Raw genomic sequence first — 72,089 nt, 5'->3', positions numbered from 1 at the left:
AGCCTACCCGCTCTCGGGTCCGTCGGCCGTCGTAATTTAATATATTATTATTGTTATTATTATTTTGATTGTTGCAGACTTACGTGGTGGGCCTTAAGAAAAATTATATTTCATTTTATTTTTATTTACCATTAAATGCTTTTGTGAAGTTCTCCTTTTCAACAATATTAATCTTCAGTATAGATTATTTTTTACGTTAATGGACGTTAGACTCACTGAATCTTAAAGCATAAACATGTAAGTTGAACAATGGAATAAACTTTTGATATTAATTTCCTCGGCTAGTCAGTTCACTTTAAAGCAAAAAATCTTTAGTTATTAATTACAATAGCGGCCCAAGTTATTAATTACAATAGCGGCCCACACACGCGCAAGAGTATTCCTTCTTACCTCCGTTAACCATTGCATCGTAGTCGGGGTCCTGGCTCTGGCTCTCGGCTGTTGTACTGAAAATAAGAATCTTAAAGCTACGTATTTCTGCAACGTCGAGCGGCTGTGGAGAAAAATGAATATTATGTTAATAGCGGGCGAGGTTTTCGCTTCCGCTAATTTTTTATAAGTTAATATCGCCACGTAATGGCGTCGTTGGCTGCACGCGATTGTTGAACTGTAAATTACTGGAACGCAGGTTAATTCAAGGAAGGCGGACATGAAATCGGGATCACCTCTTACAAATTAAAAGTGAACAATGATATTATATCGATATATTATCTGCTTAATTAGTAAAAATATGCTTACATTTGCCAGCACTCGCAAGATGTCCGTCTACACGCAACCAAGACAAGAGAAGTGAAGACGACTAAAAATTAACAAAACAGCGTATCTTATCTCTTTAGACCATATTGTTATATTTCTTTGCACTCGAAACTTACACAGAGAAATTATTATTTTACGGGTACATTATAATATATATATATATATAATTCAATTTTTAAATGTCTCTTCTTTATAAATACCGTTTTTAAGTCTTTTCGTAATATAGCACTGGGGACGCTACACCGCGAAAAGAAAATGGTCTCGACAAAATTCGAGCCTGCTGGATATCAGTTCAGCATCAGTTTCAACAAAGCTGGAAAAAATATATTTTGATTAGCAAGTGCACCGAGGAACATTATTGTGAAATCTCAGAGCTATTTCGGCATTCATCGTGTAACTGATCTCCCACCTCTCCTTGTTCAGATCCTGTGGAAGCTCTTGGAATCGTGCGTTCTCACTTTTAAATACAGAGAAACTGGTACAAGCATGCGTATTCAAATACAAAGATGTGTAAACAGGTAATATATGGCGCTGCGGTCGGCAACGCCTATAGGAGACAAAAAGCGTCTGGCGCAATTGTTGGATCCGAAAATGCTGCTGCAATGGCAGGTTATAAAGATTTAAGTGAGTATGAATGTGGTGTTACAATCGGCGACGACCGAAAGGACACAGCGTCTCCGAGATAGTGATGAAGTAGGGATTTTCCCGTACGATCATTTCACGGGTGTACCGTGAATATCAGAATCCGGTAAAACATCAATCTCCGACATCGCTGAGGCCGGAAAAAGATCCTGCAAGAACGGGACCAACGACGATGGAAGAGAATCGTTCAACGTGACAGAAGTGCAACCCTTCAGCAAATTGCTGCAGATTTCAGTGCTGGGCCATGAACAAGTGTCAGTGCGCAAACTGTTCAACGAAACATCATCGATATGGGCTTTTGGAGCCGAAGGCCTACTCGTATTCCCTTGATGACTGTACGACACAAAGCTTAACGCCTCACGTAAGCCCGTCAATGCTGACACTGGACTGTTGATGTCTGGAAATGTTTTCTGGTCGGACGAGTCTCGTTCCAAATTGTATCGAGCGGATGAATCCATGCATGTCAGCAGGGGACTGTTCAAGCTGGTGGAGGGTCTGTAACGATGTGAGACGTGTGCAGCTGGAGTGATATGGGACCTCTGATACGTCTAGATACAACTCTGAAGGGTGACATGTACGTAAGCGTCCTGTCTGATCGCCTTCATCGATTCTAGTCCATTGTACATTCCGAAGGACTTAGAAAATTCCAGCAGGACAATGCGACACCACACACGTCCAGAATTGCTACAGACTGCCTTAAGAAACACTCTTCTGAGTTTAAACACTTCCGCTGGCCATCAAACTCCCCAGACATGAACGTTATTGAACATAGTTGGGATACCGTGCAACGTGCTGTTCAGAAGAGGTTTCCGTCCCCTCGTACTCTTACGGATTTATGGATAGCCCTGCAACATTCACGGTGTCTTTTTCCCTCCAGCAAGACTTTAGACATTAGTCGAGTCCATGCCACGTCGTGTTGCGGCATTCTGCGTGCTCCCGCTGGCTCTAAACGATATTAGGCAGATACATCAGTTTGTTTGGCTCTTCAGTGTATTTATGCGCTCATCAGTTGAATTGTAATGTTAACATACTAATTTTCGAGTTGAGGTAGTTAGATGGGTTTAATTTTATACTGTTATTAATTAAGAAACCAGCAAGTCTCACTGTTCTTTAAAGCATCGAACTCGCATGTCTAAAGCAGCTTCAAAGTCTTATTACTTTACAGATTAGTCACCGGGTTAAATATCTGACGTTAAGCAAGTAAACCTGAAAAAGCTTGGAGGAAGTTTGAAATTTTGTTTAAAGATTGTTGGAAGTTGCCAAGTGCTAAAATTCTCAAATACTGCTCGAGTATATGATCTTCATATCCTGCCAGTGAGTCAGGTAGAATGTTTAGGAAGAATTGAGTGCAGTCTGGGTAATTTGAGCTCCGTTTTAAGGAAAACCTAGTTTTTCATGCATCACTTTGCTTCTGACGCCATATCCCCTGTACTGTGTGTCGTACGGACACAGAATATTGCAGGTGCATTGAGTGGTGTAAGTCTGCAAAATACGTTGTGAATAGAGGCAGTAGTAAGGTAGTTATAAATTGGAACGTCATGCCTGTTGATAAGTTTCACTACATGAACAGCATAAATGTATTAAGCGATAAACATTTTTCCTTTCATAATTTCTACTTCTACGTGATTTTGAGAGGTGTGCAGCGAGAAAAAGTTTCGCAAAGCCTTGAAATTATGTGTAAAGTTTCTTGGAATCCACTAAGTACTCTTTCTCAAATACTCGATGAATATAGTCTGGATAATTTGCGTGCATCTATTGCGCTGCCCTATAATACATGCATAGCTTCTAACTCTAATAGCTATCTTACTGTGTTACACGTTTGACATAAGCTCATGCTTCTCAATAAGTAGGTTACGAGAGCATTTTAAATTTTTAAATTCGGTCAGTAGTTGTACGAAATATTGAATGTAATTTTTTTGCCCCGGGAAGGTATGCGATGGGGATCTGCAACTGGTAGTAGTTGACCATTCGCCGGAGTAGCCGTTTAGCACCATGTATAGAGAGTAGTGTTAGGCAGCACGGCCAACCCCCTGCGCTAGTTTCGAAAGTGGCTGTAGAACAAATAGAACTTGTAAAACTAGTACTATTAAAATTATTAATTTATAAAAGAAAGTTAAAAAGTGAGGAGAACTGTGCGGCTGTCAGCCTTCCTACATTAGCAGCGGGTGGAAAGGTGTTGAAAGGATTGAGTAATGTAGTTTGGCTACATGACGGAAGAATTGCATAAGAAATACAGGGTGGTTATAATTAAAGGTTCGCTAGTTAAGAGGGGTCCCATGAAAAACGAGTGACCGTAGGACAATGAAACTGCGTGGAAACATTTGTAGGGATATGCGGAAGAGAAATAACAAATAAACCTTTGAAAGAAACATTTTAACTTTCCACATGAGAGGGTAGCAGTCGTTAATTATTTCCGTTTTACGTTACGAAGTTGCTCAATGTCACGGCCGCTTGCACCCTCGACAACCTGGAACTGCACTAGAGATACCATTTAACTATTACTATTCGCAGCACTTTGCAAACGGTGGACCACGGAATGTCCAACTGTGGTGACACAGCTCGTGCACTGCTTGAAGATGGCACAGTGTCAGCCATGGCATCAGCGGCTTCAACGGTTAATGGCGCAATTGAGCGTGGGCCTCTTCCAGGAGCAGTTCCCAAATCGCTAGTTCATTCCAACTTCAGAATCATATTTTTCAACCCCGGTGCGGGAACAGGATCTCTTCTTATTCGTCCTAAAGTGTCAATGTTCGCGAAGGGCAGCAGCACTGTAGCTTTTGTTTTGATTAAACAGTTTCATGAGCAAAGCCGTGCTCACCTTGTCCGGACCCATGTTGAATGTCTGCAAATTGTAATGCACACGGATGCTTGTGTTTCAGCCCTACGTTGCCGTACCAATACCGGCGCCTAAGTCAAGTCATGACACTAACAGTGCCAACAACGGCAGTTCTGCAGCGCACAGTCTCATCATCATTTCTATAATGTTGGGTACCCATACGGTAAATAGTTTCCTGTCTACATTGGCTCACGTAGGGAAATTTTAATTATAGCCAACCGGAACTTTCCACGAAGCCCGTCCTCTTCGGCTACAGAAAATGTTTCCCGTCTATTTGTTCCCCCATTTACATGGTTATAACATACGCATCTACATCTATACTCTGCAAGCCGCCTTACCGTAGGTGTCATTGTATTGGCCCTTCCCCTGTTCCTTTCAAGAATGGCGCCTGAGAAGAATGATTTCCAGTGAAGCTCCGGAATAATGACTGCCGGTTAAGCTCCGTATGAAATCTAATTACTCAAATGTTCTCGTTGTGATCTTCGTGCGATACGTATGCAGAGGAAGTAAAATATTCCCCGACCCTTCTCGCAACGTATACTCTCGAAATTTCAACAAAAAAACCTCTCCGTGATGCTCTTCGCCTCTCTTTAGCGTCTGCCACTGGAATTCATTGAGTTTCTTTGTAACGCTTTCGCACCGACCAAAAGACCCCGTGACGAAGCGCGTTGCCCTTCGTTGGAGCTTCTCTCTCTATACTGTTAATGCAGTCTGGAAGGGGTCCCAGACAGATGAGTAATACTGAAAACTCGGTCGAATAAATGTTTTTAAGCCTTTTTTTATGGATGATTACATTTCCGTAAGATGTTGTGAATCTGTGTCTGGTACCTGCCTTTCCTACTGTCATTCCACTTTAGTTCGCAATATATTATTATTATTATTATTATTATTATTATTATTATTTCCCAGTGATAGTGAAACGTCCCCTTAGAAAAATTTATGAATTACTGTGCTGATAAACCTTTTACGTCATTTGATTTTCAAACAGCTGAGCAGAACTGAACGTACTCAGACATTTCTCTCTTTATTTATTCTGATCAACACTAAACTGACACACAATATTTTTAGCGCAACGAAATCTGACTTTCAATAATCCCTACAAAAGAATGGCCCTGACTAACAATAAGCTATACCTTTCATGAATCACTTACCTCACAAAAACCTTCGTTACTCTAACTACTGCAATACAGCGAGCGCCAATACTGCCAGCTAAATAAAAGATTCTAACTACTGAAGGCACTAACTACTGATAGGCATAGTCAGCAAATGAAAGATTTTGATAGAGAACAAACAATGTATTTACCTTAATAATATTCAAAAAGTCATATGTATACAGGGTGAGTCACCTAACGTTACCGCTGGATATATTTCGTAAACCACATCAAATACTGACGAACCGATTCCACTGACCGAACAAGAGGAGAGGGGCTAGTGTAATTGTTTAATACAAACCATACAAAAATGCACGGAAGTAGGTTTTTTAACACAAACCTACGTTTTTTTAAATGGAACCCCGTTAGTTTTGTTAGCACATCTGAACATATAAACAAACACGTAATCAGTGCTGTTTGTTGCTTTGTAAAAAGTTAATTACATGGAGATATTGTAACCTATAGTTGACTCTTGAAACCTCCGACGTTCAGTTGCGTGTTGTAACAAACACGGGCCACGGTCGGCGAGCAGCATCTGCAGGGACATGTTTACGATGACGACCGTGTTTACGAGTGTGGCTGTAATGCACTGTTATGGTTTGGTCTAGCTGTCGCAGTGTCCGCATGTAGCGCTTGCTGCTATTGTTACTCTGCATTCGTCTCCGCACGCAGACCAACTGTAGTACACCGTGTTACCAGACGTCTGTGATAGTGTAGTGTTGTAGGAACTGTGACCATGGTGTATTCGAACTCTGAAAAGGCGGAGATGATACTCATCTATGGCGAGTGTCGACGAAATGCAGCTGAAGCCTGCAGAGTGTATGCAGAACGGTACCCGGACAGAGAGCATCCAACGTGCCGCACATTGCAAAACATCTACCGCCAACTGTATGCAACAGGTATGGTCGTAGCACGCAAACGGGTCCGTAACAGGCCCGTCACAGGAGAAGCGGGTGCAGTTGGTGTGTTAGCTGCTGTTGCCATGAACCCACACATGAGTACACGGGACATTGCGAGAGCCGGTGGACTGAGTCAAAGTAGTGTCATGCGCGTACTGCATCGTCACCGCTTTCACCCGTTTCATGTGTCGCTACATCAGCAATTACATGGTGATGACTTTAATCATCGAGTGCAATTCTGTCAATGGGCATTAACAGAGAATGCGTTGCAGTTCTACCTGTTTACCGATGAAAAGGGTTTCACAAACCACGGGGCAGTGAATCTACGGAACATGCATTACTGGTCCGTGGACAATCCTCGCTGGCTCAGACAGGTAGAGCGACAGCGACCGTGGACTGTAAATGTATGGTGCGGAATTATTGGCGACCACCTCATTGGTCCTCACTTCATTGCAGGGCCCAAACAGCTGCAACATACATCGCGTTTCTACAGAATGATCTGGCAACGTTGCTCGAAAATGTCCCACTGGAAACGCGTCGACGTATGTGGTATCAGCATGATGGTGCACCTGCACATTCCGCAATTAACACTAGTCTGACCCTTGACAGGATGGAGGACGCATAAATTGGCCAGCCCGTTCTCCTGATCTTACACCTCTGGACTTCTTTCTGTGGGGTACGTTAAAGGAGAATGTGTACCGTAATGTGCCTACAACCCCAGAGGATATTGTGGCAGCCTGCGGCGACATTACACCAGATGTACTGCGGCGTGTACGACATTCATTACGCCAGAGATTGCAATTGTGTGCAGCAAATGATGGCCACCACATTGAACATCTATTGGCCTGACATGTCGGGACACACACTATTCCATTCCGTAATTGAAAACGGAAACCACGTGTGTACGTGTACCTCACCCCTCATGGTAATGTACATGTGCGTCAGTGAAAAAGACCAATAAAAAGGTGTTAGCATGTGGACGTAACGTGCTGTTCCAGTCTCTTCTGTACCTAAGGTCCATCACCGTTCCCTTTGGATCCCTACGTAATTCGGTGCTCTCCGATACACACGATCGAACAGCGGAGGAGTGGTACTCAAGCGTCAACTTTAGGTTACAATATCTCCGGATGTAATTAACTTTTTACAATGCAACAAACGGCACTGAGTACGTATTTGTTTATATGTTCAGATGTGCTAACAAAACTAACGGGGTTCCATTTAAAAAACATAGGTTTGTGTTTAAAAAACATACTTCCGTGCATTTTTGTATGGTTTGTATTAACCAATTACACTAGCCCCTCTCCTCGCGTTCGGTCTGTGGAATCGATTCGTCAGTATTTGATGTGATTTACGAAATATATCCAGCGGTAATGTTAGGTGACTCACCCTATATATATATATCAGTTCATGATATCCAGGATTACAAATTTACTCTTTCTGATGGACACACGTCCAGATCGTCCGATCTCAAAATGCTGCCATCTCTCTCCCCACATCCACCACTGCTGGCGGCTCACCTCCAACTGCGCAATGCTTCGCGCTGTTCACATCCAGCTGCCCAACACTACAATCGCAAATATTCCAACAATGCAGACCAGCCACAGACTTCACACAGCACAGGCAGTTATTTTCATATAGAGCGCTACGTGGCGTTACCAACATAAAAACCTAAACAGCCTACTTACAATAGGTCAAGCGGCAATCACTGCTACATTCCGATGGGCCTGACATCGTTATAATACTTCTCCATTAACGCTTATAGTCGTCTGCCTTTATAGTTCGCAACACAGGCGGAGGGTTTGGCAGAGATTGCATTTGCGTGTTATCAAGAATGGGACGTTATGACGCTGGAGCACAGTACGAAGTTCCGTGCGGCACAAATGTGACTCCAGACTGGGCGGCAAACGACCTGTGGACAGTACAAGCGGCCGTCTTACTCCAGGACACAGACAAGGAGGAAGGAGCACAGGTTACGGACCTTGAGCTCTGTCCACAGCGACGTGACGTCAGTTCTGACGTGGGACCTGAGAGGAGAGTGTTGCAGTGATTCAGACACTCCCTGCCACTACAGATAGATGGGAAACAAAGCCAGCGTCCTGCGGTCTCCAGCTAGCGTCAGTTTTCTGAAGCGAACTGTCTTTCCAATAGAACAGAGCATCATATCCGGTTCAGAGATAGACATCGCCAAATTTGGTAAGCTATAAATAGCGTTCTACGGCATTAACTCTAAACAAGCAGTTCCCAATCTCTATGCGACCTTACCCCTGAGTGCATTCAGACATTAACTAGCACCTCTCCCCTTCCAACAACAACAACAACATTATCGTGTAACTAATTTTTACAATGAAGAAGAATTTTTGAAAAGACGAAAGATAGGTGATATTTAGTTTTGTAGTCGCTTTATGAAAGGTTACCAAACATGCCTGTGCACCACTCCTCTCCTTAGCGATGCTTGCTTCACCCGCAGCCTGCACCCCGATTTGAAATCGACCAACTGAAAATATCTGCACTGTACTTGCCCAACGTCACCTTATTGCTGGAATCCATAGTTCTGAAGTGGCAGAAATCGGAAAACTTCAGGCTGCCAGTGGTGTGTGCCTGACCACCACCCATAATTTTAACAAAAAATCCATGTCAAGGCAGACAAAAATTCGGCACTGCAACAGTGTCATGAAACGAACAGACGTCTACGCAAGCGAAACTCTTGACGCAACAGAAAACACGAACTTGAAAAAATCAGAATAGAAGAGAGAATGATAATTGGAAAATTTTAGGAGTAAGACAGACCCGAGATGGCTACGGGCTACAGTCAATCAAAACAACTAAAAAGTATTCAAACATTAAAATTGACATTTAAAAAAGGGAATTAAATTCTTTCGCCATCGCAACAGACTACCAGAAAAGCAATTGACAAAGTTTAATGGAGTATTTAACATCACTTACGAACTCAACACCTTGGCTGAGAGAAATTCGAAAGGACCTCAAAAACGTAAACTTAAGACCAACCGACATTTCAGACAAAGACACCTTCACACAAAAAGTAGACAAATAAGGAAATAGCATCAAAGCAACAAAAAAAAGTATAGAGACCAAACTGATCGGAAGAACGTAAGCAAGCCTACTCGGAAAGAATGAAAGGCTATTAGAACAAGAAGAAGAACGTAAAGAAAATGAGATTCTAGTTACTTACTGATTGGGAAAATTTGCCGATAATAATAATAATAATAATAATAATAATAATAATAATAATAATAAAACCCGTGGAGGCCCGGGAAAAGAATAGGCCTCCGGTATGTTCTGCCAGTCGTAAAAGGCGACGAAAAGAACAAACCACTAATAGGGCTAACCCCCCTTTAGTGTGATTAGTTGGTTCAGGACAGAACTAAAGAAGCCTCGGACAAGCGCCGTCATGGTCGGGGACGACGCTTGAATCCTATGCCCGCCCACAATGGTAACGACACTGCTAGCCAACTGGAAAATGATTTAAATCCAAATAGAGGTGTTTTGCAGGATATGCTTCCTGCAACCACCCTAGAAGGAAAACAAAGACAGAGGATGAGATGGTCAGATGAAGTTAATCGACACCTCATGTTCTGTTATTACCAAGCAACAAACCTAGGAACCAACACAACTGGATACAGATCACAAGTATACACAACATTTATTACCAGATACCCAGAATTAAAATTTTTAACAGAACAACGACTAGCTGATCAGATCCGTGTAATAATCAAAAATAACAGGATACCCCAGTCAGAATTAGAAAACATCAAACAACAAGTACAACAAATACTGGAACAAAATAATGTGCAATCAGAAGAAGAAGAAAATACAGTAATGGACTCAAACATCCCAGAGCAAACAAACAAAGAACAACACGCACCAATTAAACAATCAGAGGAAAACGAAATCTTAAGACAGCCACCAGAACAAGCACAAATAGAACACGAAGTGACACACATGTTAGATATAGAAGAAAAATTTCAGCTGACATATATAGAATACAAAGACACAAATACAGACATAAGACCATTCTTGCATAGACCACCAAATAATCCACAAGTCGAAACAACAATAAAAACTATCAACACAATCATACACAACAAAATAAATGAAAACACAACTATGGAAGAGTTAAAACTACTGGTTTATATAGGAGCACTCACTACACTAAATATACACACTAGACAGAGATCAGAACCAACCAACACACAGAAGAAACCCACAAAACCAGCATGGCAACACAGGCTACAGATCAGAATAGAAAAACTGAGAAAAGACATCGGACAGCTAACACAATTTATAAGAAATGAAATCTCGGAAAAAAAACGAAAAAGGTTAGGTAAAATCTCACAACAAGAAGCGACAGAGCAATTAGACGAAAAGAAGCAGAAATTACAAGCATTAGCCAAACGACTCAGAAGATACAAAAATAGTGAAAATAGAAGGAAACAAAACCAAACATTCAACACAAACCAAAAGAAATTTTACCAGACAATAGATAACACACACATTAAAATAAACAATCCACCAAACATAACTGACATGGAACACTTCTGGAGCAACATATGGTCAAACCCGGTACAACATAAGACATGCACAGTGGATACAAGCAGAAACAGACACATGCGATATGGTACCACAAATGCCTGAAGTGATAATTTTGCAACATGAAGTCACCCGAGCAATTAATTCTATGCACAATTGGAAAGCCCCTGGAAAAGATAAAATAGCAAATTTCTGGGTAAAGAAGTTCACTTCAACACATTCACATCTAGCTAAATTATTTAACAGCAGACCCATACGCAGTCCCTGATACACTTACACAAGGAATAACTTATCTGAAACCTAAAGATCAAGCAGACACAGCGAACCCAGCTAAATATCGCCCCATAACATGCCTACCAACAATATACAAAATATTAACTTCAGTCATTAAACAGAAAATAATGACACATACAATACAGAACAAAATTATAAATGAAGAACAAAAAGGCTGTTGCAAAGGAGCACGAGGATGTAAAGAGCAACTGATAATAGATGCAGAGGTGACATATCAAGCTAAAACTAAACAAAGGTCGCTACACTACGCATACATTGATTACCAAAAAGCTTTTGATAGTGTACCCCACTCATGGTTACTACAAATATTGGAAATATACAAAGTAGATCCTAAATTGATACAGTTCCTAAACATAGTAATGAAAAATTGGAAAACCACACTTAATATCCAAACAAATTCAAATAATATCACATCACAGCCAATACAGATTAAGCGTGGAATATACCAAGGAGACTCATTAAGTCCTTTCTGGTTCTGCCTTGCTCTGAACCCACTATCCAACATGCTAAATAATACAAATTATGGATACAATATTACTGGAACATACCCACACAAAATCACACATTTGCTATACATGGATGATCTAAAACTACTGGCAGCAACAAATCAACAACTCAACCAATTACTAAAGATAACAGAAGTATTCAGCAATGATATAAGTATGGCTTATGGAACAGACAAATGTAAGAAAAATAGCATAGTCAAGGGAAAACACACTAAACAAGAAGATTACATATTGGATAACCACAGCGACTGCATAGAAGCGATGGAAAAAACGGATGCCTATAAATATCTAGGATACAGACAAAAAATAGGAATAGATAATGCAAATATTAAAGAAGAACTAAAAGAAAAATATAGACAAAGACTAACAAAAATACTGAAAACAGAATTGACAGCAAGAAACAAGACCAAAGCTATAAATACTTATGCCATACCAATATTGACCTACTCATTTGGAGTAGTGAAATGGAGTAACACAGACCTAGAAGCACTCAATACACTTACACGATCACAATGCCATAAATATAGAATACATCACATACATTCAGCAACAGAAAGATTCACATTAAGCAGAAAGGAAGGAGGAAGGGGATTTATCGATATAAAAAACCTACATTATGGACAGGTAGACAATTTAAGAAAATTCTTTATAGAACGAGCAGAAGCTAGCAAAATACACAAAGCAATCACTCATATAAATACATCGGCTACACCACTACAATTTCATAACCACCTCTACAACCCTTTAGACCACATAACATCAACAGATACGAAGAAAGTAAATTGGAAAAAGAAAACACTTCATGGCAAGCACCCGTATCATCTAACACAGCCACACATCGATCAAGACGCATCCAACACATGGCTAAGAAAAGGCAATATATACAGTGAGACAGAAGGATTCATGATTGCAATACAGGATCAAACAATAAACACCAGGTATTACAGCAAGCATATTATTAAAGATCCCAATACCACAACAGATAAATGCAGACTTTGTAAACAACAAATAGAAACAGTAGATCACATCACAAGCGGATGTACAATACTAGCAAATACAGAATACCCCAGAAGACATGACAATGTCGCAAAAATAATACATCAACAGCTTGCCTTACAACATAAACTTTTAAAACAACAAGTTCCTACATACAAGTATGCACCACAAAATGTACTGGAGAATGATGAATACAAATTATACTGGAACAGAACCATTATAACAGATAAAACAACGCCACATAACAAACCTGACATCATACTCACCAATAAAAAGAAGAAATTAACACAACTAATCGAAATATCCATACCCAATACAACAAATGTACAAAAGAAAACAGGAGAAAAAATTGAAAAATACATCCAACTGGCTGAGGAAGTCAAAGACATGTGGCATCAGGATAAAGTTGACATCATACCAATTATAGTATCAACTACAGGAGTCATACCACACAATATCCACCAGTACATCAATGCAATACAGCTACATCCAAACACATATATACAACTACAGAAATCCGTAATTATTGATACATGTTCAATTACCCGAAAGTTCCTAAATGCAATATAACACATACCGTACAGTTAATAGGAAGAGACGCTTGATCAAGGTCCGCGTCACTTTCCATTCTCAACCAGACTTAACGTCTGAGAAAGTAAAGAAATAATAATAATAATATAACGGCAGTATAGTAAGCATTAAATACACTGTGTGATCAAAAGTATCCGGACACCTGGCTGAAAATGACTTAAATGTTGGTGGCGCCCTCCAACGGTAATGCTGGCGTTCAAAATGGTGTTGGCCCACACTTAGCCTTGATGACAGCTTCCACTTTCGCACGAATACGTTCAATCAGGTGCTGTAAAGGTTTCTTGGGCGATGACAGTCCATCCTCCACGGAATGCTAGACTGAGGAGAGGTATCGATGTCGGTCGGTGAGGCCTGGCGTGACATCGGCGTTCCAAAACATTCCAAAGGTATTCTAAAGGATTCATCTCAGGACTCTGTGCAGGCCAGTCTATTACAGTGATGTCATTGTCCTGTAACCACTCCACCATCTCCGAATTACTCTTCAACAGTGGGAGGCAAGAAGGTGCTTAAAACATCAAGGGTATGCCTGTGCTGTGATAGTTCCACGCAAAACAACAAGGGGTGCAAGTCCCTCCATGGAAAACAAGACCACACCATAAAACCACCGCCTCTGAATTTTACTGTTGGCAGTACACACTGGCAGATGACGTTCACCGGGCATTCGCCATACCCACACCCTGCTATCGGGTCGTGAAAACGTTTACCGTGATTCGTCACTTCATACAACGTTTTTCCACTGTTCAGTCGTCCATTGTTTACGCTCCTCACACCAAGCGAGGCGTCGTTTGGCATTTACCGGCGTCATGTGTGGCTTTGGAGCAGCCGCTCGACCATGAAATAAAACTTTTCTCAGCGCCCACTGTCATAGTACTTGCAGTGGATCCCGATGCAGTTTGGACTTCCTGTGTGGTGGTCTGGATAGATGTCTGCCTATTGCACATTTACGACCTTCAACTGTCGGCGGTCTCTGTCAGTCAACAGACGAGATCGGCCTGTACGCTTTTGTGCTTTACGTGTCCCTCCACGTTTGTACTTCACTATCACACCGGAAACAGTGGACCTAGGGATGTATAGGTGTGTGGAAATCTCGCGTACAGACATATGACACAAGTGACACCCAATCACCGGACCACGTTCGAAGTGCGGGAGTTCCGCGGGGCGCCCCCTTCTGCTCTCTCACGATGTCTAATGACTACTGAGGTCGCTGATATGGAGTACCTGGCAGTAGGTGGCAGCACAATGCACCTGATATGAAAAACGTATATTTTGGGGATGTCCTGATACTTTTGATCACATACTGTACTTACTGCTGTGTTGTTCTGGCTAATCGTTCGTGTACTGCTGCGAAGTGAATAATGAAGCGCTTTCTGCTCTGTTGTGGGAACTACCTACAAGCGACATGAGGCGTTTTCACGAGATATTTAAGCGTATGTCATGTATAAATATTTTACTCTCATAGTTCACGATATAAAGTACGAAGTACATGTTTAGTGGGTGCACTGTGCGAAGACGATGATGTTTATACATCCATTTTATAAGATGTATCCACCACCACATTCTGTCACGCATTAATGCCAGTATTTGAAAAAAAAAATTATTGGTAATCTATGTCATCAGTATTACAACCTTATGAAGTAGTGATGATAATGAAATTTTAAAAATAGTTTCGTGACCAAAACGCAATCGAACCCTTTTGTTTTTACTCCTCACGTAATTACATTTTACACCTCAAGTGATAATTACGCATGCATTGGGAACCGCTGCTGTAAACAGATCGCTGCCAAAACGTTGGAAAAATCATTCACTGCGAACGATGTATGCAGCAACTGAATATCTGCATGTATATCTGTACTCTTCAAGCCACGTTAGTACGTTTGACGGAGGGAACTTCTGTTACCAAAAATAATGTATATCTCAAGTTTCTCAAATTTAATGTAATGCACAAAACTTTTTTTTAATTATGGTAAGGTTCTATTGGACGAAACTGCTAAGGTCATCGGTCCCTAGGCTAATACACAAATTAAACTAACTTCAGTAACTTACGCTAATGACAACACACACCCACGCCTGCGGGGGGACTCGGACCTCCGACGGGGGGAGCCGCGCGAACCGTGACAAGTTGCCCCAGACCACGCCGCTACCTCGCGTGGCAAAACATCACTCTCTTTTAGTTATTTGGTACATGTAAATGTGTCGGCTTTTTGTGTGTGTCCCTGCTTAGAAAGAAAATGAGGCATTTTAATATATGGCGGGCACAGATCGTGTGTAATAAAATAACGAAAAATGGAAACACTCGCAAGTACGTTGGTAAACGTGTTCCCAACAGTGGGCCTGGTGTTTACTAGATGGCAGCATCGTGCAAGTGCACAAGGGAAACCACGGAAACATTGTAATGCTGGAAATCCAATTAGTGGCTTGCACAACAGGCGCTCAGTGATGTGTTACTCGGATTCTGCGGATTGGAGGTGTGAAACCTATTGAAATTCGTGGCACAGTCGAGTTCCAGTCTGGTGATGCATGTTAATCACAGACCCTTTGTCCGTATCAGCCACACATCGTAAACGCGGACAAAATCACAGGAACAGTAAATGTTAGTCATGTAGAATAACATACAAATAACTGCTAACAACCACTTAGGAAATAATTAATTTATTTCCATAAACTAGTTTGCGAGCCTTTTGACTCTCATCTTCACATAGGACACGCTAAAGATGCATATTTATTTTTTGGCAATACCCAGCATCACGCTTCTGCATGTCCTATCTGAATATGAGCATCAAAAGGCTCGCAAACAAGTCTGTGGAAATAAATAACTTATTTCATAAGTGACTGTTCGCAATTAACTGTATTTATTTTCAGTTAGTATACAATCGCTCTGTTCAACAATATCTGCAATGGATAAGTTTAACATTACTCATGGCTCTGCATAACAAGTTATACTTCGAATAGTTAATGATAACGAAGTGCCTGTAGTATGGCTGCCCCGGAAACTGACTCTAAATTGAAACAACTGCGTGCGAACATCTTCTGTTGAGCAAAAAGGTGATGGCTTGTTCCCTTGGGACGAAAACTGTGCCCATTACAATTAATGGCATACGAAGAAGGCGCCATTCCTAATAACAAAGGGAGTTGCATACACAGCCATCCGAAACATAAGTCAGGTTTAGAACTAGCAGTCGCGAGGGCCTACTATCTTCTTCGATCTGCAAACCAACTGAAACGACCCCGACTGCTGTCTACAGATGTTCTTTTCCAACATGGCAGTGCACGGCTCCTTATGGCCAGTACAACAATAGTGACAATTGCAGACCTGAAGTTTGTCTTTCCGCCACTGCCATACTCCACCGTTTCCACCCCGAGTCATTTCTTCATGTGTGAATCAACAGGCGGCAAGGAGAACGCCAAATGGTTCCTCAGCCCCACAAAGACGACTTTTTTTTTGCGCTCTACCTTACGTTGAACTTTGTGGAGCAAAATTTCTCATTTGCTCAGGTTCCCTTAGTACCATGCAAGCATCATAACAAATATAAGAAACAGAGGAAATGATACAAACTATTCAGCATATATGATTGTGCTGAGTACCAGGGCACGGTGAGAATTTGGGGAAACGAGCAAGCAGACCAAGCACCCAAAGAGGCTGATGGAAGCACAACATGTCTCAATTTGCCGTTACCCTGCAGGCTGTCATTTCGCTCTTAAGTCGGAGAGCTGCTATATGAAACTGCTAGTGGAAGAGTAGTTATTAGTAAACGACAATAAGCTGAGGTTAGTGAAGCCAAATATCCCACCGTGGCGTTCTTCTTACCAATCCCTCCAGCAGGAAGAAATGGCCTCGATGTACCGCCGAACTAGGTACTGTCCCTCAACGCATGGCTTCGTACTCTAGAAAGATCAATGATTTCTGCGGCGTACAAATCGCTGTAAGCCACATCCGAAGCTAGTGCAGTTTCTATTGCAATGTGAGGGCAAAGCACATTTAAATGAGAATCTGTCAACTATTTTAGCTAGTAACGAAACGAGAGTGGTAAAGATTTTAAAATTTTGTGTAGTGTCTGGACTGCAGCCTAGGCTTTTACGCTTGCTGGCTTGGGATTTTAGTGTTACAGAGTGGCTGGCTGAAACTTTTTATCCCAGCGATCAACCAGCCACCGGTATCTGGTGTGCTGTTTTCTTTTCACTGTGTTTCCCATTATTATTTCCAGTTCTATATCTGACAAAATACATGAGCGTCGTGTTTCTGTGTGTGTGTGTTTTTTCAGGGCGCTGTTATATTTATTACCTATGATGGAAATTTTATCGTTTAGTGATTTTTATCCACATTACCCTCACAGTATTTTAGTCTGACTCAAGCTCCCAAAACTCATCATCATCATCTTGAATAAAGAGACATGATGTTAAAATGCTTTGGATCGCATGTGGTCAATAAATGATATTTCTAAAAAATGATACTTTCATTTGACTCAGCCTCCTACAAACTCTTATCTCCAGTTAGAGCAAGCTCTTAAGCATTTAGCTTCTTAGGAGGTAACTCTGTGACCTGTTTTGTCTATTCTCATTGTGTTTCCAAAAGACTAGAGGAAGCTCGAATTACAAGAAGGGACGAGACTCTTAAATAGCGCGCGAGACAAGTGACGAAATAATAAACATTCGGTTTAAGTTTCATGTCGGCTCACCCTCCTCTGCAGAGTGAAACTTTCACTCTAGAAACATCCCCCAGGCTGTGACTAAGCCAAGCCGCCGCAGTATCCTTTCTTCCAGGAGTGCTAGTTCTGCAAGGTCTGCAGGATAGCTTCTACGAAGTTCGGAAGGTAGCAGGCGAGGTACTGGCGGAATTAAAGCTGTGAGGACGGGTCGTGAGTCGTGCTTAGGTAGCTCAGATGATAGAGCACTTGCCCGCGAAAGGTAAAGGTGGCGATTTAGAGTCTCGGTCCAGCATTCAGTCTTAATCTCCCAGGAAGATTCATTCGGTTTAACCCTTTAAGGGAACAGTGTCAGATTGTGAGGGAATCGCAGGCAGAATAGGAACACAGATTTTTAAAACGAGCAAAAAACGTCGGACAAACCACGTATAGATAAACGTGGAGTATACAAATAATTGGATGTGACCCAATTAGGATATGTGCTTAACTGTCTTTGAAGTAAGAATCCAATGCCACTCGTCAGTAAACAATAAATAGCGACCTGAACCGCGTGCTGTTTTGCCCCAACGACACACAAACACATACCGATTCCTACAGAAGAGTAAACGGAAAGCCTGATTAAAATTCAGTCGTCTATCTAGTCAACTAGCGTGTCAGTTTTGCGATGAGCACTACGCTAAATAAGGTGCGCGGTGGAAGGCCATAAAGAGCGGGTTTGCAATTACCTTCCATGTAACTAACCCACTTTCATAGCCGTTACGAGCTACCATACTGTTTTATGATCTTAACCGTCCTGCATGACAGACCTCCTATACGCACATTTTTGCCAAAGGTTCCTCGCTCACGAGACTTCAAGTACTGACACAAAAACCCTAAAATCTTCCAATTCTTTGGAAGAAACTTTCGGGAAAGGAATATTATTACAATTTCTTAGTAGATTACCGATCAAGTGGCGCACCGGTTGAGACACTAGACTCTTAGTGGGGAGGGCTGCGGTCTTCATGTTCAAACCGCGCCCCTGATTCTTTTTGGTAGGGGTAAGGTAAGGTAAGCTCAGGTCAGGTCAGGTGAGGTCACGTGACGTGACGTGGCGTGAGGCCACGATTGTGCCAACCTCTTCGTCTCAGAGTAGCACTTGCACATTTGTTGGATGTATTCCAGACTCTGTCTTCTCTTACAGTTTCTACCCACTAGAGCTTATTCTTTTTATCATGGAAGTTATTCCCTGATGTCTTAACATATGTCCTGTCATGATAACATTCCTTCTTCTCAGGGTTCTTCGTATGTTCATTTCCTCCCCGATTCTGCGGAGAATAAACTCATTTCTTTTCTTATCAGTCCACCTAATTTTTAACATCCTTCCATAGTAGCACATCTCAAATGCCTTGATTCTATTCTCTTATAAATTGCTGGAAGCTTACGCTGGGAAACACTTTATTCATACAGGCCATGTTCATCCTCTGCGACCATTCGTCTCAAACGTAGTAGTTATCCGTTTGTCATAATGTTGACTTTGATACCGAGCGAGATGGCGCAGTGGTTATCACACTGCACTCGCGTTCGGGAGGACGACGGTTCCGAGCATGTGCTCCGCCCCATAATGACCTTGATGTCGACGGGATGACAAACTCTAATCTTCCTTCCTTCCCTCTCTCTCTCTCTCTCTCTCCCCCCCCCCCCCCCTCCCTCCGTCGATGAGTTATGTGAAGATGGCCACTGGCTTACATACATTTTATTTACTTCTGTTTCTTTAAATATAGAGACTGTTCGAGCAACATACCACTTTGTGTTAATGCCCAGAATTTGATGAAGCTAATTATACAAGTAATGAACGCTTTGAGGCGAGGTGATTTGTGTGCCATTACTAATTAGCGCTGCATTCAACGGTCGAAGGCCGCAACCGCTTCACAAACCAGGAGATAAGAGACATTGTTTACAAAAGGCTCAGCGTTATTAATGACGTGCCGTTGTTGGTTATAAGCTTACCTAATAGCACGCTAAGGGTACGCATTAAAGTGAAGATTGGGTGTAGTTTACGTAGAATGAAATTATGGTGAGAATGCCCAAGAACTTTTTTTTATTTTTATATATTGTGTGTTTTTCCAAGGACAGTACGTGTTTAAGGCCTTTAATAGTAACGTGAGCACCGTTTTTGCTGGGTACTTCGCTCCCTCTGTTTTGTTGTTGCACTTAAGGCAGAGTTAGAACGAATGTGGAAGAGCAAACAAGCTGCTTTCTGTGGTCTCACGACCGACTTCACTGCACTTGATAGCCGTCTTCGCTATTATGCTCATGGTTCTTTAGCGAGCTTATCGGGGTGTTATTTTACGAAGTTAAGTAAGTACAGGGTTATTTGCAAGTACCTCCAGGGTGTCAGGGGACGACTGCGAAGAAACTACAAGGCATACAGAGAATAGACATATATCAGTGGATACAGCATAGTTCGTAAATTACTTTACAAGTCCTCAATGTGGGCAACGCGAGCGACGCGGCAAACGTCAGCACGGTAGTCACGCTCTTACTATCTATACATGTCCCAGCACCCAGCACGTCATGGTTGGTATCAGTGACTGCATTAATTATCCTCCCTTGCAGCTCTTCCAAATTAAGTGGCAGTGGAAAGAGGAACACACGATCTTTGACGTAACCCCACTAGAAGAAATGAGGTGTTCTTGGGGCCACTGGAAAGGATAGTCATGATGGAAAACACGTCCAGTCCAACGCTGAGTCAGTTCAGCTTCGAGGCAGTCGTGAACACCTCAAATAAAGTGTAGTGGGGCACCGCCTTGTTGCACGTCCGGGAACAGGACACCAGTAACAGTTTTATCCGCATAGAAAAGTGGTCCATAATCTTTTGAAGAGGACTTGGCACAAAAGATATTGATTTCAGGTGAATCGCGAATGTGTTCCACAATCTTGAGTGGATCTTCTGAAGCCTCAAATACGCACATTACAGGGATTCACTTTTTCAGATATGAAACGTCGCTTCGTCACTAAAAACCAACTTCACTGCGGCATTGCAGTCCTATGCTCGCATACACCGATGAATTCTTCTGTCACCGCCTTCTCTGCTAATAATTCTGACTGGCCTTTCGTCTTCAAATCACACAAGCAGACAGTCTCACGGATTGTGTTCCACACATGAACTGTTTTGTCTCTTGGAGGTTTTACCTGATGTTTGGTACGAAATGTTTGCTGATCCGTCAAAATTGACTCATACTTTGCGAATTCAAATACACAAAAGTCATGCAATGCTTCATTATACGCTGTGTTTTGACACGTCTGCCCTGTTAGTGGTGCGTACTGGATCCATGCCACGGCGTGTATTACGAATCGAAACTTGGAGAGTAGCTGTAACCACTGATGTGTGTCATTTTTCTGTATGTTTTGTAGTTTTCGTGCAGTCGTTTTCCGAAAGCCGGAGGTACTCATGTTTAATCATGCACATTCCACTACATCAGCACAACACGTTTTATAATGGTGGCGTTGTATCCAATTAGCTGACTCACTAGCAATGGCCGGTTATATGTTTATCCCGGTTTCTCAACGCGTGAACGAATGAGAGATGGGTTTTTTTACATGTACAAAGATTTCTATTCCTTTATTCGATCAAACTTGGATCCACATGCCATTGTGATATCACCAGTCAACCTTGGAAAAAATTTTGGATTCGGCCCTGATATCCTTTAATTTTTGTTATTTTTACCTGTCATCCTTTCCGCCCACGTCTCTTAAGGGTGAGAGATTTTCGGGACTGTCACCAGTCTGGCTAGAGGCCTTCAAAACTGTGGGTTTGACAGCAGTATCGGTCTTTTCGGATTATTTTTTCATGTCACCCCACCCCCAAGCTTCGGGGATGTTTTGGGTGTTTAAACGCGCCTATCCCATGTTTTTTCCGGTAGTAAGTTATCAAATTGTTCCGTGCGTCAAAGAGTTTACGCTTATGTTTACATCTCACCTCCCCACGCCCCCCCCCCTTCACTATCTCCCCTTTTCACAGAACTCCGCCCAGTGGATGTCACACTGTCACAGAATAGTTTTCCTGACATCGAGTGTACGTGTGCCAAGTTAGCAGGCAACCATTGTCATACTAGGGCGCCCGCGCGCCCGCGCGATGCTTTTGACAGCGGGGTGCTATCTTAATGTTCTGATATTTGTAGTTTATAGTCAATTACATGAATTCTACTACGTAACTGTGCCATTACGATAAATGTCGATGTGACGACGATAAGTGGAACTACGCAGATGAATCACCTGTGTAGCTACACTAATATATTTCGTGAACAGTTAAAGATGTTGAAATAAATACAAGTATTTCGAGAAGGTTGTTTAGCTCTTTCAGGGTTGATATAGTCTTTATGTAACCAGATGTTGAAGCCTTTGTATTTTCGTTGCACAGTGGTTAAGATACTGGACTAGCTTTCGGAAGACAGGCGCATCAAGTCGTATCTGACCATCCACACTTAGGTTTCTCGTAGCTTGCGTAAATAGTTTAAGGTGAATAGCGGGATGCTTACTCTGAAGAGGAGACGGCCGATTTTAATTCCAGTTAAAGTTTGTGGATAGTCTTCAATGAACTTGTCGTCGACTGATCCTCTTTCCTTCCGGTATATTTTACATGGAACTATGTACTTTCCGACAGCTCTTCAGGAGAGGAGTGTATGATTTGATGTTAGTTATGGTTTAGGATGAAACTTCTCATTTTCGTGGCGAGGAATGTGGTAAATATGAACGCAAAGTCTTCTGGCGTAGGGGACGTTCACCCGCTTCATGAGGTATAGACCTGCGGTGCGCCGCAAATATTGGCGACCACAATTAGCACATTCCTCGCATCCTTTTGCGTGAAGTTTTACTGCAAACCGTAACAAGGATTACACCAATACATTGTCGGCAAAGGAATGGATAGAGTAACGATACAGGTGCTTCCGCACTCACAAGGAATCTTAATAATTCCAGGTACTCGGAGACCACTGTACAGAACAGGAAAGGCTGATTCAAAAGAGAAATCAGCAGTTCCCAAGCACATTCTCACAAATAAACACATGATAATGTTGATGAAACTAAAATATCGTCGTACGCTTTTACATACTGGGATCCTGCTGTTAAAGAAGAAGTAGAAATTAAAATGTTCGACAACAGCTTTAAGTGGAAGAACAGCTATAGTGTTAATAGTTCCTGGAACTGCGGAAAATCGTAACACGGTCCCTGACTTCAGCCGTCGCACGGACGCCAAAATGGAAAATATTGAAATAAACGATATCGGAATTGAAAAACAACTGCTATCACTTAGTAGCGGAAAAGCATCCGGACCAGACGAGATACCCGTAAGATTCTACAGTGATTATGCTAAAGAACTTGCCCCCTTTCTATCAGCAATTTATCGTAGATCTCTGGAAGAACGTAAAGTACCTAGCGATTGGAAGAAAGCGCAGGTCGTTCCCATTTTCAAGAAGGGTCATAAATCAGATGCGAATAATTATAGGCCTATTTCGCTTACGTCAATCTGTTGTAGAATAATGGAACATGTTTTATGTTCTCGTATTATGACGTTCTTAGATAATACAAATCTCCTTCATCATAACCAACATGGATTCCGCAAACAGAGATCATGTGAAACTCAGCTCGCCCTATCTGTCCAAGAAATTCACAGTGCCGTAGACACTGGCGAGCAGATTGATGCCGTATTCCTGGACTTCAGGAAGGCATTTGATACGGTTCCGCACTTACGTATAGTGAAAAATACGAGCTTACGGAATATCGGACCAGGTTTGTGATTGGATTCAGGATTTCCTAGAAGAAAGAACACAACATGTCATTCTTAACGGTTCAAAATCTGCAGATGTAGAGGTAATTTCGGGAGTACCGCAAGGAAGCGTGATAGGACCTTTATTGTTTACAATATACATAAATGACTTAGTTGACAACATCGGTAGCTCCGTGAGGCTATTTGCAGATGACACGGTTGTCTACAAGAAAGTAGCAACATCAGAAGACTCGTACGTACTCCAGGAAGACCTGCAGAGGATTAATGAATGGTGCGACAGCTGGCAGCTTTCCCTAAACGTAGATAAATGTAATATAATGCGCATACATAGGGGCAGAAATCCATTCCAGTACGATTATGCCATAGGTGGTAAATCATTGGAAGCGGTAACGACCGTAAAATACTTAGGAGTTACTATCCGGAGCGATCTGAAGTGGAATGATCACATAAAACAAATAGTGGGAAAAGCAGGCGCCAGGTTGAGATTCATAGGAAGAATTCTAAGAAAATGTGACTCATCGACGAAAGAAGTAGCTTACAAAACGCTTGTTCGTCCGATTCTTGAGTATTGCTCATCAGTATGGGACCCTTACCAGGTTGGATTAATAGAAGAGATAGACATGATCCAGCGAAAAGCAGCGCGATTCGTCATGGGGACATTTAGTCAGCGCGAGAGCGTTACGGAGATGCTGAACAAGCTCCAGTGGCGGACACTTCAAGAAAGGCGTTACGCAATACGGAGAGGTTTATTATCGAAATTACGAGAGAGCACATTCCGGGAAGAGATGGGCAACATATTACTACCGCCCACATATATCTCGCGTAATGATCACAACGAAAAGATCCGAGAAATTAGAGCAAATACGGAGACTTACAAGCAGTCGTTCTTCCCACGCACAATTCGTGAATGGAACAGGGAAGGGGGGATCAGATAGTGGTACAATAAGTACCCTCCGCCACACACCGTAAGGTGGCTCGCGGAGTATAGATGTAGATGTAGATGTAGAAGCGAACTCTCGACGCTGAGAAGACACGGACAAATGCGCGCTCAATTGTTTACGTACTAGCGAGACTGATGGTGCTTCAGACCAGACGGCGACACAATCTCTGGCTGCATCACGCACTGCTGACTAATCACAAGCCGCGTGTGGTCTATAAATGGTTATGACAGTAGCAGCCAAAACCGTCAGTTGTTCCTGGTGAAGACTACGGAGGATTTCGTCGAAAGGTCGGTTTTGCCCAGATTTGATGCGGACTCACTGAAGTGTCCGTGCGAAAAACTGAGGGCTCAAACACAGTGAATCTCGTAAAACTCTCTTGGTATACACTCTGTTGGTTGGAACGGAAGGCTACACTTAACCACGTAATAGTATAAGATTTCTAACACTAAAATCGCAAATATAATGTGAAAAATATTTACTATATAAAATTGGAAAATAATGAAAAATATCCTAACTGCTGCACTAGCTAAGCTGGACGTACACAGCAGACGCGATCCGGCAGTCCCAAACATCCACGGTAGCAGTAAAGTAATTTCCTACTATGAGTCTATAAAAGCTACCACCATGCATGCTATTATATCTAATATACACTAGGCTGACAGTGTGTTACTAGAACAGAATTGTGTCAACACAATATGAAGTAACCAGTAACATTTATTAATAGTTACGATACAAAATTGTACTCAATTTGGTGACTGTTTTATGCGTGGCACTTTGTCCTATACGTAATGAAATGTAAATTATTTTGCTATCCCTAGGTATACTATGATGATGTCACAATGACTGAACGTATTATGAATACACTCGGGGCTGACTGCCATTCATCTTCCAATCTGGAACTCTTGTCTTGTGATCGGAACTCGTGTATCTGGCACTGCAGGAACGGCTCAACTGCAGGAAGAGTGTGTGTGTGTGTGTGTGTGTGTGTGTGCGTGCGTGCGTGCGTGCGCTTGTCATCAGTTGGCGAAGAGTATACGTCCGTGCCAGTACTAGGCAGAAGCGAAATAGTCGTGTTGTTAGCGCTCTCTCTGGCAGCTTACATATTTATCGGTGGACGAATACGACGTGCTGATGGATGCGACGCGGAAGCCGTGTGTAGTCCCGAATAACGAGCACCATCTGGGGGCTGCTGGTATGGATGGGAAAAACCTACCGGTTAAAACCGATACCGGTATGAGTTCTGAAAAGCCGGTATTTTTCGGTATTTGTTTGGTCTCGTTTATAATAGGTGTTTTTTTACTAATAACCCAGTAAGAAACCGAAATATCAATTGCCCATAGCAGTAGAGCTAAAACTTTTTGTTTCTAAGTAAACCTTTTTTGAAAATGGAGTCTTTTTAATCGTAACATGTGCATTGGTTTGAAATATTACCTTTTTATGGGAAACTGGAATAGCGATCAGTGCTGTTTTAATAACAATCCCGACAGAGACGCGCAACACACACATGGCATAACGATAGCTGAGACAATGATTTCCGTCTTGACACTTGTCGTGGTTTAACGCACGCGTGTACGTGCAGTGTGCAGGACTTGCCACCACCAGGTCTGTTTAGATTCTCGGTGGTGTCGCAGACACATCCGTCGTATTGCAGAATGGCACCGACCCTAGTCTGGAAATATTTTCACGAAATAAAGTAGCGATGAAGTACAATTCTTCACTTGGTTTAAAAGATTAAAGATTTGTGTGCCATTCTATGAAATAACAGAAGAGAGAGAAATTATGTTAACTCTAATAAATGAAAAATTTAACAATAATTCGTTCACAGTATACAACAAAAATACAGATTAGCTGATCTGCTACCTGTGCCTAAGTTCTTCAATTTCATTTTTCATCCTTCAGAATTAACTATTCGTAATGCTCATAGAGTAGTATGATCCCTGTTTACAACAAGGTTTTTGGGCAGAGTTTCAAAAAATTAGATCAGTAGGTGAACACGTAATTTTCGTAGTATTCAACCATTCATCACATTTCGAGAAAAGCAGCGAACTATAGAAGGACAAATTTTCCTTTTATGTGCCTATTAAAATTATCATTTTGATTCTGTGTGTCTTGAAACTGAGAGAGTCATAATTTTTCAGTCTTCGTTCAGTTTCTACGCTTATTACACGAAATAATAGGAATAAAAAACCGAAAATCGCTTATTTCGGAAACAGGTTATTTTCAGCGGTTTCAACGGTCACGTTCAACTTGTAACCGAAAACTGGTTGTTTCAACGATAACCGCCATCTCTGACTGACAAGCCTAGGCCACGACGTTGGGATCACAGATTTACTTCAAATTTTGTACACTTTTGGTAGGCCATTAAAACGACATAACGAGCAAGTAGTAAGGTGCCCTACTTGCACTACTCCGGCAATTCTGAGAAAACCGGAGCTGAAGTTTTACGCGTCTGTTATATAAACTAATGTATCTGTGTGAAGGTGCCGACAGTAAGGGGTTATGTGGCTATTGTTCGAGCTCTGCGGGAGGGTCATGGACGAGGCGGCGGATCGAATCCCTCTAAAACTTATTTTTTAATCTATATTTTTTTGATCACTGGTCACATATGACATTTGAGAGGTAATGTAATGAAAAAAACCCACGTGCATTTTCATGAAGTTGTAGTAAATTCCATATGTTATTTGACTATTTACTATTTGTAATTAAATTTTCAAGGACGAGGAACAGGCTTGGAATGCCCAAGTCAAACTTCGATAAATAATGATGTGAATGACGTTATTCACAATCAGTAACATAGTAAGTCACGGTGTGCCAGACCACGAGAATAATGTACAATTACTCGTAGAATGTGTTGGACATCACACGTTGCAGGATGTTATTTGTCATACAGACATGAAAACATAAACTGAAACTTCATGCAAATACATATGTTTTTTTCATTATATTACTGGGTGATCAAAAAGTCAGTATAAATTTGAAAACTGAATAAATCACGGAATAATGTAGATAGAGAGGTACAAATTGACATACATGCTTGGAATGACATGGGGTTTTATTAGAACCAAAAAATACAAAAGTTCAAAAATGTCCGACGGATGGCACTGCATCTGACATCTGATCAGAATAGCAATAATTAGCATAACAAAGTAAGACAAAGCAAAGATGATGATCTTTACAGAAAATGCTCAATATGTCCACCATAATTCCTCAACAATAGCTGTAGTCGAGGAATAATGTTGTGCACAGCACTGTAAAGCATGTCCGGAGTTATGGTGAGCCATTGGCGTCGGGTGTTGTCTTTCAGCATCCCTAGAGATGTCGGTCGGTCGCGATATACTTGCGATTTCAGGTTACCCCAAAGCCAATAATCGCACGGACTGAGGTCTGGGGACCTGGGAGGCCAAGCATGACGAAAGTGGCGGCTGAGCACACGATCATCACCAAACGACGCGCGCAAGAGGTCTTTCACGCGTCTAGCAATATGGCGTGTTTTTTTGGTTCTAATAAAACCCCATGTCATTACAAACATGTGTGTCAATTTTCACCTCTCTATCTACATTATTCCGTGGTTAATTAAATTTTCAAATTTATATTGACTTTTTCATCACCCGGTACTTCTCAAATGTCATAAATTGAATAATTTGACCAGTTATGGAAAAAATAGATTAAAAATAAAGTTTCAGCGGGAGTCGAACCGTCGTCTTATACACGTTCGTGTCACGAAGCTCGAACACTAATCAGCTGACCACCATGAACTCTGTCCCGATACCTACACACATATACATAAGCCACATAATAGACGCGTAAGACTTCCCTTGCGATTTTCTCAGAATTGCCAGGGTCTTGCACTCTACTACTTGCACATAGGGTGTTGTTTTAATGTCCTCCTAAAAGTGTACAAAGTTTGAAGTAAATCTGCGATCCCAGCGTCGCCCCCCCCCCCCCCCCTCCTTGTGAGATGGCGCCAGGCGAGATGTTTACCTGTGTGGTGGCGGTGGCCACCGTGGTACTGCCGTGTGTGTGTCTGGCCATTTACACGGCACAGACTGATTGTTGGTGGCTGCAAGTGTACGCCAGAATGAAACAAAAGTCAAGGCAACCTTGTATTAGAAAAGTAGGAGCCGGTAGAAAAAGGAGCCCTAAAAAACGTAAAGACAGAAAAAAGAGAGGAGATAGATCAGAAAATACTTCAATAGCGCTTTGTTTCAGAAACTGCTTTGCTCGTTTAAGAACAGTTGTGGCACTTTTTTTTAAACAGATAAAAATCTCAAGCTTTTAAAATGTGTCCAGATGCCATCCATTAAGAACATAAATATAGGTTGCAGACTGATTTAAGGAATTTAATACTTTCATTAGTAAAACATCAATACTGACTTGTCGAAAGCTGTTCATTAATTATGAGTTATCCACGGTACGTAGAATACAAAATGTATAAATGTTTTCCCGCATGATATCCTGAAAACCATGGAGGTACATGGAGTGCGTCTTGACTTCTGAAAATTGTTTGACACAGTATCACATCTACACTTACCATCAAAAGTGATGTGTCGGCAGCTGGGCCAACACCTTGTAGATAGAGGTGGCTTAAAAGGCACGCTAGACTAACGCAGACTGGCGTGAAGTACTGGAACAGAATACGTAATTAATGCTATGAAGAAAAGTACGTAGCTGGTATAATACTTATCTTTAATCAATCATTGTGGTACATCGCACAAAGGAGACTTTAATTACAATCACTGTAAGGCTAATGGCGCCTTGCTAGTTCGTAGCCATTAACTTAGCTGAAGGCTATTCTGTCTCTCGGCTAATGAGAGAGAAAGGCTTCGTACGTCTAGTCGCTAGCAATGTCGTCAGTACAACTGGGCTGAGTTCGAGTCAGTCTCTCGAGACCTGCCTTGTGGTGGCGCTAGGTTTGCGATCACACAGTGGCGACACGCGGGTCCGACATGTACTACAGGACCGCGACCGATTTAAGCTACCACCTAGCACGTGTGGTGTCTGGCTGTGACACCACAAAAAGCATAATTATATCGTGTGGGGTATCAACCAAAATTTGTGGCTATATTGAGGACTTCTTGGTAACGAAGAGGAGACATGTTGTCTTGGATGGAGAGCCATCGACAGATGTAGAAAGAACTTCAAGAGCGTCACAGGGAAATACTTTACGATCCTTGCCGTTCATTTTGTATATTAATAACTGCTTGATAGTATTACTTTTAGCTTCAGAGGATGGAGTAATCTATAATGAAATACTGTCTGAAAAAAGTGCACAAATATGCAGCCAGATCTTGATAAGGTTTAAAACTGGTGCAAAAACAGGAAACTTCCTTTAAATGTTCACAAGTGTAAGTTTTTGCTCTTCACGACACACTAAGTCCTGTCCTACTACAATAACGATGAGTCACAAATGGAGTCAATTCGTACAAGTAGCTGTATGTTGCAGTTTGTAGGGATATGAAATGGAGCGATCAAACTGGGTTAGTCATAGATAAAGTAGATGGAAGACTTCGGTTCGTTTGTGGATTACTGGGGCATCGTAGTCGATCTGCAAGGGAAATAGCGTACAAAATACACGTACAATCCATATTCCTCTCTTCCGTAGCTCCCGGATCATATGGGATAACGGGGAATATTATTAAAATAATACGAGGTATGGCAGCAAGAGAATAGAAGCTTGCGAAATGTGGTGCTACAGAAGAATGCTGAAGATTAGATGGGTAGATCACGTACCTAATGAGGAGGTATTGAATAGAATTGAGGAGAAGAGGAGTTTGTGGCACAACTTGACGAGAAGAAGGGATCGGTTGGTAGGACATGTTCTGAGACATAGAGGGATCACCAATTTAGTATTGGAGGGCAGCGTGGAGGGTAAAAATCGTAGAGGGACACCAAGAGATGAATACACTAAGCAGATTTAGAAGGATGTAGGCTACAGTAGGTACTGGGAGATGAAGAGGCTTGCACAGGATAGAGTAGCATGGAGAGCTGCATCAAACCAGTCTCAGGACTGAAGACCACAACAACAACAATGGCAGCACGTACGGTGACTGTTTACAGAGGTGCTGAAAACAGTAACCTGCAGATCCTTAAAGTTGAACGCGCAGTATTCCATGAAAGCGTGCTTTCACAGTTCTTAATGTCAGTTTTAAGGGATGAATCTCGAAATATACACTGTGTGATCAAAACTATCCGGACACTTGGCTGAAAGTAACTTAAAAGCTCGTGGAGGGCTCCATCGGTAATGCTGGAATTCGAAATGGTGTTGGCCCACCTGCAGCGTTGATGACAGCTTCCACTCCCGCAGGTGCTGGAAGGTTTCTTGGGGAATGGCAACCCATTCTTCACGGATTCCTGCACTGAAGAGAGGTATCGACGTCGGTCGGTGAGGCCCGGCACGAAGTCGGCGTTCCAAAACATCCCAAAGGTGTTCTATAGGATTCAGGTCAGGACTCTGTACAGGCCAGTCCTTTGCAGGGATATAATTGTCGTGTAACCACGCCGCCACATGCAGTGCATTATAAACAGGTTCTTGATCGTGTTGAAGATGCAATCGCCATCCCCGAATTGTTCAACAGTGGGAACCAAGAAGGTGCTTAAAACATCTCTGTAGGCCTGTGCTATGAACGTGCACGCAAAACAACAAGGGGTGCAAGCCCCCTCCATGAAAAACACGACCACACCGTAACACCACCACCACCTCCGAATTTTACTGTTTGCACTACACACGCTGGCAGATCACGTTCACCGGGCATTCGCCATACCCACACCCTTACATCGGATCGCCGCATTGTGTACCCTGATTCGTCACTCCACACAACGTTTTTCCACTGCTCAATCGTCCAATGTTTACGCTCCTCACACCAAGCGAGGCCCCGTTCGGTATTCACCGGGTGGCTTATGAGCAGCCTCTCGACCATGAAATCAAAGTCGGCGGTCTCTGTCAGCCAACAGACGAGGCCGCCATGTACGCTTTTGTGCTGTACGTGGCCCTTCACGTTTTCACTTCACTATCACATCGGAAACAGTGGACCTAAGGATGTTTAGGAGTATGGAAATCTCGCGTCCAGACGTGCCACGTTCGAAGTCTCTGAATTTCGCGGAGCGCCCCATTCTGCTCTCTCACGATGTTTAATGACTACTGAGGCCGCTGATATGGAGTACCTGGCAGTAGGTGGCAGCACAATGCACCTAATATGAAAAACATATGTTTTTGGGGGTGTCCGGATACTTTTGATCACATAGTGTATTACAGCTCCCCCGCACATTTATCTCTCCTGTAGGGAACGCGAAGACAACATTATATTACAATGCACACTGAGGTGTTCAGACAGTCAATCTTTCCGCATTCCGCACGTGATTGGAACGGAAGAGGCCTTAAGTAATAAGTACAGTGGGAACCTCCCTTTGTCATACACTTCACTATGACTTTAAGAGTATAGGTGCAGTCGTGTGGATGTAGAGTGTTGTCGAACGACGATATGAAGTCGTAGACTTGTGAGAATGCCTTAGTGGCCATTTGCAAATTCGTTAAAGCGCACAAGAGAGCTAGCGCTAAAGTGAGAGGATAGTTTCATGTGGTTAGGCGCACCACAAAGCGCACACCAGAACTGCACGCACGTTGAATGCTGGAACGAAATGACCACTTTTTGCTTTCTCAGCGGCCACTGTATTAGATCCCGCAGCAATGAAAAATAGGGAAAGAAAACGGTCGTTGTAGGTAGAACAAAAAGTGGATCAGCAGGGGAGAGGAGAGGATAAAATAAAGTTGACATCCTTTTTTCGAAAAAAAAAATCTTTTGAAGGGCATATCACTGAACGTAATAAATATACTAAATTTTATTCATTGTAAATGAACAACTATATTCCACTGTAAATTATAGTGATTTTTTCAGAAATACTGTATTAGATGTGTATGAGAGACGCAGTTCGTATCTATGAAATGCTTGTCCAATAAACGAATGCCGCAAAAAGCTTCATTCTTGGTATGTAAATATCATCACTGCCAGCACCGCTTCTCTTTGAGGGCTCAGTGGCATCTATTTCTCGAAAGTGACGTTGATGGACAGTTTTCATTTTAATTTTCTCCACTATTTTTGTCGCCTCAATTCTTTTAACAAACAGCAAATTTCGTTTAATGATCCTGCTGTGATAATCTCTATTTGTGGTGTCAAAAGCAGACTTTTGTAGTTCGTATCGTTTAGTTAGAAGACTCTCGTCTTCTTTTCAGTTAATTGCCATATGCTGCCTTCTTTCTCCACGAAATCTCTTTGTCTGCGCGGGGCCGAAGCTGAAGTGTGTTGGGGCAAACTGTCTCCTCCGCTTGAAAAGAAGCTTGCGAATGAGCGCTTTGCTTATGGAGACAACATTCGTTAACAGCGGTGCACTTCCACCCACGAATGCAGACTTAGCTTAAGTTCCGTGCAACATGCAGCAATGGGGCCGGGGCGCTTCAGTCTGGAACCGCGTGACCGCTACGGTCGCAGGTTCGAATCCTGCCTCGGGCATGGATGTGTGTGATGTCCTTAGGTTAGTTAGGTTTAAGTAGTTCCAAGTTCTAGGGGACTGATGACCACAGAAGTTGAGTCCCATAGTGCTCAGAGCCATTTGAACCCTGCAGCAATGGGGTGGGGGTTGCAAGTTTAGGCAGCCTGTGCAGCTCTGGAAACTCTGGTTGTGCGCTGGAGAGGACACGTAAATAGACCCGCACAGGGGGTGGACGAAAATATGGAAACACCACAAACACAACACATTAGAGAGCCTTAAACAGCGTCGGAAACTCGTTGGCATTCAAAAGAGCTTCCAGTGGTCTCTGAATGGACATATACAGGTCCCGTATGCAGAATGAAATTTTCACTCTGCAGCGGAGTGTGCGCTAATGCGAAACTTCTTGGCAGATTAGAACTGTGTGCCGGACCGAGACTCGAACTCGGGACCATTCTGGAAACATACCCCAGGCTGTGGCAAAGCCATGTCTCCGCAGTATCTTCTCTTCCAGGAGTACTAGCTCTGCAAGGTTCGCAAGAGAGCTTCTGTGGAGTTCGGAAGGTATGAGACGAGGTACTGGCGGAAGTGAAACTGTGAGGGCGAGTCACCGGGTCGTGCATGGGTAGCTCATTTGGTGGAACATTTGACCGCGAAGGACAAAGATCCCGAGTTCGAGTCTCGGTCGGTCACACAGTTGTAATCTGCCAAGGAATTTCAGCTCCTGTACGGTTTTCAATGAGATTTTGTACCATTTATCCTGCAAAATAGTGGCATGATCAGCTAACGATGTTCGAGGCGGATAGCGATCACGAAACCTTCTCTGAGAAGTAAACCATAAAGGCACAACAGTGTTGAGATCTGGTGACTGTAGTTAAGAGAGGAGGAGCGATAATACTGTCCCCGTGCTTACAAAACCAGTCGTGTGAACAGGGACCTTGTCTTGGAATGTAGCGGCACCATTACGAACAAACATGTAGCATGGGACGGACCTCATCAGCCAGAATTGTCACATATTCTTAGCAGTAATGCGAGATGGCAAAGTAACTGCGTGATCCATGGAATACCACGATATGACTACCGAAATCCTCACCGAACACCCCCCCCCCGCCCTTTCCCACCCCAATGTTTTATTCTTGGGACATAAAGTCGGTCAAAAGTTGGAAGCAGTGTCAAACAAGACTCATCTGACCAAAGTCATTCTTCCATGGGTCCATAGTCCAGGTTTTACGGTTTTGACATCACGTTTTCCTGTTACGGGCATGTGAGTCACTTCTTATGGAGCTCCCTCCGTGTTGTTTTGGTGCTGACGTGATTCATGAGTGCGCCATTACGTTCTGCATTGACTTTTGCAACTATCGTCCTCTCATTTTTCGTTACAGTCCTACAATGACCGTCTGTCACAATCACTCAACACGCGCTTGCGTCCGCCTCGTGACTTAGCAGATGATACTTTTCCACTTTCCCCGCATGCGGTATAATTCTTCGACGCATTGCCTCTCGAAACACCGAACACTTCGGGTGCCTTGGTTAAGGTAGCATCCACCATACGAGCATAAACAATTATCCCACATTAGAATTCACTTAGCTGCGACATTATGTACTCAGAACTACACAGAACACCATGCTGACGACGACTGATACTTGCAGTGTATTGAGGACATGTGCACAAGTCTCGTTGGTGATCCAGTAATGCAGACAAACTCAAAGGCTTGGCTGGCATATGCATTGATGTTCAAGCGTGCATTTCTCACAGTGTTCCAAGATTTTTGTCCAAGCTCTGTATACTAAAATGTAGACTTTCACGGCCGGAAATGTCATGTCCATTATAATTATCCGAGCTGTTATGCCGCGGTCGGTTGATGAATTCTGTGTCAATTCCCAACGTTTCGTCCCCGTCTGCGGAGGACATCTTCAAGGGGGTCTGTAGCTCGATTGAAGGTCCAACACACCCACTGACTCGCTACTGACTGCCGCTAAATTCCGTGTCCGCGCGCTCCCACGCCGCGGCGTGACGTCACGTGTTTTGAAAACGTCAGTGCAATTGGCAGCTGTCCGCTGCCGTCGATCGCCGTTGCCATCACCCAGTGGTGGACGGGTGGTACACATCATCAACACCTGCATCCATATACCGTTTAATTTCAAGCCCTCCTCCTATCGATTGAAATTATTAGGGTGTTTGGCGATTTCGGTTGCCTCCCTGTAGAGCCTTTCATAATATCCGCTTGTGGCCGCTAGTACCTGCGTCTTCTCGAAACGAATATGATGGTTACCTGGCTGGAAAGCATGCTCCGCAACAGCTGATCGTTCCGTTTCTCCTCTTCTACAATTGCCCTTGTGCTCTTCCAAACGTTTTGAAATAGTTCTTTTAGTGGTACCCACATAAACATCTCCACAGCTGCATGGGATTCTATACACTCCGGCTTTTTCCAATGGTTTGCGAGCGTCCTTGGCAGTCTTAAGGTATTGCTGTATCTTCCTGGTAGGCTTGTAAATTACAGTAATATTCCGCTTCGTCAAATCCTCACTATTCTTTCAGTTACATTTATAACAAACGGCAGGAAAATCTTGGATTTTGCAGTAGCCTGTACGCCACTATGGTTTCTGCGTGGCTGTCTCAACGTACGGTTTATTTCGGCGGACGAATATCCGTTCTTCATTAGTGCATTGTGGAGATGTTCCATCTCAGCGTCGAAAAACTCAGGTTCACAAATATTTCTAGCTCTGTCCGCTAAAGTCTTGATAACACCCCGCTTCTGTTTTGGGTGGTAGTTAGAGTCTCGGTGCAAATAACGGTCCGTGTGCGTGGGTTTGCGGTATACTGAGTGGCCCAAACTACCATTTTCGTTTCTAAAAACAAGTACATCCAGGAAATGTAATTTGCCGTCTACCTCCTCCTCCATTGTAACTGAATTCTCGAGTTTTTACTATTCAGATGCTCGTGGAACCGTCTTAGTTCCTCCCTGTCATGTCTCCACAGCACAAACGTGTGATCCACGTATCGGAACCATACATTTGTTTTTTTGCTGGCAGTACCTAAGGCCTTTTCTTCGAATTTATCCGTAAAGAAGTTTGCAATTACGGGACTTATGGGGCTTCCCATAGTCACGCCATCCGTTTGTTCATAAAACTGTTCATTCCACTTGACGTATGTGTTCGTCAAACAACACTTAAACAGTTCTGAAATATCGGCAGGGAAAATTCGATCCAGCTGTTCCAATACATCATTAAGTGGAACCGTGGTAAACAGTGATACCACATCGAAGGTGACCAATATGTCCTCTGGCTGGACCACTATGCCGTTCAATCTGCTGAAGAAGATGTCCTCCGCAGACGGGGACGAAACGTTGGAAATTGACACAGAATTCATCAACCGATCACGGCATAACAGCCCGGATAATTATAATGGACAAGCTCTGTATGTCGTCTGGACCCTCCGTACCGTATAGTCGTCAAGATTGCGTCATAGAAGAGTGCAGTAGGGAGTAGCAGATTTAGGCCTCACTTGAGTAAAGCGACAGTCCCGCAGCCGCCGTGCTGATAAACAGCCGTTGTTAGTAGGCGCTCATTGTGTGCGACGTGCAGCGATAAACGCCTCTCTGGCACGGCCACGCCCCATACACACACACACACACACACACACACACACACACACACACACGCACCGTGACGCAGACAAATGCTATCTGCGCGGTTTCGCGCCGTGGCCACACCTTTTTAGTAGCCTTGTTTCCCGTGCGTGGGCCTGCGGGCGGCCAACTACTGAATAATGGACGCCGATCGCTGCTTTAGTAATGAGACTCCCGCGAAATGTGCATACGGCTCCAATCACTTAACGGTGACCGATTCTTGCCGCGGGCGCTCGCCGTAAATTTCCGGTGTAATGTGCCCAATTAAAGATGTCGGCGGGCTCGGCCGCTCGTAAGTAAATTGATTTGATGAACGAAATTACAACCGCCGAGCCGCAAGTCGCCCGTCATTTACTGATGGTGGGTAACCTCGAACCACCTTGCTTTATGCCCGCTGGTCACGCTCTGAGTCTTGTGTCCTCGTGCGTCGGTTTGTCGTAGTAGACAGACATTACTGTACGTTTTTCTAGTCGCGGAGATAAATGCTTTTCTGTAAATCAGGCCTCCGCTGAATTCAGTAATTCACTCAACATAAACTAACTTAGGGCTTTATTTCCACGCTATCTTCGCGACCGTTGCTTCGCTTGGGTGGACTAAATGGTCTACAAAGACTTCTTTTGTTTTTGTTTGATCGAATTTTTATGTTGTTCACACCTTTTAAGCTTTTGAAGCTTATTAGGCCCCTAGAAGTGTGATCTTTCCCGAATATACTTCCGATCAAAAAGCGATTCTGGTAGTAGAAATCCTAGGCTTTTGTTAATCATGCCTGTTGCGTTTTTGTGATGATACTTCCATAAGAATTTTTCATTCCCTAACACATACCTATTATCTAACCGAGAAGTGACATACCAGTATTCGTAGACTTAGCTTTAAAATATTTCAATATAACGAAGTATCTTCTTAAAAATTTTCATCCCCAAATCACCCACCCAGGTGTTGAATATCCAGAAGTAGTGAAAAACATACTTGTTTATTTATAACCTGAGGTCGAATACTAATTTTCACCGATGTAGCCGGCCGGAGTGGCCGAGCGGTTCTAGGCGCTACAGTCTGGAATCGCGCGACCGCTACGGTCGCAGGTTCGAATCCTGCCTCGGGCATGGATATGTGTGATGTCCTTAGGTTAGTTAGGTTTAAGTAGTTCTAAGTTCTAGGGGACTGATGACCACAGAAGTTAAGTCCCATAGTGCTCAGAGCCATTTGAACCACCGATGTATCTTAAAAATTCTTCAGTAGTTCTTTAATACTGGTTTATTTTTGATAAATGGCCCACTGTTTCACCCCCATAGGGGCTAATTCTAAAAAATTCTGAATCACGTATTTCTTTATTTCGAACTGAGAAACTTAACACAAATTGTGGTAGTCTAGATTCAAAATTTCCTAAATAGCGACATATTTTCATAAATCCTTTCAGCCCCTATTTCACCCTCTTAGGGAAGGAATCCTGAAAAATCCCTTCTTAAATGACGCCAACAGTATAAAATCTACACCCTCTCCAAGTTTCAAGTTTCTATCCTTAGTGTTATGGGCTGGGCGATAATGACTGTCAGAACATTGGCTTTTGTATACAAATAGATTACCTAAGAGTACTAATACACGAAGCCAAGATTTCAGCGATTAGATTCGCGTCACTTCCGTTGTAATTCATGTGTACGAGCATAGGATTTAACCAGTAAGCCCCTTATTCTTTAAAGAATCGAACTACTATGTATAAAGCAGCTTAAGGAAATGTTTGGTAAAGGTTTGAAAATGTGTGTTAAGTTTGTTGGAAGTCGCAAAGTGCTCTCATTATCAAACTGTGAGTGAGTATGGTCCGGGTAATTTGCACTCAGTTTTAATGAAAATTTGGTTTTTCACACATGTAAGTATTTGTGGCGTCGTATCCCTTGAACTGTGTGTTGTACAACGATATAATTGTTCTGTTGCCTTCAGTAGTATACATATGTGGACACTGTCTGCAAACTGTGCTGCGAATGGAATTGATAGTAAATAACTAACAAATTAAAACGCCTCGCCGGTCGCTGAAGTTTAACTGCATGAACCGCGAAAATGTAATAAACGATAAACTTTTCTTTTCTTTCCTTATTTTGTGCAGGTAGTCAAGAGAAAAAGTTTCGTAAAGGCTCCAGATTTTGCGCAAAGTGTGTTGGAAGCCGTTAAATGCTCTCAGTCTCTAATACTGGGTGAATACAGTCTGGATAATCTGCGCGCCACGCGTTAGGCTTCCTCAGTACATACATACATACATACATAGTTCGTAACGGTGATACGTAGTTCATAACTAATAAACGTCTTACTGCGATAAACCCTTAACGTAAGATTATGCCGCTTAAAGAGTAACTTATGACAGCATTTTAATATCTTTCCTATCGTGACACGTACTCCGTTCCAATAAGAAATAAAAAACAAGTATAAATAGATACTTCAAATGTTAAAATGATAGATACTTAATATTTGGCTAAATATCGTATATACATCAAATAAAAGTCGAATCAGAAATTTTCGTAGTCCGTAATCACGTTAACCTTTTCAGAGTATTAGCAGCTGTTCCTTTGGAGCTGAAAAGTGAAAATAATACAGGGAACTGTTTTACCAAATTCATTTAGTTCTGTTTTTTAACTGCTCACCTAAATGGAAATTTTGAGCACTTTGTTTTCAAAAACGCGCAATGTCATGTCGAAAAACGAATTCCAGTGAATTATGGTTGTTATTGATTTTTATATGTAACTGTAAGAGCGTTATCAATTACTGGTCTTGGATACTGAATGACGTACACAAAGTAGATATTTCGAAAACTTTGAAATTGGACAAGAACGAACGAGCGCATTGAACGAAAGGAATTACATTTCAGTACTGAATGAAGAACAGTGGAACTGCGACAAGTGACCACCCGGAGAAGAACGAGACCGACCGAACGAGGCCCGGGGCGGGAACGAGACCGACCTTAACCCAAGGGGTAACGACCATTCCTTTGCCAACGACCCACCCCTGTACTGTACAGGGTGGTTCGAGAAAGCGAAAATTTGAAACAATTAGGAAAAATGCAGAAAATTTACTGAACTTTATTAGATGCTGATACGTATGTTCTACAAAAATGGAAAATCCGTTAGGTATCATTTTTTAAACATCATGTCATGTAAATGTTGTCCATTTTGCCATACACGTTCAGTGAGTCAATCCAGAGAATTCTGCACAGTGCACTGCACTGCATTGTGTTCTCCGGGGTATTGGCGACATCTCCTTTAATCTGTCTTTAACTGGGCAAGGGCTGTTGATCTAGTCTGGTACACAAGGCTCTTTAGGTGTCGCCATGAAAACCAGTCAGAGATTGTGAGGTCTGGAGGTTGGGATGGACAAGCGAAGTCAGCATTCATTAGAATTTCGTGATCTTCAAACAAACGTTTCACTGTAGCCTTAGGCAGTCGGTCAATGTGCGAAGTTACTCCATCCTGTTGAAACTAGTTGCGCTGACTATGGAGATGTGGAAGAGAATGAAACATTGGAGCCAAAAAGTCTATATTATGATGACATAACGCTGAGACGTCACACTGACGTCATCTTCAAACAAGTAAGGGTCTGACACTCCACGACACGACGCTGTAGGTTATCTGTGTGTAACGGACGTTGGTGAAGCGCAGCAGGATTTATTTGTGCTCAGTAACGCATGCCCTGCTTGTTCATGTACCCACTTAAGCTAAACTGCGTTACATCTGCTAGTGAAGCATGCTAATTGATTTTAATAAACAGGTTTTCACAAAATTGTACACACTCAGTTCTTGAGCAGTCTGAACCTTCTAAGGATGAAATAGCAGGCCATGAAGTATTCTTAGCATGCCCCGATATCCAAATCCTAACGACGAGGCAATCTTTCACTCCGAACGATGACGACTCCATGTCGCTCTTGCTTGCACCCAGTGTTTCCTGGAATAAGTACTGATAATGCGTGTAGACTAGACTTTTCTTTTCGAAGTCGAAACGGTCTCTTCAAATTTGCGAACCCACATTTGGACTGCGCGTGAAGAAGTAGCTACACTACGGGAAGGGATTTCGTAATAGCGCCGAAACACTCTCCGTGCAGTCGTGATACTACCACCAAGTCAGCGACTACACACTATGGATGACGGTTGTCACTGAAACAAACGGTTTTCGCCTGCTCCGGTTATTTTCACCTCCAGTTTAACGTGAATGTTAAAACCGGTCAAAATAACCACTTTTCGGTTTTTTACTGCTATTATTTCCAACAATAAACGCAGACTCGCACGAGGACTGAAATAGTCTACGACTCCCTCATACTTTTGCGTTGTACGTTCCAGGATAAATAGAGTCAAAATATCGAACAAAATAGATAAAAAAAAGATAAGCTAGTCCCTCCATCGTTCGCCTCCATTCTCGAAGAGAAATGAAGGTTATCAGTCTGTTTTTATTACAAAACTATAAATTAACTGTTATGTCTTTAATTTGTTACTCATGATATAAGTTCCTTTTTTAATTATTTCAGGTAAATAACAGACAAGTAATAAGCTTCTGTGTAAAATTTGATTTTTTTTTCTTTAAATAGCCTGTTTTAGTCAAATATTTATCTGCAATTTTGTCATATGATGACATGGTTGGAGAACGTGGCTGTAATTTGAAGACAAATGTTGATGGTGTTGGGACAGCAACCAGCCACCAATTTACTTTCAGTTCCTTTATTCGAAGGGTACCGTTACCGGTTTCGAATCGTTGTGATTCATCTTCAGACGGTTTACACGCTTTCCTTATAACATGCGGTGTGTTTTTTACAGATTAATTGACCTAAAATATAAATAATACATAATTATAAGCACGCCACACACAGATGGTTGCGTTACTGATTTTTGTTGCATGTGACTTACGTGAGATGTCGGTCTGGAGTGTTTGTTTTCATAACATTCGTCCAGCAGATGTGAATACATTGCCACTGCATTCTTATTGTTGCACACGTAAATTTTTCTCACTGAATTCTTTAGATTTGTCACAGAGAAGATTTCTACCACGCACCACATGTTTAGATACATACAAAGAGCTTACAAACATGTGAGTATCAAAGATGCTATGATATATCGTAACATTTGAAGATGTCCTATATTTGGAAAGGATCATATTATCACTTACACAACTGAAATGCATTTTACACTAGTACAGAGACAATGATTTTTTGATTTGATACTGTTAACATTAATTATAAATAAATTTGCTACTTGATCTGCAGCCGGCCGCGATGGTCTAGCGGTTCTAGGCGCTCAGTCCGGAACCGAGCAACTGCTACGGTCGCAGGTTCGAATCCTGCCTCGGGCATGGATGTGTGATGTCCTTAGGTTAGTTAGGCTTAAGTAGTTCTACGTCTGGGGGACTGATGACATCAGATGTTAAGTCCCATAGTGCTCAGAGCCATTTGAACCATTTTTGATCTGCAGATAGGCGTTCTAATATTATTTGCTTTGGAGGTTCGAAAATAATTTTTGGAAATTTTTCAGGAAAGGGGTGTTAGCTATCTCTGTTTGGTCGTTAAGGATATAGTCTGGGGTGCTGTTTTTGTGTGTGTGCATTTATATTTCTTCTAATATATTCATGGTGACTCCTTTTTCTGCTACATGTAAAATTTTTAAGTTCTCAATGTTTCTCACTGAATGGTTTTCTTCAGCGTGTTCAAGTTACCAAGTCTTAAAGCATGATATTTATCTTCACTTTTCAACGGGAATTTAAAACAATCGATTGTTTGCTGACAAATGCAAAAATTCTATTTTAAAACATTGAAATTAACGATTTAGATAGAGGGCGAAACCAGGAACAATTACGTGACAGCAGTTAAAATTTCAATAATGAATTGATCCGACGTCGAGTATTTATTGTCCACTAGTTGTATGACGGATTGATCTGTAATGTGACTCCTTTAATGAGAAACAATGTCATTCAAAAGCGAAATCACTCTCTCAGAAGCTACAGAACCCGCTACGAAACACTTTTTTTTTTTAATTATCTAAAACCAAAAATTAAAGCACCACTGCTATGGCATATTAATACATCGGTTTTATACCCGATTATCAGCCGAGATGAAAAATACCTGCTGTATCAGAGACCAAGCAAATATTGAGAAATACCATTTACTCAGAACTAAAATAGCGGTACTGGTTTTTTTCCATCCCTACCACACGCTCCGCTCCGCGCCGCGCCGCTTGTCCGCTCCACTGCAACTAAACAGTGATCTCAGTTACTACTCGACATTCTGGCATCCGCCCTCCGCCCCACCTCCTACCTTTCACTTACTGAAAATCTACTGGACTGTCAACGTCAGCGTCTAATGTTCCCTTTTCTTTGCACCACCTTGTATTTTCTATTGTCACATATTTCATCTACATGATTCTCCTCAGGTCTTGCTCCCATTTCGTGCACTGAATATTTTCCAAATTTATAATTCGTGCCAGTCGCCACAGGACGCGAGCGAAAGTTGCCGTGGCGCCGCCCTTTGCCTGTACACACCGCTGCCGCCATTCAGTCCGAACAGCTCCACTTGTTCTGAGCACGGCAGCAGCCAAACACTGCGCCATGTACAGCAATGATCCCGTCTCTCGCTGCTGTATTCGTTTTATACACTTACCATCCAGTCGGATTTTGCAACGTCAAGAGTTGACGCGCGGCCACGGGAAAGTAACACCTCTCCCTAACGAACTCGTTTCTGATACAACCGCTAGAGAGGTGAATGTGAGCTCCAGTCTTTGTTGTTGCTCTCGTTGTGTCCTTTTTTTCCCCCCTAACGTGCTTTGCATCGGTTCGCTTTTACAGCTTCAGTCAAAAGCATTGAAACTGTATAATTTTCACCTATTTCTGCGACATCGCAGGCGGGGCGGTTATTTCGTTTTGAGTGCTGACGCATTGTTTGTTAACGATCGTGCCGTTGTATGTTGTCTCAATTACGTACCGACCACACCAGCGAAACAGGGATACCGTTGTTTCTGAAACGACATACGAGTAATTTCTGAATTCATTGGAGGATATTCTTTTAACAGCGTGAGAACAATACCTGTCTTTGTCGCCTGTGTGCCGCGCTACCCAGACGTATCTGTTTCGGATTCTGATGGTTGAAAAAATATCACCGGCAATCTATGTTTAGTGAGGAGGTGAGCTTTTTCCTCATCCGATACCAGACAACGAGATTACGCGACCTAACAAAATTTGATGCCGCACTGACGTCCCGTAAGAGTTACGGACATAAGGGTCGATCAAAAAGTTTTCGTTCGAAGGCCGTACAGTCCAGAATGGGAATGCCAGTCAAGCGAATTCACCGTGATCATTGAGACAATCATTCCACCGATCCACCAGCTTGAAGATACCCGTTTGGTAAAACGCTGTGTCCTGCTGCGTGAATAAGACCATAACTGCCTGCTGCACATTCTCGTCCGACCTTACAACTCTTTTTCTAAAAGGACGGGAGTGTGATAATCGCACGGGGAGAGATCAGGACTATAGGGCGAGTCCCCGAGTGTCTCGCACTTCAGTTGGCGTAAATTCTGCGTTACGACATTTGCGCCTTGTGTCGCATCGCGACCAGCACGGAACTTCGCGCACCATTCCACAATGGTGATTTTCGATAGGCATGCTGCCCCATTCATATCCGATGGATGTCTAATGATGTTCTTCCTTCGGCAGACAAGAAAAGAATGACGGCAGATTCGTCCTGTTTGGACGCACTCGATAATAACGTCGCCATTGTTGACGTTTCCGCATTTACCACACGCACGTCGCTGCTTATATACCAGCTCGGAGTCGCGCTGTGTTGTGTATACGCTATAGCAACGCCCACAAACGGAAACTTTTTGATCGCCACTTATTGAACGTGTCCAAAGTAACACAGCAAACCGGCTGTAGCTTCCATAAAGGTGCCATCTAGGTAATCGAGGGAGACATTAATACAGTCGCAGGTTAGAATCCTGCCTCGGGCATGGGTGTATGTAATGTCCTTAGGTTACTTAGGTTTAAGTGGTTCTAAGTTCTAGCGGACTCATGACCACAGATGTTAAGTCCCATAGTGCTGAGAGCCATTTCAGCCATTAACACAGTCAGTCTTCTATGCATATCTATTATAACCAAAGTGCTGGAGAGTGAACTGTGATCGGAATGCATACAGCCACATCATCTTCATGGTGTGCTGAGGTCTATAAGAAAAGTTTGACGCACCCAAATTCCCAGGACAAGTAAGAGCGGAAGATTCGAATGGACGCGCTCACAGCCGATCTGTCACTTCTGTTATTTATCGCAAACATTTCTGTTTGATGTATTTGCTTTTTTTTTTGGGACGGTACCACTCTTACTCATTCTTATTTGCAATCGCTATTTGTAGCGCAGAAAGTTTAGCTCCAAATAATGTGGTACTAACGTCTGTTTTCTCTTGCAGGTGAGTCAGTTTCGCTGAAACCGTGGAATAATAAACACATTTCTGCCCAACGGTAAGCTTTATGTCATAGTGACTATAGACACATTTAACATTACCATCATAGACATATAAAATGTAATAAAGTAAGATTCTTCTGTGGTCAGTGCATGCGATTGCCGTTTATGGGGCTTGCCAAACAAAATGTGGGCGTTTAATGAAATTACATAAATACATAGCGCAGTGAAGCGTTGTTGCCTTAGTTGTACGCCTGGCGAATGATGTAATAAATGTGTCAGCTGTAAGGTAGCGAGTATCGACCAAATTCTGTTGAAAATTGCTTCGAGTTTGCCTCCTGATTTTAGTAGAAATAATCCGTAATCTTGTATTATATAAAGAAAGAATATATTAGAATTTCAGGTTTACAATCATAGCTGCATATCTAAAATAAAGGCATTTAACATGCCACTTCTGTTTTCATCCCTTTTGGGTAAGAGACAGAACCTACTTGCTTATTCCGAATATGCCCAGGGAGCAGCGCGCGGCAGAAGAATTTGTAACTGCCTTTCCTCGCGTCGTCCTAATGATCTCTGGAAATGGAAGATCTCTGGAGAATGCTCAAATAATTAGACGCAGTCTATCGTTAACTTAATCAAAACGATTTACTTAAAACTTCATTTGTTTGCTGTTGACGAAAAAGTGGCCGCAACTTGGTCTGTAATGGTGCATAGGCGATGAAAGTCTCGTAAGAACGTCGAAATAGTATCATGATGAGCGCCAAGTGAGTCATGGTGTTCATTACTCGTACGTACTGTTCTGACATTCTGTGAAATCTATATGTGAAGTAAGATGTGAAAGGTCAAGTTGCAAGGCTCTGATAAATTTCTTTTATGTCTTATCTGAAATGGTTAACTTAAGCATTCCCGGGGCAAGGATGTTCACCTAATTATTGGAATCCAACAAATTACAGAATGTTATATATGACACATACTATCCGAGAACCCGCGTAGGGTCGCGCAGCTCGCCCCGTCGTCGGATGTTCGAGTCCTCCCTCGGGCGTGCGTGTGTGTGTGTGTGTGTGTGTGTGTGTGTGTGTGTGTGTGTGTGTGTGTGTGCGTGTGTGCGTGCGTAGAGGGGGAGGTGGTGGAACAGGCAGGTGCGACTGCCCCCGCCGGATAGGCTCATGCCATTTTATCCACAGTAGCGGTAAGTTAGTTGAAGCAGTGTGTAAGCCTAGAGACCGATGACGTCAGCAGTTTGGTCCCATAGGAACTTACCACAAATTTCCAATTTTTCCAACCCGCGTAGAGTACCTACTTACATCGCCTGCCACAGGAAGAAACTTTTCCTTCACACGGGATATACGGGATGTATCGTAATTAAGAGTGATAACTGGCACGGGCGAAAGTATACTACAGTGGAAGCAAACCCTTTTCAGATACATATATGTACTACCTAGAAGAATATTTTGTAGTGAAATCAGCAGTGACTCGTAACCACAAATTCGCTGTTATCTCGTCAACAGCTCGTTTTTGGACCCATTTTTACTAGCATGTTTGTGGTTCCACGATCATATGTTTCCACCTGTTTCAATTTTCGCTTTTAATTGGTGTACTCACTGTATACGTTAATTCCGTTGCAACTGTGAATGTTATTTCATATTCGCACTGCCACTTTGCGTCCATCACCGTGTTTGAGTGGCCAGGAACCCCCATCCAGACCGCTGGGTTCGATTCCCAGTCCTGCAGGGAGGTTTCCTTGGTGGAAGGCTGGTCGGGATGTATTTCAGCGTAGTGGTGCCAATTGAGGAGCTACTTGATTGCGAAGTAGTGGCTTAAAGGTCTGAGAAGCAGGCAAAACACCCGTGAGAACGGTGTGCTCCCGACGCCTGTCCGTATCGCATTCGCATGACGCCGAATGGCAGAGGGTTACACACTCGCCGGTCGACATCCCTTACACCTTCAGAGACTAGGCGAACAGCTTGTTAGCAGTTTACACGAATTAAATGACAGAAATCGAATAAAAATGTTATATATTATTTCTTTGTGGTGATAGAGCGTTCTGCTTTAGAATTCTATGAGTGAAAAATCAGTAGCGGTTACACATGTGATTTTCTGTCACTAATGGCTTCGAATAATAGATATGCTATTCATCTTCATGTGTTCACCACGCGGTATTGTACCTGAGTATATGGCTTGTACACAGCATGTATATGTGAAATTTGTACCTGAAGCTTACACAACTAACCTACGCAGTTTGTGATAAAAAAACAGTTGCGCGACCAGAAAGTTGATCTTAACGCTTAGCGTCAGTGTTGTTTTCTCCGCTGCCTCTTCGACATAACATGCCCGCGGAGCTCGAATCATCGGACACTTAACATTCAAACACGATCAGGAGCTAGCCGACCGATGTGGCCGAGCGGTTCTAGGAGCTTCAGTCTGGAACCGTGCGACCGCTACGGTCGCAGGTTCGAATCCTGCCTTGGGCATGGATGTGTGTGCTGTCCTTAGGTTAGTTAGGTTTAAGTAGTTCTAAGTTCTAGGAGACTGATGACCTCAGATGTTAAGTCCCATAGTGCTCAGAGCCATTTGAACTTCTCCTATTTTTTTTCTTTTTTTTTTTAATTACGCTGATGGCGCGGTACGAGGGCATATTCACTCATTAACGTCTTGTCCCGTAGGTCGGTTCTTGACTAAGATCCTCTAGCGATATGGAACGAATGAAATTATACATTAACTGGCAGAAACAGCTTCTGCCGACTACGTCTGTAAAGTACACTAATATCAAATTACGACTGACAACTGTAGAAAATTACTTTCACATTATTGTACACAGGCCGTCCCGAACTCGAACGACAAAATTTCCCAGGATGTTGAGCGACATTTTCGAAGTATTTCGGTATAAGGGACCCCTGGTGTCCGGCGGCACAGTAATTTACTGGAAATGATGACGGTATGTACATTGTGTTCAGTTTGGAGACATACTTGTGTCAGTCACTGATGGTATTTTCTGTTGATAGCAGTAACGCACGCCCTACTCTTCTCCCGCAAACTTCTGTTCGGGATTGTTCGGTTATGCCTCATGTCTGTTTCCCCGGCAGCGCCACACAGCAGTGCGGGTGAGTTTACTGGCGAAGAGACTGCCTGCGTGGGTTCATACACAGCGTTGGAAGAGCGGTGCAACGACCCAGTGATGTCAGTTTCCGCAGCGACACCCACCACAGGGCATTGCTTTTGAGTCTGTCTACCGGTCGTCGCATTACTCTGTCTTTTTTTATTTTGTACGTTTTGATGGTTACATATTTACGTCATTTTCACTTTTGTGAAGCTATTGTCACATAACCGTAGATAATTTCCGTAACAGACCCTATAAATCGTCAATACTTTATTACTCAGTAACGAGGCACCAGAAGCGATGTGTCCCTTATGCTACATTACTGTCCGCAGCTCGTGGTCGTGCGGTAGCGTTCTCGCTTCCCACGCCCGGGTTCGATTCCCGGCGGGGTCAGGGATTTTCTCTGCCTCGTGATGACTGGGTGTTGTGTGATGTCCTTAGCTTAGTTAGGTTTAAGTAGTTCTAAGTTCTAGGGGACTGATGACCATAGATGTTAAGTCCCATAGTGCTCAGAGCCATTTGAGCTAAAATACTCGGAATATATACCTGAACAGGCTCCGATGTTTTTTGTTCACTCTGTATGTATTAGCATGTAAGTGTAAGAATTAAAAGATGTGAGAAGTAGTTTTTGCAAGATGTTCATTTAACAACTTTTCACAGTATTCTTATTACAAATTTCTGCACGAAGCGTAGAAAACCATACGAGAGTATCCATCCTGGTTGCAGCGGAGCGAATCGGCGATGTTTACTTCGTGCAGGGATGTTTACATGGGGCTCACTTTGCGACTGTCATTGCTTATCATTCGGAGACGGTGTGGATTGTGTGACTTCGTAGGTTTTCTTACACACTTTGGCTGTTCTTAGTTGATCTTGTCTCTCTTTCATAACGTTTCTCTAGATAAAAATCCCTGTTGGAAGATTTTTCTGTGAGACATTTCCGATAGTGTGCGAATTTTCTGGCTTCACTACAGCTCTGTAATGCCGAGTGTGTCAGTGATTTAAATATTGTGCGTTTCTTGTTTTATCTGTTTTCGGATAGGTGGTGAGCAGTTTTCACCTTCACTGAATGCTTGTTCCTATAGCGCTGCTCGCGCTAAACGATGATACTCGTTATTTACTTGGGCTATTCGCTTCCTCCTTCTTCTGAAGTGTTACAACATGGGCAGTGCCGGACGGTTGAAATTTCAGCCGAGCAGCTCGTGTTTGACTTCCGCGAAATTTGCTGATGGCCAGATAGAGAGGAGAGTGGGAGGAAGAGAGAGAGAGAGAGAGAGAGAGAGAGAGAGAGAGAGAGAGAGTATGTTATACACGTGTTGGCCGTCACCGGCGCTGGCGCGTGTTTGCTTGCGGGACGTAACGCCTGCAACATCTGCCGGAGGCCGTTGAACTGAGACCACAGCCGCCGCCGCTTTCGCAGCTTGTAGCTTCCGCCGGTCCCTCGACTACTGGGAGTACGTTGTGGGTCGACACGAGTTTCTCCGGAAGCGGTTTTCGGCCGCCGCCGCCGGCGCAGACTGTGTACTCTCACGCTGACCGGGTCCAACGTATTGAGACGTTTGTCTTCTAAAACAGCCAGCGAACGAAGACGCTAAGGTCGCTCTTACAATGCTGCACTTAAACGTTTAGTTTTCTCTTCATGATTGTTAGTTTCACGTCGGTAGTAGAGAGGAACATGAACCTGTTCTCACAGAATAGGATTATTTTTGAGGGACGTAGTGACTTTGTCTTGGCAGTCCAAGATAGGGAGACGAATGTGTAGTTAAACGTTAAATTGTGCCAGTTGTTTTAGGAGCGTGTTTTAATTTACATTTTGAAGCACGACGTCACCAGTAAGCCTTTAACTGACTGTTGAGAGACTTCTACTGTGATGTCAACGGAGTGATAACTCTCGCATTATGTGAATCGTGTGCTGCTTCCTCGTTATTTACTCAGCAGAGGTATTTTTTTGCATAGTGTTTGATGTCTTAAGGGATATTCATGCATGTTGCGAATGAGTGATACATGGTACAGCGAAGTACTTAGCTAGGGTCCAAAACGTAAAACAAGACGAAGAAACTGGAAACTGTGTGGTGACGTAAGAAAACATGGAAGAGGAATTTCAGTATGTGTAGCTGAATATTGTTTGTATGGGAGGTTTAGAGTAGGGCTTTATCTAACAATGGATGTCGAATGGCTGGTGATAAGTGAAATATCCTGCTGAACGATGACGTCATGAGTGGCAGCACTAACGTTTCAGAACAGCCGACTTAATGGTGGTGTATCTGTAGCTTTAATTTCTTTTCCAATTTCCCTTTTTGTGGATTGTAAGAGAAAGTTTTTATATGCTGCTGCTACCAGCTTGCGTATCTTACTGCAAGAACAGTACGGAAATATCGATTACTTCGCACACATTGATTAAAGTATGGGAAGAAGATAAATTTCGATTGGTGGTATTAAAACGAACGGGTGACCTTAGTTAAGACTTGTGTGTTAATATTTCACTTGCTTTCCTTCTATTCAAACCACTTTCAATTACTACCGTAGGCTGTCAGGTTCTTCATACAATGTGTGTTCTTAAATACAGTACGCAAGAAGTTAGAAGCAGAGTTTCGACAGCAGTTCAGTTATTCGACGTGTTACAAAATGCATTCCTGTACGCCTTGTGTTCAAAAATGGTTCAAATGGCTCTGCGCACTATGGGACTTAACATCTGAGGTCATCAGTCCCCTAGAAATTAGAACTACTTAAACCTAACTAACCTAAGGACATCACACACATCCATGCCCGAGGCAGAATTCGAACCTGCGACCGTAGCGGTCGCGCGGGTCCAGGACTGTAGCGCCTAGAACCGCACGGCCACTCCGGCCGGCCGCAATGTGTTATGATCAGGACTGTACAGGGTGTCTCTCTAAGAGTCGTCAGACGTATTTTCTCCCGTGTTTCGGAGGATATTCGCAAGTCTGCATTTGCAGTGTGTATCTGGAGCCGACGCAAGCAAATACTGCTCATCACGTCTTTCATGCGACACTCGATGTCGATGGAAAGCGTCGATTTATTTCGTGTTACAAACAAAATGATTTTTAAAGTGAAATTCTACGATAGAGCGGTCCCAAATTAGTTTGTTGCGGTATTCGTTTTATCGGTGGACATTTCAAATAGTTTCAGCAATCAGAAATTACGTCGGAGGTACGGACAGTCACATCAAGAAACTATTTTCTTTCATTATACGCAACGTTTATCAGTGTAGCTCAAAGTTCAGAAATTGAACAGCATTTTAAATCACTATAGGCCTATACTTTTTGAAATACCCAGTTGTTGCGTCAATGCCACTGGATTCTGAGACTCCCAAAATGGTTTTACGTCAAATGATACGAATTTGAGCGATCAACAGCTGTAGTTTGCTATTACGCTCAGCACAGGTTGTAACGCCCCCTTAGAAAAATTTATGAATGACTGTGCTGATAAACCTCTTACATTATTTGCTTTTAAAACAGCTGAGCAAAACTGAACGTACTCAAACATTCACTAAACTGACACACAATATTTTTAGCGCAACGCAATCTGACTTTCAGTAATCCGTACCAAAGAATGGCACTGACTAACAATAACCTATACCTTTCATGAATTCTTACCTCACAAAAATCTTCGTTACTCGAACTACTGCAATACAGCGAGCGCCAATACTGCCAGCTAAATAAAAGATTCTAACTACTGAAGGCACTAACTACTGATAGGCATAATCAGAAAATGAAAGATTTTGATAGAGAACAAACAATGTATTTATCTTAATAATGTTCAAAAGTCATAATATATATATATATATCAGTTCATGACATCTAGTCTTACAAATTTACTGTCTCTGTCCAGATCATTCGCTCTCAAAACTCCGCCATCTCACTACCCACATCCACCACTGCTGGCGGCTCACCTCCAACTGCGCAACGCTACGCGCTGTCAACATCCAGCTGCCACTACAATAGAGTATTTTTCAACAATGCCAACCAGCCACAGACTGCACACAGCACAGCCAGTGATTTTCATACAGAGCGCTACGTGGCGTTACCAATATAAAAACCTAAACTGCCTACTTACAAGGTCAAGCACCAGCCACAGTGGCACATCGTTTTGGCTGTCTACAGTTTTTCTAAACATTTTACGGTCGCAGTGCTCCGAAATATTTGTTTTTGTAACGTCTAGAGAAACACACAATATTCACCCGATGAACTGGTGTATCTTAGGTCGTGTGAGCCCAAGAGCCAGTAGTGCCCCCTGATCCTCGTGAGGCAAGTAACCGGACCGGGCTAGTGAGCGGCAGCTACCGGTCACCGATGCGCCCGCGAGATTGATTCCGTACGGCGGGGTCCTCTTCTTCCGTGTGAGCCGGCAACGCCGCGTTGTGTAACCCGATGTAACGATGCCGTTATTTATGTGACCAGTTCCCCTCGCCGTAAACACCAATAAATTAGAAAGCTGTGCGGCTGGCGCTAAGGTGGCGAGGGCGGGCGGCGCTTGCTCACCGCACACCTCCAGTACAGTGACACGTGTGCCTTCTGGCCTAGGGATGGCAGTTATCGCTGAAGCAACTGGATCTCGGTTCCTTTACGACACCAGTTGAACCTCACATTGAAAGCGCTCAAAGTAACCGATTTCTGAAATAACCGATTTTCGGTTTTTTGTTCCTATTCCTTCCCCTACTAACCGTAGAAATTGAAAAAAGATTGAATATTTTTGACTGCCTCAGTTTTGAGACACACAGAATGAAAATATTAAATTAAATAGGCAAGTAAAAGAAAATTGACCACTTCCACCGTTCACTACTTTTCTTCAAAAGTGATAAGTGGTCGAATGCTACCATAAATAACCAGTATTTCTCTATTGATTCTAATTTTTTGAAACTCTATTCAAAAGCGATTTTTCGTGTTACTTTGTCAGTTTCAAGGGCTACAAGTAGGTAGCAAATCAGCTACTTTCCTTTTTTGTCCTAAACTATGAACGAAATGTTAAGTTTTAAGTTTTCTCCTCATATGATTTCACAAGTTTGTTACGGCTCTTCCCGTTTGTAATCTTGTAAAGCAAATGAGGCATTGTACTTCACTGGTACCGCACTTCGTAAAATACTTCCAGACTAGGGGTAGTGCCAGTCTGTAATACAGTTGATGTCCGACAACGACAGCGAGAAACTACCATTTAGAACAGATGGGGCAAGTCTTGCGCACTGCATGTGCACGTGTACCTTCAAATAGGGCACGCCACATGGTAACAGGAACATTATCCTCTCAGCAACACTATACCAATTTTTATGCCATGTGCTTGTTGCTCGTTTCTAAAAATGGTTCAAATGTCTCTAAGCACTACGGGACTTAACATCTGAGGTCATCAGTCCCCTAGACGTAGAACTACATAAACCTAACTAATCTATGAGACAGGATTCGAACATGCGACCGTAGCAGCAGCGCGGTTCCGGACTGAAGCGCCTAGAACCGGTCGGCCACTGCGCCCGTGCTCGTTTCTGTCGGTATTGTTATGACAATAGCACTAATCGCTTTTCCCATTTTCTGTTATAGCGCAGTAGTCCAAAGCAGTGGAAATTTTACGAAAAACTTGCTCTTTTTTTTAAAAAAAAGGTTTATTTAAAAGCCAAATTTTAGCACTGCTGCTATAGCTAACTGATTCTTTGGTTCCAGTCGGTTTTCCCCATCCCTACTCTAGGCCTGTGTAATGGACCACCGCTCTACTTGCTCCCACTTGTTCGCTTTGCGGTTCAGAGTGTTCTCTGATCTCGTTGTATACACTTCTAAAATGACTAGAAGGGAGAACTGGCAAAGCCAGCGCTCAATAGGAGAAGCAATGAGAATACATAATCAACCTGACCTCGTATTTCAAAGACAAAAACAGCACGCTAGCAAGATAACAGCCCTAGCAGTCGATCCCGCGCGAAAATCTGGTCCGTAATTGTCATAGCACGCCCTCATGACCGTCCGAATTTTCAGTTTTTAAATTTCGCACGCGCATTATGTTTGTCACTCGCTCCAGCCCTACTGCAGCTGAATGCAAAGCACTGTACAGCCGACTGAGGAAGAGGATCGCGTTCATAGGGTAGGTGAACCAACAAGCGATACTGCTTTGTTCATTGTGTCAAAGTGCGCGGTTGCAGCCTGTAGCTCGTGCAAGAGATATCTCTGCTTTGAACAATTTTATGTTGCGATTCGCAAATGCAGTATAGATTATTGTAACGAGAGAGTGTGTCATTAAAAAAGTGCCGCAGTGCTATTTGATTATTAACATCGATGTTGTGGATTATTTTCCTTGGGTTGCAAAGCCGGCACACTTAAAGTGAAGGAATTACGTTCTTCTTCAACGTGATTGAATTGATTAATTGTAAATAGAAAGTCATTAACTTGATTTCAAAATAATTCTCCAGTTGCTTGGAGTTAATCATTTTGAGTTCGAGGCGTAGTATTTAACGTATGCAGGATGAGTCAGGATGGGTGGTACATGCTTTGAGGGGTGACAGTATTGGTGATTCTGAACAAAAAACTGCATATGGATGTACGCCCTATTCAGAATGGTTTTCGAAACAACACATTCAATATCACTTTCCTACTGTTTTATTGAATAACTCGAGAACCGCCCCCTCAAGTGAAAGCGTGTCGCATCACATTAAATTTCCTACAAAAAAAAGCTTTTATTCATTTTTTCTCTCTGACTAGTTTGCGCGAATAGAGTCCAAGGATACTGGAAGTCTCGCGCCATGTACGAGCGCTGTAGCTGATATAGCTCTTGTTGGCTAACTTGAGGTAGTTTCCCATCTTGATAGGCCACAAGAGTCCTGTATAAAACTGTTTGTCTCAGCTTCCTCTACACTACTGTGGCACGTTGTAAACAATGACAGTGTTTTAATAACACGAAAACTGATATCAATGGACATTAAATGTGTTGCGTCTCGGAAACCATTCTGAATAGAGCGTATGTCCATATGAAGTTTTTTGTTCAGAATAAGTAATGCTGTCACCCCTCAGAGCACGTACCTTTTCTCCTCACTCGCCTTGTACATGCGTGAGTTTGACACATTACTTACTGTCTTCGCGTAAAACAACGAAACAATGTGATCTTGAACGAGGTTTGAAAAAACGTGATCTCCTCCCCCCTCCTCTTCCATCGCCTTCAGCATCCTGCGAATAGGAGGGTTCTTTCGTCATTTTTTCTTGTTTTGTTTTCCGTCGATCCTTAGTTGCTTCAAAACTCATGGAGGTATGTTCCGTCTATGCAACTAGTTGAAGTCCGGCCCCGGTAGCTGAGTAGTCAGCGCGACAGAATGTCAATCGTAAGGGCCTGGGTTCGATTCCCGGCTGGGTCGAAGATTTTCTCCGCTTAGGGACTGGGTGTTGTGTTGTCCTAATCATCATCATTTCATTCCCATCGGCGCGCAAGTCGCCAAAGTGGCGTCGCAGTCTGCCTTCGGCAGGGCAACAGAGCGGACGCGTACGTGTTGACTTCGTGCGGCGCGCGAGCTCGCCTTGTTTACTTTCTGACGGCCGTTGCTAAAGTGCCGGCTTACCTTGTACGATCCATGGCGAACCGTTACCGTAAATCAACACTTCGATTTACTTTCTGCAAAGATTATGCCCGACCCAAAGCACTCGATGTGGAGCGTTTTCTGCGAGAGGAAGTGAAGATCCCGGCGACCGATATTATCGGCATACATTTGTCCATCGTGAGCAGCACGGTCTATGTGAAAATCATTAACGACGCGGCGTGCGAACGCATACTACGTGAGACCAAACAGGGGCTCCGCTTCTGTCACGCTGATGGCAATGTGGGGGAGGTAACCGTCGACCACGCAGGCTTAGGTATGCGAACGATACGCATTTTCGAACTGCCATTCGAACTTCCTGCTGAGGAAGTCGTCGCGGCACTACGCCCATACGGCACAGTCCATGGCCACACTGCGGAGAAGTGGACACAGTTTCGGACGTATGCTGTCCTAAACGGGGTCCGACAGGTCACCATAGATTTCCGAAGCCACGTCCCGTCCTATTTACAGATTGGCGGATGCCGTGCAATAATTATATACGACGGCCAGCCTCGGACCTGTTCCGGGTGCGGTAAAGAAGGCCACCCTAGATCCGAATGCCTACAACGGCGTATTACGCAACTTCCAGCTGCTGAAGAACCACCCACGTCGCAACCTACGGTGCTACCGGTGACCTATGCCGCTGCTCTAGCTTCTCCTACCGCTTTGCAACGTCGCCCGGTCACCACAAATGACGCCACCAACGAGCCCGACCCGACACCGACGGAGAGCGCCTCGGACGACCCGCCGCCTCGGCCGGCCGTCGACGCCGCTCCGAAGATGCCGGCGCAACCAGACGCTGACCCTGGCCTCGAAAACACGATGGAGATCGACTCGCTCATCGTTCCTACAGCGGCCTTTCTGCCAGAACGACGCGACTCCCTTGCGTCGTCTGACACGGAGGGTCGCACAAGGAAACAACGTTCCCCGAAACGTCGCAAGCGAAGACGTCGCACCGTTTCCGGCCAAGAGGAGACGTTACAAGTCGAGGAGGACGTAACCGTCGACCAGCACGAGGCCTCAGAACCCGCTACTGCTGACGAAGACGTTATGAGCGCGGAGGCATCTATCGGTGTGCCTGCGCCCCGTGCTGACGCTGAACTAAATCATGAACGTATCACAGGCGACACTCCACCACGCACAATTACAACATCTTCGGCAGACAAAATGGACGATACACCGGTTTCCGCTTCCACGGCGTGGCACGAGGAGGAGGTCACGGAGCAGGAGCCGTTACGGGACCCTGCGCCGTCACGGCCGCACCTCTAATCATACTCTCCCCAGACTCCCCTGCGGCCCAGCGGGATAACGTTCCGCTGCGACGCCCACACCCTTGCGCGGACAGCGGAGGGGACCAGCCTCCAGCAATCCGGCACCAGGCCTACCGGATAGCAACCATCAACACCAACAACGTCCGTTCCAGGGTGAAAATCCGCCTTATGCAGGAGATGTTCTGGGCTTCGGATATTGATTTCGCCCTTCTGCAGGAAGTTCACTTGGCTAGTCTCCCGGATATCAATGGCTATACCGCCCACGCCTCCGCGAGTGATCCTATGGGCCGCGGAGTGGCCATCTACGTCCGCCACGGGATTTCTGTGACCGATGTCGCCTTCCTCCCATCAGCTCGGGGCATGGCACTTACTGCCATGGGGACACGCATCATTAATGTTTACGCTCCCTCAGGCACCGACCGACGGCATGAAAGGGCCCAGTTTTATACCGAGGAAATCGCTCCCCTGTTTTTAGGGCGGTATGACCATTGCCTACTAGGAGGTGATTTTAACTGCGTTCTGCATCCTAAAGATCAGATTCCCCACTATACTACATGCCAGGAACTACGTATAGTGGTGCGAGACCTCCTGCTTCACGATACCTGGGAAGTTCAACACGGCGACCTTTCTGGCCATACCTTTCTTACCAGTCATTCCGCAAGTCGACTAGACAGGATATATGTCTCACAAACTCTTAGATCTGCGATACGGGGCGCCGAACGATGGCCGCTGGCGTTTTCCGACCATTGCGCTTACATCTGTACGGTCCTCCTTCCGCCGCAATCAGTATGGCGCAGCCGTGCGCCATGGAAACTCAATACCTCACACTTGCATGACCTGGCGTGTCGCCAACAAGTCACTGAAACGTGGACAGCCTGCGAACGACGCCTTCCCCGCTACCACTCGACATTGACGTGGTGGTTGGATTGTGCCAAGCCGGCGATCCGGAGGACACTGATGAGATACGGGAAGGACATGGCCGACTGGCATCGCACCACTGTTGACTTCTATTACGCGATTCTCCGAGATCTGGATGCTCAACCGCCAACCCCGGACAACCAGTTGGAACGGCAACGAACTAAGGCGAAGATAATTGCGCTGGCACGCCGGAAACTGCAAGGGGTCGTGATGAGGACGCGGCGCCACGATCACGCGGATTTAGAAATTCCATCCATGCATGATATAGTGTCCGACAAACGAAGGCGTCGTCGGCAGATCATCAGCACTCTGACCACGCCTCATGGAACGCAGGTGACCACTCAGAATGACATCGTCCACGCATTCGTCGAGCACTACCGTCGTACTTACAGTGATGAAGACGCTGGAACTGCAGCAGACGACTCCATTTTGCATTACGTCACGCGTACCCTCCCCCACACGGAGGCGGATGCTTTGACAGTGCCGGTCACGCTAGATGAAGTCAACCATGCCATCGCCAAGGGTGCAGTCAACAGATCGCCCGGCTTTGACGGCTTACCGATTGAGTTTTACCGTACCTTTCGGGACCTCATGGCACCACGGTGGACGACTATGTACCAAGAACTGATGACATCTGACCAAGCAATCCCACCCGCCTTTGCTGAGGGCATCATTATACCGGTCCACAAACCAGCCCGAGGTTCGATGGTCACGAGTTACAGACCGCTCACCCTACTCAATGCCGATTACAAGATTTTCGCGCGCTTACTGGCAATGCGGCTCCGAACTACACTCCCTCATATCCTCTCGCCAGAGCAAACGACGCCTGGCGGACAGGTTAACATACAGACTGCCACAGGGGAATGCCGCGACTTAATTGCGATAGCGGCGGCCTGCAGACTCCGGGCAGCGGTTGTCGCTATAGACTTCGACAGCGCCTTCGATAAAGTGCGTCATCGTTTCCTGTTTTCGGTGGCAGCCCGAATGGGCATCCCCCCTCCGTTTCTCGACGTCATCCGGCGTCTTTACGACAGTGCCAGTTCCCGTGTCCAAGTCAATGGACGTTTAGCAGGGCCGGTACCTATCTGCCGTTCGATACGGCAGGGGTGCCCCCTCTCTACCCTCCTGTATGCCATTGCCCTTGAGCCCCTTCTTGGTGGCTTGACGGCCAAGCTCTCTGGCCTCACCCTACGCCAACACACTTTTCGCTGTAGGGCATATGCTGATGACCTCCTCCTCCTCATTCGCTCCGGCTCTGAGATTCGGGAAGTCCTCGAATTGATTACCCGTTATGGGGCTGTCGCTGGCAGTGCCATGAATGTCGCCAAATCTTCGGCAATGCACATTGGACGAGGCCTCCAGGAGGGTGAGGTTGCACCCCTGCCGCTTGTGCGGACTTTCCGGTACTTGGGCATTACCTTTACCCCCACGGTAACACGCACAGCGGCAACGAATTTCCGTCGCCTGTTACACGTCATCCGCAACGACGTCCGCCAGAACCTCTTGCGCCGCCAGGACACACTTCAACGGGTTGAGTTTATTAATCTTTATGTGGCATCAAAATTGGTTCACATCGCGCAAGTTCTCCCTCTGCCAACTGCAATTGGGCGCAACCTTCAGGCGGCTTTTGGCTATTATCTCACGGCTGGTTCGATGTTTAAAGTCCGTTATGAGACACTTACCCTGCCCTCACGGTATGGTGGCTTCGGGCTCGTCAATGTCCGTATGCGAGCTGCAGCCTTGTACATGAGTACCATGAGAAAACAGTGGATGGGCCAGGGTACATCTCTAACACGCAGCCTGCTTGACGTCCTCCTACCTGCTTCCACCTCACCACCGGTGTCTGTCGGCCATATCGTGCCTTATTTGTCCCATATTTCGACCTTTTTCGTCGACTACGGTTACATACATACCAATCTCCCAGATACACGCCCACCTAGGACTAAGGATTTTTACAGCCTGTTGCTGCGCTGTGTTCCCCGGAATGTGATGGAGACCAAACATCCCTCCATCCAGTGGCCCATAGTGTGGACTACCGTCCACCAGCCCTTCCTCCCTACGAACGTCCGGGCACTGTGGTATCACATAGTCAACGGGAAATTTGCCACGAAGCAGCGCCTGCACAACATTGGCTTGTCAGAATCCCCTCTTTGTCTCCTTCGCCAGCAACTGGACACTGATGAACACCGTCTGACATGCGCCTCGTCGCAAGATGTATGGCGCTTCGTGAAGCAAATCATTGCCTGCTATCTCCGGATGCCACCCGACACAATCGAACGTCGAATGTTTCTATACCCGGAGGACCGACATTTTCCCGCCGCCAAATATCATGCTATTACGTGGGTCAAAGGATGGGCGGTCGCTTATCTCTTTCATGAGGGACCTAAATCCCGCCTCGACTTTTGGACCTATTTACGAGCAGCCCATGCAGCTCTCGAAAACTCGCCACGATACCGAACATTATTTGCTAACTATCTTCGAGCGGTCTTTGTTAGACCTCCACTGAGTTGGGGGGTGCCTGGCTCCTCCCCCGGCGGTGTTTGAGTTTCAACCGCCTACGATCTATTCTACTTCTGACCTCTGCGGATGGGAGAGCGCGTCGCAGATTGCGCGGATTTTATTTCTTTTTGCTTTTCCTTTTTCCTTTCTTTTTCTTTAACCAGAATTTCTATTTCTTTTCTTTTTCGCCGATGTGTTCCCATAATTTCATGATATTAGTGAATCTTACAAAAACACATGCAAATAAATAAATAACAACGCCTTCCACTACTGTTGATTCCTGTGTCTCCTATTTCCCTAAACACCACAGGCTCGGTGGTGGTGGGGGGGGACACTGTGGCCAGGCCTCAGGTTTCGACCCCTGCCCACTTTGCCCCCCCGCGCCCCCACCGTCGCCTGTATTAAAAAAAAAAAAGTAGTCAGCGCGACAGAATGTCAATCGTAAGGGCCTGGGTTCGATTCCCGGCTGGGTCGAAGATTTTCTCCGCTTAGGGACTGGGTGTTGTGTTGTCCTAATCATCATCATTTCATTCCCATCGGCGCGCAAGTCGCCAAAGTGGCGTCAAATCTAAAGACTTGCACCCAGCGAACGGTCTACCCGACGGGAGGTCCTAGTCACACGACATTTACATTTAACTACTTGAAGGCAGTTTGTTTATTGCGTTTCGCTTCTTTTATTTGTGAAGCATCTTCAGTGGCCTGTAATACGTGTTTCTTTTTATAGGTATAATAAGTGTATTACGTGGTAATTACAATATTTTATTATGTTATATTTCGTGATATTTTTCTCTTGTTTTTCAGCTTAAAAGAAATTTCAGTAGCACAAACTTCGTGATGAGAAATTCTCGTTCGGTGTTGCTAATAATTTCCAGCGCCGTTAGCTCACGTGTGTGCTCCTGGAGATGTGTTCATTAGTCTCCATGCTCCAATTGGCCGATTTTCGGCGTTCTTTCACCCACAGTTATTTTAGCACATCGCTTACACTTGCACTTTACATTTCGTGTTCAACCTGTGTGTGTTTACGGCAATACTACACACCGTAAACACACACAGGCTCGATTGCTGGGGCTGACATCTTGCAAGTAAGTGTTTTTATCACTTTATAATAGAGACCGAGTTGGTGATGTTTCCTTGTCAGGAGAACTTGGGGGATTATACACAGCGCATGGCTTCCGCATCCGAAGCTATAAGAGCCTCACAGATACACAAGGAACGTAGAAGATCAAAAGCTCTAAGCATGTCGCACACCACGATGTCACGTGAATTAAGCCCGATAGAGGCAGCTTCCTCTAAACCTAGATATACGGATGTGTCACTCTTGACGCTCCACGCAGAACTGCAACTCGTCTGAAAAGATGGTGTGGAGCGACACCTGTGTACGGTGTTGTCAGAAAATCCTAAGAAGTTTTGGTCTTGTATTCAATCAGTAAACGGATCGAAGCCATCTGTCCAGACACGCTGTGATCTTAATGACAGTGAAACGCAGGGTGACACAGAAAAAGTCGAAATACCAAACATCCGTCTCCGAAACCGTTTCGCAGAGGAAGGTCGCAGTGCAGTTCCTCCTTTAAAACGTCACACAAACGACAAAATGACATACATCGAAGTAAGTGACCCAGGGATAGGAAAGCAACTGAAATCTCTTTACAGAGGAAAAGCCACTGGAGCTGGCGGGATACCGATTCAATTCTGCGCAGAGAATGTGAAAGAACCTGCCCGTCTTCTAACAGCAGCGTACCGTCGGTCTCCAGAGGAGTGAAGCTTTCCTAATGACTTGGGAAAAGCCCAGGTCACCCCACGTTTTCAACAAGGGTGGTCGAACAGACACACGCAATTATGGGCCTATATCTCTGACGTCGATCTGTTGTAGAATTTTGGCACATGTTTTATGCTCGCGTGATGTTTCTGGAAACCGAAAAACTCCTTTTTTGGGAATCAACGCGGGTTCCTAAAACAACGCTCGTTTGATGCTCAGCTTGCTCTTTTTGTCCACGAAACCCAGAAAGCGTTAGATACAAGCGCCCTGATAGATGCCGTGTTCCTTGACTAACGGAAGAAGTTAGTGCAGTTCCTTACTGCCGCCTAATGAACAAAATAAGAGCGTGCATAATATCAGACCAAGTGGACTGATGAGTACCTAGCAAACGGAACACACCGTGTCAGAGTAAACGGAGAGAACTCTTCAGACGTAAAAGTAACTTCGGACGTACGCCAAGACAGTGTTACAGGACCGTTGCTTTTCTCAGTATGTGAAACTAACCTAGTACATATCGTCGGAAGTTCGTTGAGGCTAATCGCGGATGATGCTGTTGTATATAGAGAATTCGCAACGCTATAAAATTGTAGCCAGATCTAGAAAGGGCTACAGAGGATCGACACTTCGTGCAGGGATTAACAGTTGACCCTCAGCATAAACAAATGTGACGTAATGCGCGTAAGTAGACAGAAATACCCATTATTGTACGAGTACTCGGTTGCAGAACGATCACTCGAGGCAGTCACGTCCATTAAAGATGTAGGAGCATACGTACAGAGCAATTTAAAGCGGAAAGATAATATGAAATTAATCCGAATAATGCAGATGCCAGACTGGGATTCGTTGGGAGACTCCTCAGAAAAAGTAGTCCATCAGCAAAGGATTGCAAAACACTTTTTCGACCAAAACTCGAATATTGCTGGTTATTCTGGGACCCGTACCAGACTGGGCCGATAGAGGAAATAGAGAAAATCCAAAGAAGAGCGGCGCGTTTCTTTGCAAGTTCATTTAGTAAGCACAAAAATATCACAGATGATTAACCAGTTGCAGCGGCAGACGCAGACAGAGGTGTTCTATATCACTGTGTGGATTATTGTTAAAGATCGGAGAGCGTACGTAGCTAGATGACTGTTCAAATAAATTGCTTCCTCCCATGTACCTATTTGAAAAAGACCAAAAGGATAAGACGACACTGGGGCTTACCGGCAATTGTTCTTCCCGCCAACTATTCGCAACTAGAGCAGGAAAGGGGGAAAATGTCAGTAGTACACAAAGTACCCTCCGCCACACACCACAAAGTAGCATGGAGAGTATAGATGTGGATGTGCTGGTAGCCGTTTCTGGTTCTTAGACGAGGCTAAACAATATTTAAATGTGATTTCTTCGTGAAAAACCCAATGCACAACCTTCTCTTGTATACATAATGTACTCGTAGATGGCCTTACTCCCTCTTACCAGTGCGGCTGCGCTGAAATGTTGATCATTTTCCTGACCAAGCATGTGCTTCACTTTCATGCTAATCTGACACTTATTGCATATCATCTTCATGGTGTTGCAGTTTAAATGGCGAGCGTCGTACATTCCGACTGAAACTGAGCCCCTCACTGCTACTTGGTTGGGTATGTGAGTGTTACTCCTGATGAATAGTAGCGCCGAGAGTAGCAGTCAGGCAAGGAGATTCTCTCTAGTGCCAGAGAATGTTTTCACGTAGTTAAACAGAGGAAACGAAGGTGGAATACCCATAAATCGATCTGTCTCAATCAGTTTCATAGTGCTGGTGACGTTGTTCTGGTGTGTGTGTGTGTGTGTGTGTGTGTGTGTGTGTGTGTGTGTGTGTGTGTGTGTGTGTGAGTGAGTGAATAATAAGTTAGAAACAATACCATAAAATTCAACTTTTTTAAGAAAGAGCCACAGCAACACTTATTCAGACTCGAACAGCGGATAGATGTATTTAATATCAACGCTAATCCCTATCCAGCGACGCAAATCTGAGGCTGGAAAGTGCAATGTTTCAGTTATTGTAAAATTCATCTACTTCTGCTGTAGTTCCAGGAAGAAATACGCATATGGTCGGTATTTTTAAAACAGAGTAAGGTTAGTATACGTTGTAACTGCGAAGAAGTATCTTCATCAACAATTCATTCTCTCCTCACACTCTTGGGGACTACATCTGATCCTTTCTTCCAATGAAAGTAGCAGCTGTGTGGACACTCCAGCAACTACGATGAATCTAATTTGGGTGTAGCTTCGGTAGGCTGCTGACATTAGATACCATTTACTAGCATCAGAGAGGAGGAGATACTTTTATCCTGCGTCAGCTCGTCTCTGTAAGAGGGCCAGGTAATTACAAATGTCAAGTGGTAGATCGTCATTCTTAACAGCTCGAGGATAACATCTGACCTTTCTGATATAACATTTCCTTGTTTCGTCCCCCATCTTGGCCTATACAGCGATGGCGAATTATGCACATTCCTATTGTGCGAAAGCTAAAAAATGGAATGCGTCGACAAACAGGTCGGAAATTACAGTAGAGGAGAGCCCAGTCGGGTCTGGGAGACATAACGAGGGGATCGCGTGGCGGCAGCGCCTGTGATGGAGTTTGTCCCGGCGGCCGTCTGCAGACACTGACCTCGCCAGCGCGCCGCAGGGGTCCGCAGATAAACACACTGTCACGGCATGGGATCTTCCGATCCATCTCCATCGCACTGCGCCGCCGATCGGGACCTGCGACTTGTTATTCCGTGTCCTTATTTGACACAAACCTGACAGGCACTGCATTATTTCTTATTTAGTAGGACACTTTTCGTCCCTACATGTACATGTTGAACCTGGAGTCAAAACCAGTCTCTTGTACGCATTGTCCATAACGTCCCTCTGTCATTTCAAGAAATTCTAACTCGGAAAGAATGGTCGTTTGTTGCGAAACGTTTATCAGCTTTTAAAGTTTTTTCTTCCTTGTCCTTATGTCTTTTGTTGCAGATTTGACTTGCAGTGCATCAGAATGGTGATAAGACTAGGAGGAGCAGTGTGGCGTGTGATATCCAAATCTGTGACAACGGTACTGCTGAATAATCGACGCCAGTCTAGGAGGACACCACAGGCAAAAACGAGCATGATGATGTGGTTCAAAGATCTTCCTCAAAGAGGCAATCCTCCTGTAACTCAAGCACGTTTTGACAGAGTCCAAGCTGCATCATTTCAACTGAGTTCCAAGAAGTCTGAACGGGGGGCGGGGGGGCGGGGGGGGGGGGCGGGAGGGGGTGCTGAACGACAGCCAGCAGTTAATGTCTTTGCTTTCCTTCGTGCAAGTATCAGTGAAGCAGTGATGATGCGCGATGCTGACCCGCACTTGCGCAGAACTCGAATATTGCATTGGTGCTCTACGACTGAGAAGTGGGCCACAAACTGGGATTCCGGTATTGGAAAAAAAAAAGAACTTTAACAGTTGCCAAACGCGTTACGTTAAGCTATCACGCTTATTAGCTTCCACGTTACAATTTTTTGAAATGATAGCCGAATTTTATTGGTGCCGTGTATTTTGCGACCTGCTTGATGCTGGTTTTACAGTCTCACACAGCTTCTGTCATCGTACGTGTTTCAGGGCGTCAATTCGTTTTATTTTATTTTTTTTTTTTTCGTGCCTTAGATGTTTTTAAAGAGCTTTCGTTTTTTTCCTTCGCCAGCCTGTCCTGCCCAAGGTGATTGTTATAACGCGGTATTTCTGATCGAGAAGTCGCTCCTTATTACTAAGTGATCCTGTATGTACGACGGTCATTTCAGAAGTTCGTACATTGTAAGACGGAACTTGCTCATCACAGCTTTCCCACGTGTTGGCAACGTCTGTATCCCGGATACTGCAGCTTCACAGTCCAGCTGTCTGATTACTCAGGTCATCTCACTGGAAGGTTCACTTAATTGTATGAAAACGTTTTCCATGCAGCTGTTCCTTCAATTTGGGAAACAAATGGAACTGTGGTAGGCTCATATCAGGACTGTGTGATGGGTGGGAAATTATTTCCCATCCATATTTTTCGAGCGTTCCTCTCAGTGGTATGGTAATATGCGGTCTTGCATTAAAGTACAAAACGAGGACACTAGCTGCAAGCATGTCAGACCTTCTATGACGAATTTTCGGGCGGAAAACATTTTGCAGAAACAGCTTATAGTACGAGCCTGTTAAAGACGACGTGTAAAATCCCATTCGTATCATATGCAAAGATCACTATCAGTATCACCTTGCCGGCCGGAGTGGCCGAGCGGTTCTAGGCGCTACAGTCTGGAACCGCGAGACCGCTACGGTCGCAGGTTCGAATCCTGCCCCGGGCATGGTTGTGTGTGATGTCCTTAGGTTAGTTAAGTTTAAGTAGTTCTAAGTTCTAGGGGACTGTTGACCTTAGAAGTTAAGTCCCATAGTGCTCAGAGCCATTTGAACCAAGTATCACCTTTGATGGTTGATGGAAGAATTGTTTGGGGCGTCTAGAATAGTAACTTTTCCGTTGTGACGACTGAGACTTCATTTCTGGCCCAAAATCCCGTATCCAGGTTGCATCAACTGCAACAGTCCTTTTCAGAAACTGTTCTTATTCTGTTGGATAACGTTGCAAAAATGGTGCAAATGGCTCTGAGCACTATGGGACTTAACATCTATGGTCATCAGTCCCCTAGAACTTAGAACAACTAAAACCTAACTAACCTAAGGACAGCACACAACACCCAGCCATCACGAGGCAGAGAAAATCCCTGACCCCGCCGGGAATCGAACCCGGGAACCCGGGCGTGGGAAGCGAGAACGCTACCGCACGACCACGAGATGCGGGCTGGATAACGTTGAAACAGTTCTTCATTCAGATCGTGCAGAACCCATCTCGCAGTAACTTTTCTCTTCTTTAACTGTAAACTGAAGTGACAGACATTTTGGTCCTATATGCAATTTCATTCCATGTTTTTCGTCGATCGTCTCTGAGATGTCATTAAAGATAACCTGAGAGAGACACTCTGTTGCAGTTCAGAGCCTTCCACTTCTTGGGTTGTCCTCAGCGCTTACCAGACCTCCATGGAAACGAGCAGACCACCGTGATACTGTGCTATGATACACTAAACTATTCCCACACACCTCTCCCAAAGTTTAGTGAATTTACTTTGGGTTCTTTCCATGTAGGGATTATATTTTTATGTAGGAAAGCTGGGTCACCACATGTAATCCGACATGACTCTGTTTCGGCATGCATTTTAAAACTGAATTACTCACGACACAGTCTTGCGAACCAGCAAACAAATATAGGACCGTCACGCCTAAGGTCTCGCTCACAAGTGACTTGAATGTCAACTTGAACACGCACTCGTAACGATCGCGTATAAGCAGTGTGCAGGACTTTTGAAATTATCCTCGTATTTTGTTGCATAACCACACACATTGTTTCTTCGTTCTGTTTGGTAACACATACACGACTTCGTTTTACCAAGTATGACAGCCAGTTTACGGATCACGTTATTCTCTGATACTATTAAAATCCGTTTTTATTGTTAAGCCTTAGTTCCGCCAGTGCGTGCGGCCTATTTTTGTAGAGTCATCCTTTAAGGTACGCCACGGTAAGAAGTCTGGAGACGTTAAATCTGGACAAAGTGTTGGCTATAAACCTTTGGAGATGATTCTATCACCAAAAATGAACTTTTCCATTAAATGCGTAACAAGTGGCTGCGACCAGCAATGACGATCACCTGCCTCAAGGAGCGCAATAAACAGCGTATTAATGTCTTCGTACACAACACTGTTAACTGCAGTTTCAAAGAACATAGAGCCCACTATTCGACGACACGATACGGAACACCACACTCCAATTTTCTGATATTGCAAGGTGTTTTTAATGAAAACCATGAGGATTTTCGGTTGACCGGATTTTTGTGTTTTCACTATTGACGTATCCACGAAGGTTAAGCCACGCCTCATCAGTGAAGAATACAAGGTCCAATTCTGCAGTTCTGTGGATGTAGACAAGTGATCGAATCCTAGTATTATACTCTGCTTTCCTTTCTCCGGCGCCGTCAATTCCTGCACGCTTAGAACGTCATAAGCACCGCTTTTGAGCGTTCATCAGAATGACCGGTCCCGTTTTCTACTTGTATGCAACTGCTCCGTATTCCCAGAAACGGACGATGAAGCCTCGTTCTTGTAAACTGTTCGCCACTGTATATTCCTCACGAAATGCGTGTAAAACATGTGCATATGAACGAGTAGCAAAATACTGTTAGACAATGAAAACTTTTTGGTCTTTGCAAAACGACATGTATATCAAGCAGTGAACTGCGGTATACTACAGACGTCACGTGGCCTACACCAGTTGCATTATCGTCTTCGTTTGTTATCGGTGATACGTGTGGTGCTAACTTATATTGGCTGACCGAAAGAATGCACTGCAGTTCCAGTTTGCAGCTATTATTGTCATGTGCACGACTTTCCTATCCCACTGTATGACGTTGCAGTTCAAAGCTGACCGATATGTTCGTGTTTCCATAGACAGGCTTTGTAACGTATGGCGTTTTCTGTGCTGTTTTAGACTTGTCTTATATGCTCTCGGTAGTTTACCTGTGATGGTCTCCCGCAGGTACCGTAAGGTATGTAATGTACCTGAAATTTACAGAAAAGTAGTGTGTTATGTGGTGTACTATCCAGCTGAACTTGATTTCCCATATCAAGTAAATAAATCAACAAAAAAGGACTTATTCTCTATACAAATAGCTTAGGAGAGAGTAATTTTCAGAACTTGTACAAGTAATACATTGACCTGCCCGCCCGGCTAGCCGCACGATCTAACGCGCTGCTTCCCGAGCGGGAAGGCGCGTCCGTCCCCGACACGAATCCGCCGGGCGGATTAGTGTAGAGGTCCGGTGTGCCAGCAGTTCTGTGGATGATTTTTAAGACGGTTTTCCATCTGCCTCGGCGAATGCGGGCTAGTTCCCCTTATTCCGCTTCATTTGCACTACGTCGGCGATTGCTGCGCAAACACTGTCTCCACGTACGCGTACGCCACAATTACTCTCTGGTATGAGACGTTCCCCGGCGGGGAGGGGGGGGGGGGAGGAGAGGTTCCACTGGGGGCCGAACCCACAATAACCCTGGGTTCGGTATGGGGCGGCGGTGGGGTGGGTGGACTGATGTGGCCTGTTGTGGGGCTGTGGACCACTGAGGGCTACGGCGGAACGAAGCCTCTCCGGTTTAATACACAAATACATTGACCGAGAAACTTAACCATTGTTGCCGCTGTGATACGATCCATGCAAGATCGGGTATTGTGCTCTAGGATGCGACTGAAATATAGCGAAATCGACATATGTGAGTGCGTAAGTTTAAAAATAAATAAAAAGGAAGCTGTATGGGCAAGCAAACTGAATAAACAGAGGTAGTTTTCTCATTGTTTGACGTTTCGATACAAGTAGCAAACTATCCAACCACGATATTATTGCACTTGACCTGCCGTACCGCAGGCAGGCGGGGACATCACCGTAAACACGTACAGTGGTCTATGAGGAAACCGCACCTCACTGTGAACGCCTTCAGGTCAGTTGTGTACAAGTACCAAGTGATTCAGACTGTCCTCGTGAAATATCAGAATAAAAGTGACGATATGCCCACCGAAGCGACCTCAGTCCCAGGAGCAATAGTATTGTTCGACTAATACGCGTTAGCACTTTGTTGTCAACAAGGAAACGGGAACATCGGAAAGTTTACCATGAGGTCACGCTGCTGGAGATAGCTATCGTCAAAGATGCTGAATTCAGCTACTTGGAGCTCTGGATCTGCAAAGCTCGTTTCTTGAGAGTCAGCTGAGAAACTAGCTCGCGTTTCAGCGGGTAGAATCACAGACGCTCACGCTTCGCGAAAATAGCACGGCACACAATGACCGGAAGCACGGCAGTATCGTGTGTCTGCGAGTGGAGGCGGCTTTGCGGGATGAGCAGCCCGGCTATGAACACTTGCTCGCCGCTCGCCTCCTTTGTGCAGCGTGGCAGCTAGTGGCGCGTGGCTCTTTTGTGGAGACCTCGGCCGCGATGCGCGCTCGTGAATCACAGTCAAAGGCGACTCGCAGTAGCAGCACAGCTTTATGGCACTTCTTGTTTAGGGTTTTCCAGGTCAACTGAGGCCGCCTCCGAGCCAAGATTTGCGGCTCGGCCTTTCCTGTGTTCCCCCAGTACTCCAAGGCACTGTCACCCGCAGACCCATTTACTGGGTGTAACTGTGGAGAACAAAGTACACTGAGGTGCCAAAAGTCATGGAATAGCGATATGCACACATGCAGATGGAGGTGGTATCGCGTACACGTGTTATAAAAGGCAGTGAATTGGCAGAGCTGTCATTTGCACTCGGGTGATTCACGTGAAAAGGTTTCCTACTTGTCTATGGCCGCACGACGGGAATCAACAGACTTTGAACGGGGAATGGTAGTTGGAGCTAGATGCATGGCACATTCCATTTCGGAAATCATCAGGGAATCCTGTATTCCGACATGTACACTGTCAAGAATGCGCTGAAAATATCGAATTTCAGGCATTGCTTGTCACCACGGACAGCCCTGAGGCCGACGGCCTTCGCTTAACGACCGAGAGCAGCGGCATTTGCGTGCAAACGGACAAGCAACTCTGCGTGAAATACCCGCAGAAATCAATGTGGGACGTATGACGAACGTATCCGTTAGGACAGTGCTGCGAAATTTGGCGTTAGGCCTCGTCCTACGTAAGTGACAAAAAGGACCAACAGCGCGCGACAGCTTCAGACGACAAAGGCGAACTGCAGGTATAGTTGCGGATGTGTCTTAGGTGAGCGACGTCAGAGGCGCTGACTGTCCTCTGCTACAACTTGAGACGCCTGAATTAAAATATGTTCCAATATTGTCGCTGCAGCACATGCGACAGTGAGAGCGGCGGCTAGCAGTCTTCTCGGCATAGCGGTGAAGGGACGCGCCGACTGCTATGAAATACTCCTCATCCTATTTTAAGAAAACTATTCGGTGAAAAAATTTGATTCTCCCGCATGTTAAATCTACATCGATACTCCGGAAGCCACCGTACTGTGCGTGGTTGAGGATACCCTGTACCACTAGTTATCATTTGCTTTCCCGTTCTACTCGCAAATAGAGCGAGGGAAAAACGACTGTCTATATTCCTGCGTATGAGTCCAGATTTCTCGTATCTTATCTTTGTGGTCCTTACGCGCGATATACGTTGGCGACAGTGTATAGTCGTTTTGCAGTCCGCTTCAAATGCCGGTTCTCTACATTTTCTCGGTAATATTCTCCGAAATGAATCCCTACAGGGATTCCCACTTGAGCTACCGAAGCATATCCGTAACACTTGCATGCTGATCCTATCTACCGGTAACAAATCTAGCAGATCGCCTCTGAATTGCTTCGATGTATTCTTTCAATCCGACCTGGTGCGGATCCACAGGTCGCACTACCGTCCTATATGCGATCTCCTTTACCGATGAACTACACTTTCTTAAAACTCTGCCAATAAACCGAAGTCGACATTCGCCTTCCCTATCACAGTTCTCACACGTTCGTTCCATTTCATGTCGCTTCGCAACATTACGCCCACGTATTTAAAGGACCTTACTGTGCCAAGCAGGACAATAGTAATACTGTATCCGAACATTGTAGGTTTGTTTTTCGTACTCATCCGCACTAACTTAAGATTTCTCTACATTAAGAGTCAGCTGCCATTCATTACACCGACTAAGAATTTTGTCTATTCATCTTGTGCCAATCTACAGTCACTTACCTCCGACACCTTCCTGTACACTACAGTATCATCAGTGAACAACCGGCGATTGTGCTCACCCTGTCTTCAAGATCATTTACGTATATTGAAAATAGCAATGGTCTTCTCACAGTTCTCTGCAGCACTCCTTATGAACAATCGCCGT

The sequence above is a fragment of the Schistocerca nitens genome, chromosome 1 (assembly GCF_023898315.1).
Source record: "Schistocerca nitens isolate TAMUIC-IGC-003100 chromosome 1, iqSchNite1.1, whole genome shotgun sequence".
NCBI classification, from domain to species: Eukaryota; Metazoa; Arthropoda; class Insecta; order Orthoptera; family Acrididae; genus Schistocerca; species Schistocerca nitens.
This window is presented reverse-complemented; position numbering follows the sequence as displayed.